Here is a 72,089-nt window from a genome sequence, read left to right as displayed (position 1 = left end):
GCTGAGTAACATACTTCCTCAATAGTTGCCATGAATAACTCCAACTCTATCTCAGTCGTATTGGCTATCTTCTTCCTTTTAGTCTTCATGGCACCATTCTTTTCATGTGCCTTCTTGACATGACAATCTGCAATTGCATGTCCTTTCTTCTTGCAGTAGAAGCACTCTCCTTAAAACATTTTATTACCACCCTTATTCTTCTTGTCATCATTGATAGAGAAACCACTTCTACCTTCATATTGGCAAAGAATGCAGTGTCTACACTTCTACTACCTTATCGAGTTTTAAGCCATAACTCCTTCTCCATTAGTAGTGCACAAAATTTCTCAAACGTCAAAGCTTGAGTTCTTACATGAGTGTTTAGTGTAGTTACCAATCCATTAAACTTTGGTGGACAAATCCAAAGACACATTTGAGCTAGCTCCTCAATAGTCTTTTGTATCCTAGCACTAGTGATCTAATCATGCAAATTCTTGATCCAAGTGATGAATGCTTCAGCTCTCTTCTTTAGCAAACGTCTCTACTAATAGTTGATTCTCCAAGTTCTGAATCCTTGTTTGATTTTGTGTTTCATACTAACTCCTCAATACATTCCAAGCCTTTGATGCCTTGGTTGTATGTTGAATCATGGTCAGGAATCATGGTCAAAACACTATCAGAACAACTTGTAACTAATACACACAACATGTTTGTGTTCCTTCATTTCTAAGCTCGTAGAAGATTTGCATTTGGAGGAATCATAACACTCGAATTTGATGGGTCGAGGTGGATTGTAGTTCTAGGTCAATCCCCAACACCATCTCTAGAAGCTCATAAGAATCAAAGATAGTTGTAATTTTAAACTTCCACAAAGTGTATTTTGTACCATCTAACTTGCCTTCATTGAAGGTTAGTGGACGAATCCTCAATGTTTGAATTGTGGATACAATAGCACCACCCCCTAATGCACCAACACCGCTACCTAATGTAACAAACATCATTTCTCCTCTTTGTTATTGAAGCCCTTGCCTCTCGCTTAATCTTTACTCCTCAGAGCCCCCTGGACTCTGATACCATGTAGAAATCACATGATGTAGTGAACAAAATTTGAGCAAGGAGTAGAGAACACATGGCAAATATGAGAAGAATAGAAACTACTTTAATTTCAACTGAACTGGTACAAAGATGGCTATATCCACCTGTGCACTTCCACTATAAATCTTAGATGGTGATCCAGATAAATGATAGGTGAAGAGCTTACGGATAGCTAGAAGAACTCGAACTAGGTGAAAGATAGATTGATGATGGCTTTGGAGGGTTCTTCCTTTGATAGCCCAAGAAGGTAGTCTAGTCGATTTGCTGACCACATTATGAACCTTCCCTAGTCAACCAAGGAATATTCCAGGGGATATTCTCTTGACCGTCGGGCAACTCAATGCATTGTACCTCAAGTTGCTGCCAGCATAGCTACTCTATCTAACCCAAAGGCTAGATCCACAAAGCACACATTTTTGCTATCGAGTCACATAGACCTCATCTAATATATAGGTTAGGACCCAACCAATATCCATGCTCACACATGGCTTCTCCTTAGAATGGGGGCCTTACAACTTAGAGCATCATGGATTATTTGTTGCACCTTACAAAGGTGGAGCATTGAGCATATCCAACAAAGCTTTCATACCCACCAGCTCTTGTATTCAAAGCAACCCATCATTTGAACCATATATTTGGAGCAACCAATTCAAGCACTATGAACCCACCTTTAAAATAGTCTAGTCACATCCCAGCTTGCATCCAACTAGACATTCAAGTCCACATACAAATCTACTATTAGGATTTTCTCTTGTATGCAAGGCAATGTAACTAGCATCTAAAGCATCTCTAAAGCTAGTTCTAGAATTTGAATGCGTATTTGGATCTAGTGTTCAATTTGATCACTCAAATCCCATACTCAAAATTAGAGCATGTATCCAAATCGAGCTAGATTAGACCCCATCCAATGAGACAACCATGAGAGAGTACCAGTCAAGATTAAGGACCACAACCACTAGGACACTTACCTAGAGCCACATCATAAAGACAACTTGAGTGTGGAGTGGACTAAAAGGAACAACCAAAGCCTTAACTTTCAAGTGATGGGAACACTAAGAGCAACAATCCTAGTTGTGGACTTGACTATACCTATACTAAGTATGTGAATGCATTGATTATGGTTAATGTTCTTTTTTACACATCACCTTTGGATTGGAAAGTAAAGAGCTTGCTTGAGCACGATCACCATAGAACTCCTTGCATTGCATTAAATTACCAGAACAATGGTCCCCCACCATTTGGAATACCCTAGGCTTTACACTTAAAGAAGACCTAGTGTGTTTAAGGAGCCTTACTAGAAAATGAGGGAAATTAGGTAACAACTTATTTAGCACCTGGTGTGCAACGTATTACACAATGATCATTTGATATATTATTGTTAGAGTGAGAGGTATCTTCATTGTAGGATTTGGTGCCACCCTATTGGATCTCATCCATATCATTGAAACCTTAGTTGCATAGGAAAAGATAGTGACCATGTCTACCTCAAATTCACACGTAGATGGCTTAGGTTTTGACCATGCTAATTTCCCTCTAAATACTCAGTAAAGTAATTGCTCACACAGAGTACGATCAATAGACTAGGATATTACATCACATATAAGAACAGCACAAGACATAATCAAAGATTTGGAAGAGGAGAGATGATTGAGGAAGGCTCAGTGAATGAATAAGCATCGATGAAGCATAAATATTCAAATTCTTGTTGTCCCAAACTATGAATAGCATGCTTTTCCACAGATGATAGTTAATGGCTAATGATATCTTCCCCAAATGATGCCCAAGATGGAGCCAAAAGTGTAACGAGAAATGCCTAATAGCTAAGCAAGGTGTGGGAGAAGTAATGCTTGAGGAGAATTGAGCAAGAGATCCTCCTTAAAAATGCACCAAAAATTGTGACTTGCTTTGTGGGGGTTTCCCTGCTACTCCTAACCCTTCAGGGTCATTGGCCTTAATAAAAGATGATCTTGAGATAAGGGATGAGCTAGGGAAGGTAGGGAGCAACCTCAAAAGATTGAGGATATACTTACTCTATGAAAGCTAGGGTTGAAGCTCTCTTCCCCTTGCTAAAGTGGAGTGGTTCAAGCTCCTCGAATGCTCGCTCGAATACCAATTGAAAGAGTGAGAATGAATGAGAGAGAAGAGTACAAGTTGAGGCAAGAGCAAGATCTATGGAGGTCTGAACTTAAGAGAACAAGACTGGTGTGTGGGAACTTCAATAGTCACAATGTGTGACCTGCCTTCCCTTTATTATTCTGTCATAGAGTAAAGAATAAGAAATAAAGATGACATTGATGGGTGGCTACCACCTATAGTGTACATGTGTGTAGACACTAAGTATAAGATAAATATAAGCAGCTAGGCACACGTGGCCTTTAACCCCCAACACATAAAACAAAGTATAGCCCTTGACAAAGAAGGTGTTGCATGAAGCAATGACATGAGGCTAATTGCAATTAATGAGCCCATAGAAAATCTCCTTCCTTTAGTCACTAGAAAGCCAACAATTATTCCAAAAGCATGCTTTGAACTTAGGAGTGAGACTGCTTTTTATTGAAATAAGCTTTCTTTATGGAATACCTTGCTATTTTCTTAATGTGGTTAAGTTTAGAAGGCTTTTCTAGCTTTCTTTATAAAAGCAACAAGATCGCGTGCAAAACAGGAGAAGGGGGTGAAAACTGAGTTTTTTCGTTGTTCCCTCATCTGGAATCGGAATTCAAAGTTTCAATAGTCTTTTTGGGGGTTTTGGCACGCTCCGAACGCGATGGTGATGTCAAAACGTCAAGATCCAAAGCACACGATTTTCTACATCAACTGGAGCATGTTACAGGATACCTCTTGACTCTTAAAACTTTGTATTTTAATTGATATTTGTACTTTCTTTGTAATTATATGTAAGATATGAATGAAAATATCTATGTAAAACTATAATATATAATTAAGGATGGAAAATCATGGCTTTTGCCATGGGTGAGGTTGGGCCCAATCGTGTGTTTTTCTCTTGTCTTTCTCAATCTATTGAGTTATTCAAATCCTCTTATGTATTATAATGTTGTTTGTATTTAATAGTTGAGATGTTTGATTTGTTAGATTTTTCCACTAAGTTTTTTGTTTATGATTGTGATTTGATTTGCTACATTTGCCACATGTTCAGCTTCATAACACTGCTCCTTTTAAAGCAACATATGCAATTAATCCATGAGCTGACGGTCCTCAATAGGTGTGTAGAAATTTCTATCAAAACAAGTAGAGTGCATGCCATCTATTTGTGAGACGATTTGCTTAATTGTGTCTTATAATATAACTTGGAGAAAGAGGCCTTTGAAGCTTGGTTTTCTTTGTTGCTACCTTCATATATCCCCTTTGGCTTTTGTGGTATTTTCTTAGAGGGTTGACAAGGGAGTCTTGATTTTATGCCCATGGGGTCCTACTATTTGTTGGGTCATCTAAGCTTGAGTAGCAAAGCTAGAGGCATTAGAAGTCCTGGTAGGGTACATCCTCGTAAAATGTCTGTGCTACCTTTGCATAAGTAGCAAGAATCAAGGAAAGGAGAGAATTGGACACAAGTCAAACTCATATGACTGTGCAGATCCTAGAGATGAAGATACTTAGGTGGCTCATTGAGCAGCTCCCCATGAATGCATATCCTCCTTTCACTCTTAAGTAGCCACCAAGGGGTAGCAACATTAGATGCATAAAGTACTTTCTCAAGGGTAGTAGGAATACTCACATCTTCTTCATCTAGCTATGGTAATAAATCACCAAGGGTGATCCACATAGAATGCTCATGAAGAAGCACTACATTAGGGGAGAAGGAGGCATACCATGGCAAGGCATACACAAGGTTTCCTTTATAGTTGACTATGTAGAGAGAAGTAGTCAATAACTCTCATTCCTAGAAGAATGAACATGTAGAATCCCTTGCCCACACGAATCCATACTACATGATCATAGCCTTCTCTTAGTATGTCTCTTCAAATCAATAGGAGAAGTCTTCTACAAGGAAGCTACCCATGAAATACAAATATGCAACAAATGAACGCAAGCAAGCATAGTGCTAACACACCTTGTCCAATGACAAGTTGTGTGATGTTTGTCCAAATGTAGCACTAGCTGAAGAATCTGGAAACTGGCTTGTATAGAATGTGAAGCTTACCATCCACCCTCAAAGTAAAATTGTGGCACTTGCAGCTGCAAAGATGTGCATGCTTTAATTTAGTAGAGTAGGGTCATTTGAGACTAATAATCATAAAGCAACATTTGCAAAGATTTGAGAAAGAAATGCAACTAGGCATCAAATGATAACTAAATATAATTGTAAGTACGTAATAATGCTGATGGCAATTAAATGAAAAAACACTTTTGGCATGTTTATGTAGAGAAGGTTTTGACGTCAAAGCCAAGTGAATATGAGCCTTGTTGTAAGCAGCACTTCTTCAAATGTTAGAAGTGGTTCCTCAAAGGATATGACATGAATTGGGCCTATATTTGATAGGATGCCCAATACTTCATGTGATGGCTAAGTTTATTGAACTACCTTCCATTTTTCTCAATTAGGTCTTAAATATCTAGAAATGTAAGTATGTTATACATAATGTCAGTGATTTACTTGTTTTGATAGGCATAATAGCTTAAAATAGGCAAAACATTCGTCAAATCTAGGTCTTGCATGATAACATGTATATCACTTTACATGGTGCAAGATGATAATGTCACTAATTTTAAAAAGAGACTGCTATTCAAAACAAAGAGAAATACTCAAAGAAAGTTGCAAGTAAGTACGAAAGCCAAGATCACATTTCATGTCCCTTGAAGTAGTGTCTTCTAATTACAAATGCTCACATAAACATAATCTTTATAATCCATTAACAATCTTCATATTTAGCTTGGCAAGGGCTAAGGTTGAGGCCCTCATGATCAAAGCCCAGGTACAAGCCACAGCTAGTAAAATCACCACTATTGTTGCTGCTAAAGGCAACCAACCATATGGGACTCAAGATATGATGATTGTTGATGGAATACAACACCATCTTCTCCTCTACCCCTCCTTCTGCCCATGCTTCATTACATAGAATAGAGTAATTATTAGCCCTCAAATCTCACACAAGAGTAGATAATTTCTATAGAAAATGCTACAATTTCAAAAACCATGCTAATCATGTCTATGGAGATGATAAAATTTTTCAAAAGGAAAACAAAACCATGCTCAAATTGCAAGTTCACAAACCCTTGGCTATATTAATCATCAAATTCAATGTAGTAAGTATCATGTGATGTTAACCTACACTTAAGTGATCTATCGTATAAGAGGAAGAAGAAGCAGAAGCAAAAAGTTATATTAAATGTCTCAAAGTCGTATGAGAATCAAGTTTTTAGTTACAATTCACTTCGAGGTGCCACTAGCACAAAAGAATCTAGTTCAAGCTTTTATTTTGGTACAAAATAGAACCAACTACTAATGCTATAAGAGTTATTAAATGCATAGTGATCCTAAAGCAACTCAATGCTTAGACTTTTTGAACCCCTCTATAATGGCTTTTCTGCCTTGATAAACTACCCATTTCTCTCTTTTCTAGACACTTTCATATTGGTGATTTTGCCTAACCATGCTTTCTTTTCTAGACATTTTGATCTTGGCAATTTCAGGTAACCATGCTTTGAAAGTTATGTTGGTATAAGTTCATATATGATCCACACTTTGCTTCCCTTGAAACATTTTGATTGCTCAATAACTTCAACTTTATTTGCATGTTTTCAAATTCCAAAGTTTCTTGATTATTTCCTTCCTTGGTGATTTTCCATATCACCAACCAATTGAGACCTTGTTCTTTCAATATTGGCCTCTATTTAGTATCTAGCATGTATGATTGAATATCCTTGGAAGCTTTCATCTAGTTTGTATTGTCTTTATTCATGCCAGTCGTCATGAAGGCCCCTAAATGTGAAATGTAATCTTATTTTGTCTATCATACCCTGCTTATTTGCCTCCTCCCTTGTTTTTGTTTCCTTTTGTATCTTCTCTTTTACTTTAATTGTCATTTTCTTGACTTCACTTTCAATCTTGTGATTAGTTGTAGCCTCCTTTGTTACTAGATCCCCCTCTAGCTCCATCAAATGCATAAGCACTCTAACAAAATTAGTCTTTCAAAATAACCTTCTCTACGTACAAGTTGTAAACTTGCTAGCATATGTATTTATCCCATGGGCTTAGCTCATGAGTTGGCTTGGGTAGTGATTCAAAGATAGTTAAGGAAGTCTTTGGGTAGATCTCACTGTTATGGTAGAGCTCAGGTATAACCCTCACTCCTATGTGTTGCCATTGTACTACATGAAAAGGTGTGTGCACAAATAGACCCCTACATAAAGAGGGAGAGGAAAAACAAATATCATGTGAAATGGATTGTCGCAAAAAATGACACTGAACCAAGTTGTGGATTTGTTCATGCTAGTGGATTCCCATTGGAGGAGGAAACAAGTTGCATCTAGTAGTGCCACTATTAGTGGAGTTGCATCATTGTAGAGAAATAAGCCACTATAGGAGAGATGTGCCATTGGAAAGAGAAGCCATTGAGAAGGGAAGAGAGAAAACAAAAGAAAGCAAGAAAGAATATACTAATATCTCTAAAAAGCCAATGTAGCCTATGAGACCAAAGCAATGTGTACAATGAAGCATCTCTCTCATGAAAAGGTAAAAGACAAGCCTAGGATAATAGATGTTATACAATACTCTATATAAGAGTATGTCTATGATACAAACGTAAATGGCACTGCTAACAAAGAATTTTAAAAATAGGCTTGTTATTCCCTCAATGAACTAATTCTCTCAAAATAGTAAGAAAGCATTCTTGCCACCAAGTTTCATGTGGTATATCTCATGGTGCAATTTACCTCCTTGTACATTTATTGCTACTACATTTACATAGTTCATTGAATATTTCTACCTTTGTTACTTTACGCGTCTTATCATAAACCACAACTGCACAAATATTTGCTAGTGTAGAAGGGGCACACATGTGAATATATGATTAAAGATGCAAACAAAAACCCATTGTCTCTTTGGAAAAAGAGCAAAAACATAACCCATTTGCTTTGGAAGCTAGATTAAATGTCGCTTTTGCTTTCAACTCTTTATAGGTGTTGGTGATTTTGGCACCATACAAGGAATTCAAGATATATTGATGTAGGGAACTTAGTCATACATGCAAAGAATTTGTTGCTTTGATCAATATACAAGGCTTACAACATAGGAACATGCATTAAAAATGCAAGCAAAGAACCCTTGATCAAGTGCAATGCCATCTCTACTTTGAACTTTAAGAAAAACTAGAGAAGCTAGTTTGATTGCAACTTGATATAGGTTTTTGCACCATGCATACCGTGATCAATGAGATCTTAAGTTAATAAACTTAGTCATTATTTTCTAAAATTGGTTGCATTGAAGTCTTTTGAAGGACTAAAAATTTTATCACCATATATTTAGCAAAGAACAGGATTTGAAGTAAATTACTCGTATTTGATTCTCAGATCTTTACAAGGACCTTTATAATTAGTTTGTTGCCTATCTGTTGTTTCCGTAGTTCAAAAAAGGAAAACAAAAAATTACCAAAACAAAATTTTTATTACTTTGACAAAGCCCAAGCTTCTCTACAAATCCCCAAGTATATCTTCACCAAATCCCAAGCTTCTCTACAAATCCCCAAATATATATTCACCAAAACCCAAGCTTCTCTACAAATCCCAATCAAGCATAACTTCAAAAACCTTGATTTGCAAAAACCACAACCAAAAGCTCTCTTCCATGTACAGATACAGAATGTATCATATCGTGTTTTGTTGAAGACAAAGAAAGAAATACAACAATATGGTTTACTAACAAATGAAGTCTTGACTCAATCAAATTAGGATCAAAATATGGTGCAAGTACTTGAAAATCACTATACTATCAAGCATGAATGCTCCTTAATCAATCTGATGTCCTATACCTAAACTTCACAAAAGGCTTCTCTCCCACTTTCCAACGGGTCACAAAATAGCACCATCTCCCAATCTTTAAGGCCCAAAATCTACCCATCCCTATAATATTCATCTCCTTGTAAAATGGCATATATGGTCGTTTTCTCTCATAGTCATGATATAAAACCCTTACATCACAACACTTCAATGAACTGCATCTATCACTCTTGATTTCATGTTTTTCTACCACAAATAAGTAGTTGAGGATCATCTCTTTTAATAATAATTGAGACCGACCTCACAAGTAAAACCCCATTGGCACCCTAATATGGTGGACAACCTCTCCCATTCAGTATATGAAGAATCTTATTGGTATACAATAGATAAGGGAAGGAACCTACCCAAGGCAGAGCTCTAGCATCAATAGAGTGCCTAATAACAAGCCGATTCCCAGTAGCAACAATAAAATTTATTGAGGCCATAAGTGAACAAATCACCAAATTTCTTTGTGCGATTGACAATCTCTTAAACAAGACGGAGGAGCCAAAAGCCTAGTAGAAATAGGGACGATTTAGGGATACAAAATGCAAGCAATAACACAACAAATAATTGATGAAAATGTGCAATCAAATGTTGGTTCTATCTCAATGATAGATGTTGATTTCAAAATGTGTTGTATGATCGGGGATTTTATTTTTGCGGGCTTTCATTTTCGTTGTTTTCTAATCAATCTCTTTTTTTCGAGCTTTTTCGTTCAACATATCCATTCTGCATATAAATAGTCTTACTTAAGGAGTATGACACGTTGCATTTACATGAACACACATCAACAAAACAAAACCAACGGAAAACTAGTAAAATATATTCGTGTCAAATAGTCGCAAGGTACACTCTTCCTAAAAACAAATCAAAGATCCCAATGCATGTAATCTCTTAGACAAAATCGGGCATAGTCACATGACGAAGTGTATAATAAACATATAAAAGCAGTAACAAAATGAAATGTCTAGAGTCTCTCGAAAAAAAAAACACACTCTCTCTCAGCATGGTACCGGTCCACACACTATGGTGGACAAACACTCCCCATAGAGCACATCATCTATTTCTAGACACATGCAATGTCTCATCTCCTCTGCACTGGCCCGCGCCAAACCACCACACCCCGCAAACACATCCAAAACATAGTCGTACCGTTTCGTAAATGTAGCTAGTAACCACCTAACCATATCACCAATCAAGATACAGAATCTTTGCGGCCATGCAAGTAGAAACAATGAAAATACCATACAAGGTAACCTGAGAGCAAAAACATGCAAGACTACTTACCGAAAGAAAAGATGAGACCTCTCTGCTCCACCTCTAACAATGACACCATCAACGTCCATGGGAAAGACACAATCATCCATCATGTAGCTACGATATGCTGGAAACAATCTCTCTGAAATCTTCTCCCCAGCCTCTCTGTCGTAGCAAGGCACAACATGACCAGCACGATGCCAAAGACACACAGTAAGATCAAGTACCTATTCACGAGTGGAAATAGAATAAGTGATCCATGTTTTTTTTTAAAGCATGTAACACAAACTTTATTTAGAACATACAACCATACGTTCAACGTATCCAACTTTGTTATCTTACCGCCTCTCTAGTAACGGGATGTCGATAAGCCTTGGAGTCACACATGAGTGTCCAAGTGCGGTGAAGCACAAGCCCCACTCTTGCCGCATCCATAATAAACTCACCTATATGCTCTGCTAAGCACATAGTGACTAAGAATCCCTGGTCGGCCAAATAGTCGCGAGCAAGGTCCATACAACCCATAACTAGACCCTTTGAGAACGTGGTCCACTTGGGAATAGTCATGCCCTCTACAAACAACATTGGCATTATGATATATGAGAAGTGAGTTTGATGTAAACCTTGTGTGATAGAAAGCATAACTTACCCAATGGGATGGGACCTAGAGCATCCACAAGCAAGCTCGTAGGAAAATCCGCAAATATCAATCGAGCCACCTTTGACATGGAACTCCATCTTTGCTATAAAGGTGCATCTTTTGTGTTGCAAAAAACTTGTTGATGCTATACACAAAACAACATAGTCATTAATGCAAAGTAAACGATGATGCAATGCTATATGCAACATGTAAATTGATGTTCTTGCAATATGTAGTTGTCATGTCTACCTATCAAGGGCAAATCTATCAATTTGGGTCACATCCACTAATAGAGCATCGACATATGTTTGATACTGGAACCCTGCAACAATTATTTCAAAGTAATTTATTTTTAATAATCATACATGAATTTCAACTTAATATAAGACTTCTCACCTACTAAACGGGTCATAGGTCGCCTCTCCCAATTCTCCCGACCAAGAGATGAATCTGCAACAAAGGAGGTGGTGGGTGCCATAGAGGACTCTGGCACATTTTTTCTCCTTGGATTACCTTGAGTACCTTGGGTGGCACCTTTGGTAGCCTTGGTTGCTTGCTCCTCTATAGTGGTGGGTGCGGTAAGCGGTTCATGAGTATCAACTCCCTCCTTGAATCCTACATAGTATCATTCACCCTTAGATTCCCATGCATGAGCACAAAAACTATTGCTACAAAAGCGACGAGATGTTTACATAGATTGAAGTACTTACTCTCATGCAGATCTTTCTCTTGCCTAGGGATAACCCCCACAGGGTAATCCAACCACCAAGGGCAAACACTTGCCTCCCATACCGTCAATTTTCTCTCACGTAATGATGGAGAATACATAGTGTTCTCGTCACGAACATCAATCCACTCTCTTGTGAATTGCAGAGCTGCATCCAGCCTCTTCTCTTCTACACATTGTAGTATCCACCTACAACATTCTTGCCAATTACGCAAGCAAATGCATGCAATCTAATATGAAAATCAGACACACAATCTAATATGAAAATGCATGCTAACCTATAAATCACACGTTTGGCTGAAAACGTAAGCTCTGGCATCTTCTCTATAACATCTGAAGATTTCACTCCATCCAAGAGGTGTACAAAAGCCTACACAAGTTTCACAAGCGCTTAACATTAGCACATATACATTTTAAGAAAGAACTTAAGAAAGCAATATGAATGCACTGCATTGAGTCAACCTGCATGACATGATTCTTCATGTTAAGCTTAAAGAACTCCTCAAATGAATCTGGTGGCTGTGGACCTTCTACTTGTATCCTATCAATCTGAAGTAGTGCCTCCGAATGCAAGTGAGCCCAATATGTCTCTTTCTTCATGTAAACCCGAAAGAGCTTATAATCACCAAAATGCGGGTATTGGGGGTCTTTGGCCTTTGTGAGACTCATAAGATGCAACAATATTTTTTTCCTGTGATGCACAACAATATACGCAAATAGAAAGCATTGAAGAAAAAAGCATCACATACACACACCTTGCATTATATATACAAATTACCTTTCCGCAGGGATTTTTGAGCTTGTGAGACAATACAGCTTGTCTCTTGTGATCTTGAGCATGCTTTCATCATCCCACTTTAGCCCAAATAACAACTTAAAGAACTTATCACCATTTTGGGGATTAGCAATGGATAGGTATTTGTAACCCCTATCCTTAAGGCGCTCCTCTTCCACCCTTGTAGCCTTCTCCAAACGTTTCTTCCTCTCTACCTCATCTAGACCAAGAGCCTCAAGCTTCGCAGTTTCTTTTGAGATGAAGACATGAAATTCATCCTATCATTCCAAAAAAAAAAACTAAATTACAGATAGAAAAGCACATCTCATACAAGTGAGCCATAGAAAGAAAATCACCTTCCATACAAGCTAAGATATTAAACCGCAAGGAGAGTTATACCATGGAGCAACACCATGATAATACCTTGCCTCTATACTCATCTCAACCTCAGCCGACTTCCTCATAGCCGGACTCAATCTATCTAGAATGGAGTCTTTGTTTGCAATACCAAACTTTTGAAACATATACACCTCATGCGCAATATTTGGAGTAACATGAGCTCTGGAAATACTATTGAAAACAAACAAAAGCATAATATGAGAATGTAAGTGTAACATATTACATAGGAAGAAGACTTACGCGTTGGTGGTGTCTAGTGCGAGTAGTAGCTCTGCTTCCTTCGCCTTTGGCACCTCAATGAATTGGCACCGTACACTAACATGGTAGTGAGCACAGTCGGAGTACTCTGTAATTGAAAACCAACAAACATAAGAATGGGATACAAACATTCAATGCTTGCATGTATAGTGGACAACTTACTTTCTTTGATGCGTTTCCACCACGTTTTAAGCTTGTGGTTTCCATCCCAAACCAAGAACTTTTTACCCTTAAGGTATCAAAGGAAGGAATCAACCACTGGGCATCATCCGTAGCAAATCTGACTGCCTCATGAGCCACTAATCTGCAAAGAGGCACAAGAGGAGGCAGCGTCCTCTTTTTTATATAAAATTGACTCAGCACATCCTTCATCAGTCCTAGAGAGACTTGCTTGCCTAAGTTCCTTGAGTGCTTCTTTTCTTTTTCATCATCATTCTCCCCTTGATCACTATCACCACTCACCTCTTCTTTGTCATCTAGACTATCATGCTGCACATTAGTCTTTGTAGGAGCAGATATTAATAAGTAACAATAAAAAACAGTAGCATTAAACCAATCATATTTAATACATAACACTGAACAAAGAGTCATATGTAAATGAAATGGACACATAAGTGACTACCTGTGTGCTCCACAACCCCGTCAATTGTATTGGAGTCCCCATCCACTTGTGCTTCGTCATCAATGTAGACACATCTTTTTGGACCACGTCCTTTCTTTGTTGAAGGAGTGTCCACTGATCTCAAACGCGATGATGCTTCTTGCTCTAAGATCCGCCCAGGAACACATCCTGAACGTAGCTTCATACAGACTTCATGGCTACTATGAGGTGACACACGTTTCTATCTCTTTCTAAGCACTCTTTTAGGTGCCATAACTTTCTCTACACACTTACAAATAGATACACAATCAACCTCTTTAAGATTAACAACACAATCAATCTCTTTAAGATTAGCAACACAATCAATCTCTTTAAGGTTAAAGATTAACAACACAATCAATCTCTTTAAGATTAATAACACAATCAACCTCTTTAGGCCACGGGACAAAGCCACGGACGAAGCCACACGCTTGTGCATAAGCCCACGGATCGTCTGCGCGGACGCGGACGATTGGGGGGCTTCAATCTCTTACCTTGTTCTCACGAAGCATACGGGACGAAGCCACATGCTTGTAGCCACGGGACGAAGCATAAGCCCACCCAACGGTTGCGCGGACGCAACCATAAGCCCACCCATCGTCTGCACGGACGCAGACGATTGGGGGGCTTCAATCTCTTACCTTGGAGGCCCGTCGGACGGCATACGGGACGGCATATGGGACGAAAGCCACGGGATGAAGCATAAGCCATGGGACGAAGCATAAGCCACGGGACGAGGCATAAGCCCACCCATCGTCCGCGTGGATGCGAACGATTGGGGGGCTTCAATGTGTTACCTTGGAGGCCTGTCGGACGGCATACAGGACGGCATACGGGACGGTTGCGCGGACGGCATACGGGACGAAGCATAAGCCCACATGATGAAGCGTAAGCCACATGACGAAGCATAAGCCCACATGACGAAGCGTAAGCCCACATGACGAAGCATAAGCCACATGACGAAGCGTAAGCCCACCCATCGTGCGCGTGGACACGGACGATTGGAGGGCTTCAATGTGTTACCTTGGAGGCCGCACGAAGCCGCAGGAGCCGCACGAAGCCGCAGGAGCTGGACGAAGCCGCACGAGGCCGCACGAAGCCGTAGGAGCTACACGAAGCCGCAGGAGCTACATGCTTGGAGCTGCACACGCAGGAGTTGTGTGTCGCACAGGAGTTGTGGGGCAGGAGTTGGCACCGTCGCGAGAGTTGTGGGGCAGGAGTTGTGGGGCAGGAGTTGTGTGTCGCGAGAGAGAGAGACGGAGAGAGGGAGAGAAGGGAGAAGGGAGAAAGAGAGAAGGGAGAAAGAGAAGGGATAAGGGATAAGGGAGAAAGAGAAGGGAGAAAGAGAGAAGGGAGAAAGAGAAAGAGAAGGGAGAAAGAGAAGGGAGAAGGGAGAAGGGAGAAAGAGAAGGGAGAGAAGGGAGAAAGAGAAGGGAGAGAAGGGAGAGAGAGAGAAAGAGAAGGGAGAAAGAGAAGGGAGAAAGAGAGAAGGGAGAGAAGGGAGAGAGAGAGAGAGGGAGAGGAGAGAGAGAGAGAGAGAGAGAGAGCAAAGAGAGGAGAGAGTTGAGGAAGAGAGTTTCGCCATACTTAATAACCCTAATAAAGAAGTTAGTCGTTAATTACGTAATTAGGTAATTAGTTAGCCGTTAAATAATTAAATAATTAATACAACATAAATAAATTATGAGTGTATAAAGGTGAAGGATGGTGGGTGGTTGAGTCGTAAATTTTTCTATTGATTTCTGATGATTATGCTTATTTGTTATTACTCTTAAATGTTGATGAATGACTCTTAAATATTCATTATTTAGTCATCTCTGCTTGTAGTGACGGTTGCTATAGCTCCGACGGTGAACTGTTGCCTTCTCTTCATCAAATACACACTATGAGCTATATTCAGAGTTTTCTTCTCTTCATCAAATACTAACCCACCAGAGGGCACAACATGTCGAGTTTTGCTATTTTGACATGGAGACTAGCCAGTGATTGCTTAGAGCACAGGGTTTCATTAAGAAATGGAGAGATTCTTTTAAGTGAGTACTACCTACAGAATCTATTGCCTCCAACACAAAAATTCCAGGGGTTGCAAGCCGTCATAGAGAATGATGGTGGAGCAAACAACGTCACTGTGTCTCCAAGATGGGATCATCAAGGGCATGCGCACTATCTGATTGATAGTACATTATCAGCCACCTACTCTATCATGCACTCAAGTGACTATGTGTGCATCTCTAACAGTATTGAGTCAATAGAAGATGAGATTGACAACTACATTGATTGTACTCCTGGTTGTAGCAAATCAACTCCAGTGTGTCTTGACGTGCCCTCAGATAACAAGAAGGATGTTGATGACACAAATGTCGGGGAGGACCTATGTGTGGGCAGCCAAAGCGAGGACTTATCTTCCTATGATAACTCGATTGCAGCCTTCATTGAGGAGAAAGCTAGAATGGGTAGATTGAAAAATTTACTAGCGCTCTGTGGACCTCCACGAAGGGTGGATGAGCTCCCAATTGAGTATAATGGCACAATTTCTTTTGAGCTTCCAGCCACACATAGCAAGAAACAAATGATGGGTATGGAACAAAAATATGATGGTCACCTGTGGTCGCGGCCCTCACAGACAAATATGGCAATTGAGTGCACTGTGCGCTTGAGCTATTGTCTTGGAAGTCTTCAATATCTCAGGATCACTTGTCCTTACTACATAACAGAGGGAAAATACAATGATGTTTTTTTCCATGGTCACTTGGATAGAACCGTGAGCATGGGTTATCCTGCAAGTGAGGGAAACTCCAAGATAACATGTCACTATTGTCTTAATGTTGCTACTTGTGCAGCCATTTGCAAATGGATGATCTATTATGTGTTGCCACTGGATCCTACAATGACACGTTTGGTGATCCATGTTGGGGAGCATGCTCACAGTGTTCAACATGGCACTAAGAGGGCAACCCTTGACAAGGTGCGGAGGCTTGTGAGCACGGTCCTAAAGATCGAAAAGGGAGGCCCACGAAAAATACAGATGCTAGTCGCTCGGCAGATGTTGTTTGAATCTTTAACAAAAGAAGACGAGTCGGAGGCGACAGAGGTGGACCTTAATCATTTTCTAGAAGAAATGATGCCACTTGTGCAGAATAAAGGGTAGGCTTGTGCATTATTATTTTCTGCTTACAATGTATGTCCTGCATTTGAAATAACCCTCTAATAAACACATAGGTTCAAAGGCATTGTTTCACAAGAGAGAGCCAAACAAGGTCAGGTGGTTGGTGATGGGTATGACAACATACTTCTTTGCAAAAACGTTGTGTCTTCCCATTTTTCCATGGAAGTAGATTTCCGGGACAAGGTAATGCCAAGGAGAAGTGCTACTTGTTTAAAATGTCCACCAAGGGACCAGCATCAGGGGTGGACTTAGTGAATCATATGAGGTGAATTGGGACTGGAGATTTACGACGTGCATGGATGCACTTTGATCATACCCATAGGATTGATGGGTGGGCAACTATGTCTTGTTCAGTTTATGATCACAGGTGTGTGGCAACATAATTAAAGCTTTTATTGAAATTAAATTGTTGTTAATGAACACTATACTAATGTATCAATCATGAACTAGCATGAGAGCATTACAGGTAATTGCAATATGTGAATTTAAAGAGGAGGACGAAGAGTCTCAAATCCTGTTTTGGATATATTTGAATTCTGTCATGGTTCAATGTGGCCATGATCCACCTGACTTTGATGGATTTATGTCCGATGAGGCAAGTGCGAATTGGATGGCAATAAGGGCTGTGTACAATGGAGGGCCTCATAACATAATGGAAGGGAGGGAGCGTTCTTGTCTTTTTCATTGGGAGCAAAGTTTGCAAAAGCATACCAAGAAATTAGTCACTGTGGATAAACAAATGCACCACATTGAATTGTGTGAAGCATGGAAGCTAGCAACGACAACTCAACTAGCCTCACTTCAAGCCTCTGCTATCCGAGATTGGTGGGCACGAAATGTAAACAAGGAAGACATCAAGGCTTTGGATAGGTGGTTGAAATGGTGGGAGCAAAGAATTGCCCACTGGGGAGGAATTGAACCTCATGTAAGTGTGACATTTTTTCCAGCTCATTAAGATTTGTTGCACAATGTAGCAATGGGGAGAGCTACTAATTCTATTTTTGGATTTGACTCCGCAGGCTAACAAAAGTCCTTGGGAACATGCTCAAATTCCAAGCATAAACTTATTAGAAAGTGTCCATGCTAGTTGGTTAGCAGGTGAGGGTGGAAAACGAAAGATATCACTTTATGATGCATGTGTTAGTGATGTTTTGAATGCATATATTCAATGTGCAAAGAGGTTGGGCTATACCACAGGGAGGTTTATTGGATCTGGGCCTTCTATGGAGTCTTTGTTGGCTAGTGCCAGCAAAAGGGAATCCCCAAATCCCACCTCTGTTGCACGTGCGTTGCAAGGTGTTGTAGCTGGAAGTCTTTTGTACGAGGAGCCTATAATGCAAGGTGATAGGGAGACTGTGCAAAGAAAAAAAAAGGGAGGTGGAGCAACTGTAAGTTCTCATAGACCGGGATACGTGATGGAGTCAAGGCAAAGGAAAATCGGGGGCAGGCCGCAGAGTATACAATTTGACGATGGAAAGATGGAAGAGATATGTATCCAAGAGAATGAGGAGATACCAATCAAGCCCTTTGCAAGTGGAGTAAGTGCACCAAATGCGGAAACGTCAACCCACGTAGAAGAGGTAGAAGTGGCATAGGAGGAGTGGGCTTTACGAAGGACACCACCTAACTGTGTGAGAAAGTGTTTTGGTATGGAGGGTAGAAAGAATTGCAGCAGCAAATTACAGAGTCGGCAAGTGGGGTTAGTCGCGACATGCTTTTGGTCTGAGAGAGCCTATAAGAACAAGGCCATTGCACAATGGATATGGTTCTGTAACCATGATGTCAAGCATACAAACGTTGTGCAGAAACAAGTGATAGTATCACCAATTGTTCCATCTTTGTGGCCAGTTGATATAGGAACAAATATATCGAAGGAAGAGTATAGCAGCCTAAGACAGGCTGGTTTCAAGTTTACCTGCTTTACAGCACCACCAAGGAACGAGAAGAGCAAACCTCCTATTTCTACAGAATGTGGTTCAAGCGGGAGAAGACGCAAGTGGAGACATGGAATTTCCAAAGATGCACAAAAGAGAATAGAGGCAGCTGGTTGCATAGTTGTGACATTCTTGGAGGAGGTAGTGCAACTTGAGAGACAACATTCAGTATTTCAAGTCTTGACAGAGAGTTGTTATGTGCACATCAAAGAAGAGCCTAGGTGCACTTGTCCTGATTTTCAAAAAAGAGAATCTACCCAAAAGGCATTTCTTGCTTGCAAACATATGTATTATGTGTACATGCACATACTTGGCCTTCAACCCAAGGAGCACATGGTCATACATCAGCCTGCACTAACCCCCACTGACCTTGCCTTTGTGTTAGGGAAAACACGTAAGATATGCCCTGTTATGTAGGAAGCCCAACGTAAGCATGGCTCATTCATCGTTCTGGAGGACTCATCATCATGCACTTCATTAGGGTGTGACATGTCCTTTTTGTTACATGAAGATCTTGGAACCTTTCTAGATATTGTACTCCTTTTGGGTAATGCAAAACTTTGGAATGTTATTATTTGTTGTGATTATTCAACACCATTGCTCCCTTTATTGTGAATGGGTTAGTAATGCATGATGCGCAATATATGTTTGACATGTCATTTATAGAAAGCATCCAAGGTTGTTTCAAAAAGCTCTAAAAATCAATTTCAATTGCAAAAGCACGAAATCAAAAGCTCGCAAAAATAACACACCCTATATGATCAAAACATAGAAAAGTTACAAGAACACGTTGAAGAGCATTCTAATGATTCACTATGAATAGTGACAAGAATATGAAATTTAGATACATCACTTTGTAGCCATTTATTTGTGTTATTTAATTTCTATGCTAAGGATAAATGCTACCCTAACACTTCACTAAGATATGGTAGGCCAAAAACTGCTCAAAGATGAAAAATTCCAAATCATCATTGCTATTTATCACATTTTTCAAATATTCAATCAATAAGATCTTTGAACTCAACAAATCTATTACAAATACCACAAAATGCATACACTCGAGGAACATCAAAAAGGCAACAAGTCAATGGCCAAAGTAAAGATCTCATTATTTATTCAGAAATAAATCAATTTCAAGCTTAAAAGCCTACATAAGAGAAACTAGAACCTAGAAGATCCCATTACTTACCTCCAAACAAACCTATTTCAACCTTAGAAGTCCACATTTTAAAACATGCACAGAAGTGACTAAAACCAATAAGATATGAAACTGGACAAACATCTTAGAACCTAAGTTGAAACAATCAAATAGATCTTTGCATTCATTCTCTAAACTCCTTGTGTGTAATCCAATCCACACTCAAAAAAGCTTGTAACCTTAGGAATTGTTTCTCTCCCTATGTATGGGACTTCTTGTGGTTAAGTATTTTTGTGTGTATGGGACTTCTTGTGGTAAGAAACCTGAAAATACTTTTTACGATACTTTTATTGGAAAAGTACCTAGAAAGCTAGTGAGCTTTTGCTAAAAAAACCATAGTATAAGAAATACATTTACATGGGTAAAGTATGTTGTCAGAGAATCCACCAATGCACACACATATATGCTCACACATGCACACACACAAACCCATGCCAGTTATAAGCAACGTAGCAAACTCATGTATTGCTGGTTCTAATTTCATATTCAATTTAAATTATCCTCTTTACTTTGTCAATAATGCATGTATTTTTTCCAAAGCAAGCCCTTGTGATTACATCACCTTGTTCTTTTCTGAGATAACCTCAGTTGACACATACACATTGCACCCTAATGCCCTAAGAAGGGGAAGGGGAAGGCAAGGGGGCGGCTGAGTTGACACACACAGATTGCTCTACCATGCTCTCATTCCTATGCATGAACAGAATAGACCACAGTTGATCTTTGTAGTCCGAAAACCCAGATTTGAGTTGGCCATTCACACCAAAGCTGGAAACCCCACCGATAGCGCCAAAGCATATCTCAGGATTTACTCTTTGGCTCTTTTGAAGCAACTTCAACTTTCACAAGTCTATGTTTGAAAACCTACATAAACAAAATTGTGAAAGTGAATATATCTCAACTGGAAACTACATGATGCAAAACAGAGATGAACATCTCAGTACATAAACAAAAAATCCAGATGTTTATTAAACCTTTCCATTCATTCTGTTTACTGCTTCCTGTGCCTGCTCATCTGTCTGATACTCAATGAAGCCAAAGCCCTTGCAGTTCTTTGTCTTCCCATGCATGGCAAGTCTTGCTGTACGAAACATAAAGACAGTAGTTACATGTCTGGTAACTCCAGAACTCCTACATCTGTAGCCTCTGGCTTCTGATCATGGTACATGTTATCTCCTGCCCACCTTCCACAATCGTGCCATAGTTCTCGAAAAACTTGACAAACTCATCCTTCGTGACATGACCTGACATACCTGTCTAGAAGTATGAACACTTTTACATGAAAGCAAACGGATAAGACCACAAGCAATATGACCATTGTAAACCATAGGTCCACATACCTCCAACAAAGACAGTACAGGAAGAAAACTGACAAGTTGTAAGATACATTTCTGGACGAGCAGTGCAAGCACAATGGCGCCACAATAAATGTACAGCCTTACAAGGATTCATTGTGTTACCTGATCACACCACAATGCAAACAAGAATTTTGGAGTCAAACTCTACTTCCGATTCTGAAATATTGTGATTGACATGAAAGAGTCACACTACAATATGTACAAACAAAATGTGGAGGTGATTAGAGAATTTCCACATCCAAGCTCTCAGAAAAAGAAGATTCCAGGATCTTGAGTCATTTGTACCAAGATAAGAAGCGAACAAGATGCAAAAGTTGATGAGAGTCAGGACCATGCAGGAAGCAAAATGGGGAAGATGGAGATGCAGTCACTCACTCAGCGCATGATATCTAAGTTTGAGCTACAGGAGATTCAGTCAGCAGAAGCACAGCATACTATTGTTAGACTCAAACTTCACATGTCTGGAGGATGCAGCTGAAGCACAGCATACTATTGTTAGACTCAAACTCCACATGTCTGGAGGATGCAGCTAGGCCTGCTAGCCACTTTCTAGCTAGATAGAGAATTCCTAACTAGATACAAGGCTATCTAAAACTGACCTGCTACCACAACAAAACTCAACCAGCACAAATAGTCCAACAAGAGAGAAGGCAGGCTGGAATATTAAGCTGTTTTTAAACAAGACATGAGACTCCACATGTTCCTGCCCAACAGCTAGAGATGGGTTGGAGCTCAAGCCTCCACTCTCTTAAACTGAATCCATCAATCCAAATTATTTTCTTGTTCCATGGATTAGTCATAGTCTGCTGAGGGACTGTTCAGAAGAAAAAATTAAAGAATTCGCAGGTCAGAAAAGAAAAATACTAATGCTTTTTGACCAGATATTCTGCTTCTGTCATCACTCTAAATCATGACTTGCATTCCTCTACCTATTCCCTCTGGACAAATCTGTTACCTGAACAAGTCCCAAGTTTCAGAAGCAACTCTGCCTAAGTGCTGCAATGCAGAAGTCAATCACATGCTGATCAAGAAAAGCAATGCAGGAGAGAGAGAGAGAGAGAGAGAGAGAGAGAGACTCTGAAGGTGACCAAACGAATGTAGCACAGTTGGTTAAGTTGAACACATGGTGACCAGATGGCCTTGAGTTCAATTTCTACATCTGCACAATCATTTCGTATAGGAATATAAAAGGGAAAATTTGAACTCAGGTCAGCAAGTTAATAAAACAAGTGGCTTACCACTAGGGTAGCCAATGGATTACGAAAAAAAAAAACAAAAACTCTAAATATGAATGCTGCGTCTCCTAATTTTGTAATCTTGTACTTTTTTCGTGATTAATACAATTACCTAATATGAGAGAGAGAGAGAGAGAGAGAGAGAGAGAGAGTTTGAAGTTGAATGATGAATACTGAATAACTGAATAATGAGATCAAAATACATATGAGAGAGAGAGAGAGTGTGTGTGTGTGTGTGTGTGTGACTCAAAGTACCTCATACTAACCAACTGAATCTCTCACAAACTCTTCGAAGAGACTGACCAACTGAATCTCTCACAAACTCTCCAAAGAGACTGGCCATGCATTTGCAGGCAATAAATACAGCAAATTGCAGCCAGGTCGGACCTGAAAATGGGCCAACATGCTGTCATGAATAGTAACAATAATAAAATAATCACCAGAAATGCTGCACGAAATTGTCTATCCTGCTATACACTGGCCAACTGCTCATAAATATTGACCAACTGCCCTAAACTGCTGTCCAGCTCTGCACAAAGTGATGCAAACAAGAGCTGAACCTCCAACGTGTCAGAAATAACAGGTATACTCTGATACCATGTCAAAATAAGCGACAGTGCAAAGAGACAATAGGGTTTGTGGGGAGTAACACAAAATGTGTACAGCAAACACTAAGAGAGAAGAGAAACTCAGAAACACAAGAAAAACATGGTGATGATGCACTGAATCATGCTATGAGAAGAAAAGTTGATACAACAGAGCCGAAGCTCAAAATATAACTGCACTGTCCTATCTGAATCCAGTGGCAGCACCTGTGGGAAATCTGTACAGTGAAGGGAGCAAACCGCAATCCTCCGGGTAGTTGACTATCGAAGTAATCACTCGAAGGTGAAGGACAGCTATCAAGGGAACAAATCGCACTCCTCTAATGCCGTCAGAGATGTGGATGATGATCACCAACTATCGAGGGAGCGAACCACACTCACCTCATGCGGGGGAGTGACCTGGGCAACAAAACACAAATCCCAGAGTGTCGGAGCTGTCAAATGCAAGGAGAACAGCCCAGATGCTGACGCCAGGTGGATAATGATGATGCCAGATGATGAAAGATGAGCCAAGCTGCAAAAACACAGGTCCCAGCAACAGCCTCTATGACAAACAAGTGACGCCATGTGAAGGAGAAGAAGCCAAGCTATAAAAACGCACATCCTAGCAACCCCTATGATAAATGAGTGATGAAATCACTGACGCTCAGTGATGGAGACTATCATCAAAGGCTAGGATGCTGACACCAACCTGGAGATGATGACGGCACTGAAAAACACAGGTGAAGGTGGAGCTTGAAGGAGAAGGTTGCTAGCCTTGCTCTCCGAACTGTAGCCAATAAATATGCATTAGACAGCCTTGTCATCAAGCTTCCCATGAAGCTCTTTCGGAACATGTGCATAGGCTATGCAACCAAACACCCGAAAGTAGTCTACTTTGGGTTTCTTGCCATGCTAAGCTTTAAACAATGTGATTGTCTTCAATGCCTTGGTGGGTGCACGATTCAACACATGATTTGCACACTAAAGGCCTTCTAGCCAAAATTTATGAGGTAGCCCCTTGCCTTCTAACATACAATGAGTCATCTCCATAAGAGTCCGATTCTTCCTTTCAGTAACACCAATTTGCTGAGGAGTCATTCTAACAGTGGCTTGATGCGTAATGCCATGATCAAGCAAATATGTCTCAAAAACACGAGACATGTACTCCCCCCCTCTATCTGTGCGAAGTGTCTGCACTTTTAAGTCAGTTTCAGCTTCAAGCTTTGCAACAAGACGTTTGAAATGCATGAACAATTTGCCTTCAGCCCATACACCCATGTATACCGAGAGTAATCATCAATAAATGTAACAAAGTACTTATGACCTCCAAGAGCACGTGTTCTCATGGGACTACAAACATCAGAGTGAATAAGCTACATTTTTCAAACAACACGCACTGCACCATCCTTTTTGAAGGCAAACCTATGCATCTTGCCCAAAATACATCCCTCACATGCATGAGGAGGCGGAGTCTCCACTGGAGGCAATGCATTTACCATATGACACCTCTGAAGGGTCATCAAATTCCAAAAGCTCATGTGTCCATAGCGGGCATGTCATAGCTCCACAGTTTGCATAGCGAGCGAAAGAGTAGTGATTGCTAAAGCATCATGAGACTGTCTGTCATATGTATCCAACAAAAATAGACCCTTACGCAAGGTGCCGGACAGCCTAAGTGCATAATCCATCTCTCTATCTCTAACAATGCATTTGTCATCCTCAAAGATGACCTGAAAGCCATGCTTATTAAAAGCAGAGATAAACAACAAGTTCTTTGTAATGCCAGGTACAAACAAGACATCTAGAAGCATGAAATCACAACCATCTGCAACAGTAATAGTGGCTGTATCAATGCCACATACATCATAACTACTGTTGTTCGCACATGTAACACGCTTCCCAGCAGGGGTTGAATGCAAAGAGATAAACAAACACTTACTGGAAATGATGTGCTTTGACGCCCTACTGTCAAAATACCATGTTTGCTACATTCAGCAATATTAAATGCTGAATCAGCCATTGAAGAATCATAACTACATGTGAGAAATGCATAGTCCTCTACAAAGTTGATTGAAGTATCATCATCAGTAGATTTGTTGGCTGATGTTTCTTGGACAGCCAAACCAAAGTTCTTTTTTTTCTCTTTGGCCAATCTCTTTCTGCATTCATCGATATAGTGACCGGGCTTCTTGCAATAATGGCATTTCCCCTCCTTTTTAGTCTTTTCTGTGTCTTGGACAACCTTATTTGATGGCTGTCTAGCATCACCCTTTTTGCTGATTTTTTACATTTTGCTTGACTTTTCCTTTGCCTTTGAACTTGGAAAGCATAGCCACATCACCTAAACGCAATGCCACATTCTTCCGAGTTTGTTCCTCTTGCAGCAAGAGGCCTTCCAACTCCACAAATATAAGGGGCTACTGCCCCCCTCCCCCCCTCAAAGACAGTATCAAAGAGGTGTGGAAACCAAGATATGACTGGAAGAGAGTTCAATGTGATGTTTACTAATTCAGCATCCCGAATGACCTCATCAACATTGAGTAGCTGCTCACGCAAATCCTGTATGTGAGGAAGGTGCTTTGTCATGCTATCACCTTCATCCATGGTCACATTGGCCAAGTCTCTACGGAGATAGAATATCCTGGCCTCATTGAGTACTGCAAACATACGCTTAAGTACATCCCATGCAGATTTTGAGGTCTTACGAGACCGAATGTGCGGAATAATTGCCCTTTTCGCTAACAAGGCAATCAAAGAAAGTGCATGTGTATCTTTTGAGTCCCATTTCCTTTGTTCCTTGGTAGAAGGGAGAGGAGGGGTAGCAACAGTAGCAGCACCAATACCACCACCGACAGCACCAGCAACCTGTTCTCAAGCGTTACGCTGAGGTGTCTGAGGCGCAAGACCTCCTGGTCGTTGCAAATCACCTGTAACAATCCCACAAGCCCTTCGCCACAAGAAGAGAAACAAGTACCAAACTGTCACTCAAATGCCAAAAGTGTGCACAACGCCACCCAAATTAGCACTCAGCCAGTAAATTACAGCACTATACTGCTGTACTACACCTGCCTCGAAATGTGTGCCCACAAAAGTACAAAATATAGCAACTTAATGCTGATTCTTACCAAAATTTAATGAATTTTTTCAAAATTCTCTACCCAATTTGACTGTAACAGCAATTAAATGTTGTTGTACTGATTGTTGCTTGCCTTGGAGTACATCTCTAGCAAAAGCCCCAAATTTCTTTCTAAAATTCCAAAGAAATTGAAGAAATTTGTACCTTACAGCTAGAATTTCTATAGAAATGTCGCCTCGGGATGTGTGTCAGTAGAGAACAGCAGCTGAAATCTGCCTCGTGATGCATGCCAGATCCAAAAAAAATGAAAAGCCCCAAAATTTCTTGAGCTAGTGTGCAAGAAATTACGCAATGTCTATGAGTTTGGTAACAATTTACGCAAAGGGCCTCCAATCGGGTAAAAGCCCCAAATTTTTGGTCCAAGAAATTGAGAAATTTCTTCAAATTAGTTGTCAATTTGAACTCTGGGAGCAAAAATTAGCAAAAGCCCCAAATTTTAGGGCAATACGAGCTGAGATTCAAGAAGAGATGGCTGAAATAGACTGGAAATTGTAGAAATTTCAAGAAAACCCCAGATTTGAAAATTAGGGTTTCCGCACTTTTTAGGGTTTGCAGAAATTGGCAGGCAAGACTGAGAAAATGGCGGGCAGAGCTGAAAACAGCAGCAGCTCTTCCAAAACAGCAGCTCCTCGGGCTACGTGCAAGGCTACGTGTGGGACTACACGTTGGACTGCATGCAGGGCTGCGCGCAGGCTGAAAACAGTAGATCTGGAGCAGATGACTGAGCTGGACAGATCTGGAGCAAATGGACAGATTTGGAGCCGATGGCTGAACTGGGCAGATCTGGAGTAGACCTCTTCCAATTAAAAAATTAGACATCTTGAATTTCCATAGAACAAAATTGTTGTAGTCCAAATTTTCACCAACTATCTGAGTGATAGTATCCTTATCTCCTGTGTTTGCCATTTTCAAGGTCTTCAGCTTTGCAAAACCAATAAATTTTAGTTCACACCGATATCATATACTTCCAAACATGTGGCAAAGCACCAATGCTTGTCTAGCTCTTTAGGCAACAATGCCACATATGCTTGCCACAAACTGTTAACAGTCAGCCGCACTGCAAAAATTGTAGTAAGTTAGTTCAAAACTGAGCATTTAATGCTCACAACATTCCACCTTTACTAAACCAGTCAATTTCCCAAAATGCCAGGAGGCTCAGCTACAGCTCCTCCTCCACTTTAGCAGCACCTCACAGCAGCTGAAAACTCTTCCTCAAACTGAGAACCAAGCTGGCAGCAATAGGACCTTGGGCGGGATGGCACCGGCTAACGGTGGCTGAACAGAATCCGCACGTACAAGCTACTCTAATACCAAATGTTGGAAAATGGCAGCCAGCTATGGAGAGAGAGGGGAGAGACAATAACAACGAGAGAGTGAGCTGAAGCAAAAAGAGTGGAGTGTACTTGCAAGAATGAAAGATAGAGTGAAAGTACAACTTATGTTTAGGTCAAGGGTTGACCTAACCAGCCTTCCACCAACTAACTAGAGTTAGGTTTATTTTACTCTAGAGCCTAGTGTCACTACTTTAAGTTTCTAAGATACTAGGTATACACACCTTACATTGACACTTTTAATAAGTGTCCACACCACACAAATTACATTGGGCGTTGCCCATAGAATCGGAAAATTCTAACAGAAAGGGCTGCTGTAAATGTAGCCAAAACAATCCCAAGATGGCTGTTACAGACTCTCCAGGAGAGTAAAATGGATGCTCCTATACCTCAATGCACTAGAGGGATTGCCAAAAATGCAACAAATGATGCAAGGGGGGCACATTTGATTGATTTTACGGAAGTAGATGATTGTGATGAGCATGTGTTTATGAGCTCACTATTGGATGATAATGAGCTTACTTCCTCGGACGAAGCTCAGCAAGATGTATTTTGGATGCAAGCCATGCAGGACAAGTTAGACTCTATTGCCACTAACTCTACATGGAATCTTGTGGATTTATCACCTGGCAAGAAGGCCATTGGCACAAAATGGGTTTTTAAACTCAAACGCAAGGCTGATAGTACAATTGACAGGTACAAAGCACGTTGGTAGCAAAAGGTTGTGCACAGAAGAAGGGCATAGATTATGAAGAAACTTTTGCTCTAACATCCCGTATGAGTATGGTGAGATTTGTGATTGCAATGGCTGCAAATTATGGCTGGAAAAGACATCAGTTGAACATTAAGACAGCGTTCTTGAATGGGGATTTGCATGAGGATGTTTATTTGTCACAACCTCCAGGGTTTGTGGTTAAAGGGAAAGAGCGCATGGTATGCAAGCTGCATAAAGCTCTTTATGGTCTCAAATATGCTCCTCATGCATGGTACTCCAAAATTGATGCTTATTTGGCTAGCAAAGGGTTCAAAAATAGTCCAACTGCTCCCACTCTATACATTAAGAATGAGAGGGAGGACTTGCTGATTATCGTTCTTTATGTAGATGACATGCTACTCACTGGACCTACAAAAGAAAAATTTGCAAATTTTAAGACTGAATTAAAACATGCATCCGCTATGTTAGATATGGGCTGCCTACACTATTATTTGGGGATTCAATTCACCCAAAATCAACACGGTATCATCATGTCACAGTCACAATATGTGGATAAGCTATTACATAGGTTTAGTATGCAAGATTGCAAACCTATGTGCACTCCTATGGAGCCAGGCTTAAAGCTGTCTATGCATGATTCTGAAGAGATGTCTGATATTGCAATTTACAACAAGGCTGTTGGCTATCTTATTTATCTTTGCAACACACGCCCTTACATTCAATATGCAGTATCTCAAGAGAACAGGTATATGCATAGCCCATGGACCATACATTGGCAAGCTGTTAAGCGGATCTTCAGATATTTGCAAGGTACTCAGTCACATGCATTATTATTTCCTAGGGGAGGAGACTTGCACTTACAAGCTTACACTGATTCAGATTGGGTTGGTGATGCAAACACTAGGCAGTCTACTAGTGGACACTATTTCTTTCTAGGCCGTTCATGCATTTCATGGCTAAGCAAGAAACAACCTACAGTGGCTACCTCGTCTTGTGAGGTTGAGTACAGGGCAGCCTTCACAGCAATAGTGGAATGTGTATGGTTGCACAGGTTGTTGGCTGATCTACATTTACCATTCGAGGGTCCTACACCCATTCTTTCTGATAGTCAGAGTGCTATTGCAGTAGCACGAAATCCTATGTTTTATGCTCGCACAAAACACATAGAGGTGCATTACCATTATGTCAGAGAGAGATGCTATGCAGGAGAGATCATCCTGATGTATGTACCCACACAGAAAAATGTTACAGACATTTTCACCAAGGCACTACCACGTGAGAAGTTTAAGGCTTTTCGAAAGTCCTTAAACTTGTTACCCTTTGGTGATTGATCATCCTTGTACTTCATCACATTGGCACTGCAGGAGGGTGTTAGAATTTGTTGATTCTATGGGTAGCGCCCAATGTAATTTGTGTGGTGTGGACACTTAAGTGCCAATGTAAGGTGTGTACACCTAGTGTCTTAGAAACTTAAAGTAGTGACACTAGGCTCTAGAGTAAAATAAACCTAACTCTAGTTAGTTGATGGAAGGCTAGTTAGGTCAACCCTTGACCTAAACATAACTTGTACTTTCACTCTATCTTTCATTCTTGCAAGTACACTCTACTCTTTTTGCTTCAGCTCACTCTCTTCCTATCATTGTCTCTCCTCTCTCTCTCCATAGTTAGCTACCATTTTCCAACACCAACATCGATACCTTGCTGTTCAGGTGCATATGGTGCACCAACAGCTTGCCATATTATGTTTGTCCGGCCATTTACAGCAGGCAGGCACAGACTCCAAAGTAAGTGGCAAGAGACCCTCAAAGACATCATCAATGTAATGGGTGGCTAGCATTTGAAACTAATCATGTGAAACTGCAACATTTTCAGCAAATATGACATCCCTACTGACAAAAAGTTTATTTGTGCATGGGTCATACAAGCTATAGCCCTTACTTTCCGAACTGTAGCCAGTAAATATGCATTTCACAGCCTTGTCATCAAGCTTCCCACAAAGCTCTTTCGAAACATGTGCATAGGCTATGCAACCAAACACCCGAAAGTAGTCAACTTTGAGTTTCTTGCTATGCCAAGCTTCAAACAAGGTGATCGTCTTTAGTGTCTTAGTGGGTGTGTAGGGTAAGGTTAGGCACGGAGATCGAGGCAGACAAACCTTACGCACAGTGAGAGACAGAGAGAGTGCGAGTAAGCAGAGTAGAGAGTGAACACGTTTTTCGGCACAATGACGAGTGTACCACTTTAGGTTTTAGATAGATATATGTATGAAAGTACAATGTGCTAAGGATGTGTTCACACCCGTGCACATATAAAAAGGCACGATGGCCCTTTATTCCCAACAACCTCCCACCTAAAGGCAATGTGCCTTAAGAGGAGAAAAGAATCAGCTAAGTCTAGGTATGTACAAAGCTGAAATAAATATATCTATCCAACTCCCATCATCTATCGGCAATGAGCAAACCGCTCTGCTGGAAGACCCTTCGTGAGAAGGTCTGTAGGGTTATCATCTGTATGCACTTTGACAAGCTCAATGCTCTTGCTGTCAAGTATATCTCTAATGAAGTGGTACTTCACCTGTATGTGCTTTGTCTTTGCATGAAAGACAAGATTCCGTGCTAGCATGATAGCACTCTAACTATCACAATGGAGAACAGGTAACTCTGTGATGCCAAACTCTCCCACTAGACGTGAAAGCCATAAAGCCTCCTTGCATGCCTCAGTGGCAGCTACATACTCTACCTCTGTTGTAGACAATGCAACACACTTTTGTAGCCTGGAGATCCAAGAGACTGCTCCTCCTGTGAAAGTAAACACATACCCAGAAATGGACTTCCTGCGGTCCGCATGACCAACATAGTCTGCATCCGTAAAGCCAACAACAGATGCCTTCTGCTTTCCAAAGCAGATGCACAACTCCTTTGTGCCTTTGAGGTATCTCATAATACCTTTCACTGTATCCCAATGCTTTTTGCCAAGGGTTGTTATGTATCTGCTAACCACTCCCACTGCAAAAGCAATGTCAGAACGTGTAGCAACCATAGCATATATCAAACTGCCAATAGCTGAAGCATATGGTGTCTTGGCCATTTCAGTCTTCTCATCATCAGATATATGGCTGTCCTCTGCACTGAGTTTCACATATGGAGACAATGGAACCCCAATTGTTTTCTCCCCCTCCATATTGAAACACTGCAAAACTTTGGAGATATACTCCTGCTGAGATAGATAGAGTAAGCCTTTCGATCTATCTCTGAGTATTCGCATGCCAAGAATGTGATTTGCATCACCAAGATCCTTCTTGTTAAAGATGCCATGAAGACTTTGCTTCAGTGAATCCAAGGCATGAGTATCCCTGCCAGCAATCAGCATGTCATCTACATACAAAACCAAGATAATCAGGCTGCCATCTGTTGCCTTCTTGGTGTACAAGCAGTGACCCACTTGACTTCTATTAAAGCCTTGGGACTGCATAAATGTATCAAACTTATGATACCATTCTCTTGGTGCTTGTTTCAGCCCATACAAACTCCTTTTGAGTTTACATACCATTTTTTCTTTCCCTTGTTCAACAAACCCTTCACGCTGCTGCATATATATATCTTCATGCAGATCACCATGTAAAAACGCAGTCTTTACATCCATCTGTATGAGCTCCATATCCTCAATTGCAACCAAACCCAAAATGGTTCTCAATGTAGTCATCTTGACTACAGGAGAGAAAATCTCATCAAAGTCAATTCCATGCTCCTGCTTGTACTCCTTTGCAACCAATCTTGCTTTGTACTTGGATGAGGAACCAGAAGTGACCATTTTATAAACCCATTTGCATGGAAGGGTTTTCTGCCCTTTAGACAACTGCACCAAGTCCCAAGTGTCATTTTTTTCAAGAGATTCCATCTCTGACAGCATGGCTTTATATCATTTCTTGCTGTCATGTCTGTCCATTGCTTCCTTGAAGCAAGACGGTTCACCACAGTCCGTCAACATAACATTCTCAGCCACATTAATTGCACCAGGAACAAATCTGTCAAGTTGTCTAGTAGCCCTAGACAATCTCCTAACCCAATGGTCATTGTTTGATGGCTACTCCTGCAAATTTCCATTTTCAGCATGCTGTCCTGGCATGTCAGCCTGCAAATCAGAATTAACAGCTTGTTGTCCTGGCTGTTCCTGCACATGTAATGGCTCATTTTCATGGGCAATAGCTGGCTGATCATTTCCAGCATCATTTCCTGCATTTACAGGTTCATTTACAACAGGTATTTGCTACTGTACAGCGGGCACATTTTGCTGTCCAAAAGGTATTTCTTCCCGGAATACAACCCTATGGACCTCCTCAGTCTTTTCGGGCTGTTTGTGCATGCGATCTTCCCGAAGATAACGCCATTGCTGCGTACTACTTTCCTTTTCTCGGGATCCCATAATTTATACCCCATTTCACCCTCGTCACCATATCCTAGGAAAATGCATTTACAAGACTTTGGCTCAAGTTTGCTGCGTTTTTCTTTACGAATGTGCACAAAAGCCTCGCAACCAAACACTTTCAAATGAGCATATGAAGGTGGCTTGCCCGACCACGCTTCTTGGGGAACTCCCCCTCCCCCCAAAAGACCTATTTGGTGACCGATTAATCAAGTGAACGGCTGTCATAACAGCCTCTGCCCAAAAACCATGGGGTAATGCAGCATGAGACAGCATCGTACGGACCTTATCCTATATGGTCCGATTCATACGCTCTGCAACTCCATTTTGGGGTGGATTATGAGGGGCAGTGAGCTCCCTCTTTATCCCTTTGCTGTCACAAAATGCCTGAAAGGCTTTGGACACACATTCCCCACCATTGTCAGAGCGAAGACACTTAAGTGTCTTATCTGTCTAATTTTCAGCCAATGCCAAGAATTTTTTAAACTTGTCAAGCACTTCATCCTTGCTACGAATAGGATAAACCCATACTTTCCGTGTAGCATCATCGACAAAGGTGACAAAATATTTCTTTTCCCCTCAAGATAATCCTGGCATTTGACATACATCCGAATGTACTAACTCTAGAGGAGAAGATTTCAAAGAAAGAGACTTTTTGTGAGACGTTTGTGCATGTTAGCCATAAATGCAATGATCACAATGCTCAAAATCAGCATAATGAAAACAAGGCAAGTAACCCAAACGAGAAAGCACTTTCATTCATGTTTGACTCATGTGTCCCAACGGGCCATGCCACAAAGAAACACTTGGTTGCTCGGTCACGGCAACAACATGGTCACGCACACTAGATACGTGAAGTGGATACAACGTATCACTCTTGCAACCTCTAGCAATAACCCTAGATCCCTTACAAATGTTCCATCTTCCATCACCAAAGGTGGTATGAAAACCATTATCATCTAGCTGCCCTGTGCTAATCAAGCTTTTCTTGAGCTGAGGTATATGCCATACATACTGAAGTGTAAAGACAGAGCCATGCTGAAACTGTAACTGCACACTGCCAATACCTACAATCTCACATGCATAGTTGTCCCCAAGATGGACAACACCATGTCGACCCCCTGTATAGGCGGAAAACCACTCACGATGAGGGGTGACATGAAAGGAAGCCCTTGAATCAAGAATCCAAGTATGCATGTCATTATCTATATCTGCAAGTAGAGCATGTGCACCAAAATGTGAAGAGACAAAGAGTATATCACTCCCACTGTCACTGTCATGAGTGACTACATTCACCTCTTCAATTTTTACACTGCTCTTCTTAGGCTAATTGTCTTTCTTCTCTTCCTTGCAGTCATCTGTCTTCTTGCCTTTTCCTTTCTCTTTCTTCCATTTGTAGCAGTCACGTTTAAAGTGACCCTTCTTGCCACAATGATGGCATTCAACATCTTTGCCACGTGATTTACTGCGTCCCTTGCCATCATATTTGCCCTTTTGCTGTGATCTGCCCCTAGTATGCAAAGCACTGGAAGACTTACTGGATGCATTGTTCTGCCGATTCATCTCTTCCATAAGTAGAGCACTCTCTACATCAGCATACAAAAAGATCACATTAGAATTGCTCATAGCAGTCCTGAATGTATCCCAACTCTCTGGTAGAGTGCAAAGCAAGAAAGTAGCCTTAAATTCCTCATCAATCATGAACTTCAAGGCAACCAGCTGGTTGAAAATGGAGTTAAACTCACTCAAGTGAGTAGACATTGCTGTACCTTCTTTCATACTCAAATCCATAAGCTTTTTCAACCAATACACTTTACTTGCAGCACTCTTCTGTACATACAGTTCTTCCAGTCTAGTCCATATAGCATATGCAAAATCCAAACCTTCAATGTTGAAGAGCAGGGCATCAAAAATCGATAGCTCTATGGATGAGCGTGCAAGCTCATTCAACTCATCCCAATCATCCTGATCCATGTCCGCAGGCTTTGCCCCTTTAGTTTTGATCGGTTTTGCTTGCTTCTTTTGTAACAGGATATTGTAGCATTGTTTTTGCCACACTGCAAAATTATGTGCGCCTTCAAGCTTCTTTATATGCGTCAAATTACTGCTGTCATTGCTGCCAGCCATGGTTTTCAGCCCAAATGTGACCAAAAAACCAGTAAAATGCAGGCCCAAACTGTCACCCAAGTGACCAAGATACAAACAGGTACCAATCAGCAATAAATGACCACGCAAAAGTACAGATTTCAGATCTGTAATTAAGTTTTCAGAGGCACCAAACCAAGTGCTACAGCATTATCCAACTGATTACAGCTGTTCCAAAGGGCATGTGCATCACATTACATGAGAAATCCCAAAATTTCAGCTGCAATTTCTATTGTGCATGTACCCACGGGCATAAAATTCGACACAAACGGTCAAAAGCCCCAAAATTTTGTGCTCAAAGCGTCAAACACACATCTGCATTTCCTTTGTCATGCATAGGACTGTCTAGTTTTGCCAAAATAAAGTAATTTCAGCAAAACCCCCAAATTTTACCAAGTGTTGATGTCCAAATTGCGTGGAATTCAACCTGCATGTACATAAAATGACCAAATGTTGCATAAATTTTGTGCAAATCGCAAAAGCCCCAAATTGCACAAGGTCCAATGTGCTTCAATGTCGAGAAATTGGGTCAATTTCAGCCCAATTTGTGCATGTACATGAAAAGCCCCAAAATTCCCGGGCAAATGTGCACCGACTTTGCAATTTCTAAGTCAGATTGTCCAATTTTGTGTTGAGATCCCCAGATTCGAGAAAAGCCCCAAATTTCTTAGCCGATTTTGCACAAATTTGAGATCTTGTGCTTACGCACGCGAAACCCCGTCAGTGGGTATAAGCAATTTTCAAAAAAAAATGAATTTTTTGAAAAAGTTATGACGGGGACGGGTCCGTTGACCCGCTAGGCGTTGCCGTGAGCCTGGAACCCCGCCGGCTGGCCATGCCCGTCAACGCCCGCTGCAGTCGTGTCGCCTGACCGTCATGCCGCCTGTTCGCCGTTCACACCGGTCGCCATGCCCGCCGTGCAGTCACCCACTCACGTGCAGCTATCGCCTAACCGTCACACAACTGACCTATCCAATCGCCTGCTGCAGTCGACTGTCCTGCTTGTTGCTCCTGTTGACTGCCTCTCAACTGCTACTCGTCGAACTCCTGCAACACACGAGCCTGCCTGCAACCTGCCTGTTGCTCCTGTCGACTGCCTCTTACCAGCTCTGATACCAGTTTGTAGGGTAAGGTTAGGCATGGAGATCGAGGCATACAGACCTTACGCGCAATGAGAGAGACAGAGAGAGTGCGAGTGAGCAGAGTAGAGAGTGAACACGTTTTTCGGTACAATGACGAGTGTACCACTTTAGGTTTTAGATAGATATATGTATGAAAGTACAATGTGCTAAGGGTGTGTTCACACCCGTGCACATATAAAAGGCACAATGGCCCTTTATTCCCAACAGGGTGCACAATTTAACACATGATTTACACAATGAAGGCCTTTTAACCAAAATTTATGAGGAAGCCCCTTACTTTTGAGCATACAACGAGTCATCTCCATAAGAGTGCGATTCTTCCTTTCAACAACACCATTCTGCTGAGAAGTCATTCTAATAGTGGCTTGATGCATAACGCCATGATCAAGCAAATATGTCTCAAAAGCACGAGACATATACTTCCTTCCTCTATCCATGTGAAGTGTTTGCACTTTCAAGCCAGTTTCAACCTCAAGCTTTGCAACAAGATGTTTAAAATGCATAAATACATCAAATTTTTCTTTCAGCCCATACACCCATGTATACTCAGAGTAGTCATCAATAAATGTAACAAAGTAAAGATGACCTCCAGGTGCACGTGTCCTCATGGGACCACGAATAAGCTACAATTTCCAAACAACGCACATTGCACCATCCTTTTTTCAGGCAAATCTGTGCATCTTGCCCAAAATACATCCCTTGCATACATGAGTAGGTAGAGTCTCCACTAGAGGCAATGCATCAAAGGGTCATCAAACTCCCAAAACTCATATGTCCATAGCGGGTGATAGAGTAGTAACTACCAGAGCATCATAAGATTGTGCATCATAGGTATCCAACAAAAACAAACCCTTATATAGGGTCCCAGACATCCTGAGTGCATAATCCATCTCCCTGTCTCTGACAATGCATTTGTCATCCTCAAAGATGACCTGAAAGCCATGCTTGTTAAAAGCAAAGATAGACAACAAGTTCTTTGTAATGCCAGGCACAAACAAGACATTTAAAAACATAAGTCAGAACCATCTGCAGCACTAATAGTGACTATCCCAATGCCACAAATATCATAATTGTTGTTGTTCGCACATGTAACACACTTTGCAGCAAGGGCTTAATGCAAAGAGGAAAACAAACACTTCCTAGAAGTGATGAGCTTCGAAGCTCCGCTGTCGAAATACCGTGTTTGTTGTGTTTCAGCACATTAAATGCTGAATCAACCATTGAAGAATCATAATAGCAAGTCAAAAATGCATAGTCCTCCACAAAGTTAATTGAAGCATCACCATCAATAAATTTGCTGGCTGATGTCTCTTGGATAGTAAAACCAGAGTTATTTTTCTTCTCTTTGGCGAATCTCTTACAGCATTTATCAATATAGTGATCTGGCTTCTTACAATAATGGCATTTCCCCTTCTTTTTAGACTTTTCTATGTCTTGGACAGCCTTATTTGATAGCTGTCCAACATCACCCTTTTGCTGAATTTTTGTATTTTGCTCGACTTTTCCTTTGCCTTTGAATTTAGAAAGCATAGTCATACTCCTAAACGCAATGCAAGATTCTTCCGAGTCTATTCCTCTTGCAAACAAAAGGTGTTGAGTGTTGAAATGACTTGTTTTTTGGCTGATTTTTGTTGTTTTTGAGAGCTGAATGGTTGATTTTATGAGATGATTGATTGGTTTAGAAGTGGTTTGAGAGTGTTTTGGATGATATTGATTGTGTTTTGCCTACCAACAGATACCCCCAGTATCACAGTACAGTGTACCAAATCCACAGTGGCCACAATCAATGCCTCAAATGATGGTTCAACCACAACAACAATGGTCCCAACCAATTTCCTCAATGCCAAATCAGCAGCAACAGTGGAACCCTACCAACTGGAGCCAACAGCCAACAGTTCAAACAAGAGCTCTGAATCAGAATCAGAGCAGAGACCCCTCTGCACCAGCCCAACCTGTTTATGCAGTGATTACAGAGACTCCTCAAAACCCTTCTGCCAGTACCTCAGGAGGAGAAAGCTTGAAGGATTACTTATCCAACTCAGTTGCAAATATCAAAAAGGAGTTGATGGATGTGATTACAGAGCAGCTACAGACGCTGAAAGTGAATACCGCTAGCATATCCAACGTTGCACGAGCAGGAAGAGATGTGATGCGGTCAAATACTTGGTGTGGTAAGTGTCATCAAGCAGGCCCTTTAGCCACTGAATGTACACGAAAACCAACCATTCCTGGAGCCTTCTGTTCCTACTGTTTGCGAAAAAACCATACAGAGGATATTTGCTCCCTGAAGGAGATGCATGATAGGAGAAGGAAGGAAGAAGACGCAAGATTCAACTTGCTGGAATCCAAAATGACAACACAGGATATTGGACCCAAGCCTAGAGAGTTTGGTCCTAATTTCGGACCCAGAAGATTTCCTTCTCAAAGTTACAAAGGAAGACAGTCTGGCGGTGGTCAGAGATCAGAAGTGGAGTGTTACAGATGTGGAGAAAAGAGACACATCTCACCAAATTGTCCAAATCCCAGAAGGTCAGTGGATTACAAGCCCTTATGCAGTCGATGCAAAGGAGAAGGCCACACTGCAAAAGACTGTCCAAGTCCAGCCCCAGTGAAGAACAGTGCTACTGATAGTCCGGCTAAGGCCCAAGAGCCTACCTCCAATTTAGTGGAATTGGAAGTTGCTGCCATCACACGTGCAAAGAAGAAGGAACCACCTATCCAGAAAGAAAATAATTCTCTTGCCAGAACAGTGAAGTTCAATCTTCCACCAGAAGAACAGAACAGAACAGAGCCTGACAGTGCCGTACATAGCATTACAGTGCCACAGAGAGTTACAGAGACAGTTCCAGAGACAAGACCAGAGGTCCAGGAGATAGAAGAGGAGGAAGTGCCACAAGGGACAGAAGAAGTTCCCATGATTCCTCTATTGGAAGAAAGAGGGAAAATGAAAATGAGTGTTGCCCCATTCCCTAACCGATTAGAGAAGCCAATGGATCCTATTAAGGAATACGATCTTGTCAGAGATCTAGATACCTTTAGACCAAATCTCACATTCTGACAATTGTTGATGTTGTCTCCCAGTTGCCGAAAAATGTTCAAAAGTATACTGACAAGAAGACGTGGCTTAAGGATTGCTCCCTCAACAGCAACAAAGTCCAATAAAGCTCCAGAGCCTGTAAAAGAAGTGGATGTGGCTAACGCCTTCCTAGATCCGGGTACTCCAGACATTGGCGTGTGGATAGAAGGTTGCTTTATTGCCAATGCACTGATTGATGGAGGTTCATCAGTGAACATTATGACGGATGTGACAATGAAGGATCTAGGCCTACAAGGTGTGCAACCCACCCAATGGCTCATCAGACTGGCGGATCAGAGCAGAATCAAGCCTTTGGGCATTCTCCCATATGTGAAGACTACAGTGGCTGGAAAAGATTATTGGCTAACCTATTTGGTGGTGAAGCCAAACTCTTATGGTACATCCTACCCTCTGTTACTGGGCAGACCATGGCTTTTTGAAGCCAGAGCAAGGACGGATTGATTCAAAGGAACTTTGACCTTGGGACGAGGACCCAACAAAGTGGTGCTGAAGCTATATAGTTCTCAAAAAGGACATGGATCCACCTCCTTGGAATTATCTTCTGACTCCCCTAATGAGGCTACAGATGGGACATCAGCGGATGAAGATGCTGTCAAACAGATCCTTCCCAAGAAAACAGTGGCACGTTCCTTAACAGTGAATACTGTAAGCCGACTTCCAAAAGATGCAAAGCCATTATCAATGGGTGAATACTTCCTGCCGGAAACAGGAACTATTTCCGAAATCACTTCTGACAGTGAGATAGAAGCATGGATGTACTGCTCTCCCTGTTACATGGCCATAGCAGAGCCAGAGACAGAGGCAGAAGAGGAAACAGAGAACCTGTTCTTCTCTTACAGAGCTCCTACAGAGACAAAGACAGAGATAGAAGCAGAGACAGAGACAAAGACAAAAGCAGAGACAGAAGAGGATGGAGATGATATGGACGAAGAAGGTTATGAAAGTGAGCCAGAAGAGTCTATTCCACCCGAAGAGGATACATTTGGAGAAGAAGTTTCAGAAGCATCAGAAGCAGACGAGCTCATGCTATGGGACAGAATGGCGATGGTACCATTTGGTCTGGTAAATGGATCTCCTCATATGCAAAATCTTTATAAGAAATGGGTTAAGAAGAACAAGCCGTCTTTCAGCAGTGGCTCATGCCGTCCTAACCCATCCTTGCCAAAGAAAGATGATGATGATGCACCGTGCCAACAAGCACCAGTCTCACAAACCCAACAGGCATCAGAGGGTCCCTGTTATGTGACGTTCCTAGACGTGTCATCAGAAGATGAGTCTTCAATCCAAGAGGTAACTAATCGTGAAACCAAACCCGAAACGGCTCTAATCCCATTTCAACATCTCAAGGAGCAACATAAGCCTCCACCAAAAGAAGAAGTTGGTTCTAGTGGAACATCAGAAGAGGACATCACTCCCTTGAAGGAGTCGGATCTGTATCCAGAAGCAGTCCGTGGGACCTTCATCCGTGAAGTAAAAGGTGAAAGGCAGTTAACCTTTGTGGATGCAGAAGGCATTGAACGCCACTTGAAGGTGGATAGCAACAACCTTGTACAACTTGTTGAAAGAAAATTTGGACGTGTTTGCATGGTCCTACAAAGACCTAAAGGGGATTGATCCCACAATATGTCAGCATCATATTGACTTGGAGCCTGATGCCAAGCCAGTACGGCAACGACAGAGGCGAATGAACCCGAATTATTCCACATTGGTGAAAGCAGAGCTGCTGAAGCTTCTGGAAGCGGAGTTCATCTATCCAGTGGCAAATAGTGGATGGGTTTCACCCATCGTGGTTGTACCCAAGAAGAATGGCAAGCTTCGTATATGTGTGGATTTCCGAAAGCTCAATTCCAAGACGAAGAAGGATCACTTTCCTATCCCTTTCACAGACCAACTGTTGGACACAATGGCAAGACATGAGCTTTATTCCCTTCTGGATGGATTCAGTGGTTACAACCAAGTGCAAATAGCAGAAGAAGACTAGTCCAAAACAACCTTCACCACAAAATGGGGGACCTACGCTTACCGAGTGATGCCGTTTGGGCTTTGCAATGCCCCTGCTACTTTCTAGCGAGTTATGATGGCCGCATTTCAAAATCATTTGCACGACTTCATTGAGGTATATTTGGATGACTTTTGTGTCTATAGTTTGATCCGTGAACACTGGGGACATTTGGAACAATGCTTTGACCGATGCCGGGAGTATGGGATTTCCCTCAACCCCGACAAATGCATTTTTGGAGTCTCTTTTGGAGTCCTGTTGGGCCACATTGTCTCTGCACAAGGGATATCAACAGACCCTGCAAAGATCGAAAAGATCACAGCTCTGACAGCACCCACCAACCTCAAACAGTTGAGGAGATTCCTAGGCCATGTGGGTTACTACAGAAGGTTCATAGCCCATTTTGCAACAAAGGCAACCTCCTTGCACAAGCTTCTGAGGAAAGATGTAGAGTTTACTTGGACGGAAGAATGTGACAAAGCCTTCAACACTCTGAAGCAGTGTCTGATTGAGGCACCCATTCTGCAACCTCCTGATTGGACGAAAGAGTTTCATGTACACACTGATGCATCCATTGAAGGCTTAGGTGCTGTCCTTTGCCAGAAGGGCTCCTCGAAGCTGGATCAACCGATCTATTATGCAAGCCGGAAAGTCACTGATAGGGAACGGAACTACACAGTGACAGAGCTGGAGTGCTTGGCAATGGTGTTTGCCCTAGAGAAGTTCCGCCACTATCTCCTATCCACCCACTTTAAATTTTATGTGGATCATGAGGCCCTGTCCTTCCTGATGAACAAAGCAGATGTGAAAGGACGAATGATAAGATGGCTCCTATTTCAGGAGTTCTACTTTGAGGTGATTACTAAGCCTGGTCGTTCCCATGTTTTGGCTGATCATCTGTCGCGTATCCCACAAACTGCAGACGAGGAGCAGGATGATTCAGACCTCCCTGATGCTTCCCTATTCTTAGTAGAAACTGTAACTCCCTGGTATGCAGACATTGCCAATCTGCTAGTAACCCAACAATACCCTCCTGGCATTTCTAGTCGGGAGAGGAAGAAGCTTATGCTAGAATCAGCCCCCTACACCCTGCTAGGCGGCGCACTGTACAAAAAAGGCAAAGATGAAGTGCTCAGAAGATGTGTTGCAAGAGAAGAGATTGGGATTGTTCTGAAGGCTTGCTATGACGAGCCATGTGGAGGTCACTTTGCAGGAGAAGCTACAGCCAGGAAGGCTCTGCTAGCAGGATATTGGTGGCCTACCATCCATAAGGATGCCTATGATTACTGTAAAAGATGTGATGCTTGTCAAAGAATGGAAAAACCCACCAAGATAAGTGCCATGCCACTGCAGCCTATTCTTCCTTTGAAGCCGTTTGAGAAGTGGGGCATCGACTTCGTAGGCCCGATCGATCCTCCTACCAGAAGGAAGCAGAACAGATACATCCTCGTATGTACGGATTATGTCACAAAGTGGTGTGAAGCTAAAGCCCTAAAGCGGGACGATGGTAACAGCGTGGCCCTGTTCATGTACGAGAATATCATCACCCGTTTTGGTAGTCCCCTAGAGCTGGTAAGTGACAGAGGTACTCATTTTCTTAACAAAATCATGAAAGAGTTGACAGAGTTGTATAGGATCCGCCATCGCAAGTCCACTTCTTATTACCCCAGAGCCAACGGCCAAGTCGAAGTCACCAATCGCATCCTCTGCTCGATTCTGACAAAAACAATTGCCGCACATCGTCGTGATTGGGATGATCGACTTACAGAGGCCCTCTAGGCGTACAGAACCTCCCATAAGGCAGCAATAGGACAGACACCCTTCCAGCTGGTGTATGGTACAGAAGCTGTTTTCCCTGTTGAACTCGAATTACCCTCTTTGAGAGTGGCTATCAAAGAGCATTTGGGGGACGATGATTCACTGCAATGCCGTCTCCTGCACCTGGAATGTTTGGACGAAACTCGTAGGATGGCTCTACAGTGCATGGAAGCCACGCAAGCTCGACGCAAGGCTTACCATGACAGCTTCATCAAGCACAAGGAGTTCAAAGAAGGTGATTTGGTCCTAGCCTATGATTCACGATTTGGCAAGTTTCCTGGCAAGCTCCAACAGAGGTGGATGGGCCCATATAAGGTACTTGCCGTCAACCCTAATGGCTCTGTCCAAGTGCAGACCGTTGATGCCTCTGATGATCCCTTTCTGATCAATGGATATCGCCTAAAGAAGTACTTCCCTCCTTGGGGATCTTGACAATCATGGTCACCTGATCCTTTCCCCCGTTGGCGCAGCACTGTACTTCTTATGATGCTACTGCTGATAGCCGTTCTTCAGCCACTCCTGATGAGGTGGACACAACCCTCTGTCCCCTCAACCCTACCTTCCAGCCTTGATCTCTTATCCTCTATTTTCCACCAGCGACAGTGGCGAGGTTGGTTCTGATACATGGTCTTTCTACCATTTCCTTGTTTAATTCGAAGAGAAATATATATATATATATATATATATATATATATATATATATATATATATATATATATATATATATATATATATATATATATCGGTCATGGGAGAAAAGGACTTAGGTCCCTGTCATGCCGACCTATTCTTCGAGAAAAAGTGGAAACACCCTCAGGAGTAGGAGAAAAAGATTTTTTTTTTTAAAAACAAACAAATATGTTATGAGAGAAAAGGAAGCAATTCCCTGTCATAGCAGGCCTCGTTCCAAGAAAAGGTGACACACACCCTTGGGCGGGAAGCTGGCTGTGGAAAAGATGGCAACACCCAGCAGTCCAGAAAGTGGATTTATTAATTGATATCCCCAGGATCCAATTCCGAAGCTGCCTCCCTTGGTACGCTGTGTCCTGGGTCTCTCTGCAAAGTGTCTCACTGACCTCTAGCAGACGACATGTCCTATCCAACACAACGTTCGATTTGATGGCTACCTCCCTGGGTACGCCTCTTCAACAATTGACGACGCGATCTTCATCGACAAACAATCGAGTGACGTGAGCTTTCATCCTAACCGGATGGGGACGTGAGTATGGGTTGCCCTCTGTAACTATCAACAGAGAGTGAGACAGAGGATGGACCGAGAGACCAGTCTTTTCTCTTCAAATCAAATGAGAGGTGAGTAGTGTGAATGAAGTGTTGCACGCACGAGATGGGCCTCTCAATGCACAAGGCATAATTTGTTTCTGTGCACTGCACCATAAGGCTCCCTGGTCCCTCCTACTTCCACCGAAACTGCGGTTTAACGTGACAACCCTGTGCCACCCCTTCCTGCGGAGATTTTTCCTTCTTACTGCATGTCATTCCGGCGCACGGTTCGTCCAATATTAATTTCCAATCTCATTTTCGGGTTTGTTTTTTGGGTTTTTCCCATGTGAACGTGTCTTATCTCAGTCGGAACTATGTTTTAATGTGATAGGATTGTCGGGCACGTCTTTCTGCACATTTTTCCTTTTTCCTCCACCTCGTTCCGATGCACGGATCTTCCGATATTAATTTTTAATTGCGATTTTAAATACGTTTTTTGTGATTTTTGCACGTGACCGCCCTTTACCCCTCCCGGAACCTCCGTCGCATATTTTTCTTGTCTTCCCCCTGTCATCCTATCCACTTTTTATTTTTACGCCATTTCGTTTTGACGTCCGGATTGAGAGTTATTAATTTTTCTTTATTTTTATGTGTTTTTACGCGCCCGTCCCGCGCGTAAACGCGCCCGTCTTCGATTTTACGCGTCTTAACGCGCCCCGGTCGCATCCGCGTGGCCCGTATCACCCTCTCGGTGCTATTCCGATCCCGTCGCGGCAAATTTTTTTACCCTCGCCCCGCGCACGCGCGCGGAACGAGGGGGTACGCCCTTTGCATAGGCCCCTGCCCATTAACCCTTCCCCATTCCCCTATGGGCACCCCTCATGGGCCCTGCCCTTTCCTCTGCCCCCTTGCATGGGCCCCTGCCCATTAACCCTTCCCCATTCCCACCTTCTCTCTCCCGGACCCCTCCCCATCCCAACTGCCTCCCCTCCCCTCTCTCCCTCTCCCACTCCTTCTGCGTGCCCCCTCTCCCTACCTCCCTACCTCCATCTCCACGTCCTACTCCCTCCTCCTCTTCTCCTCCTCTCCTCCTCCCTCCCCTCTCCTTCCCCTCCTTCCTCTCCCTCTTCCCCTCGTCCGCCTCCTGGTAGCCGTAGACCCGCCGCCCTGCTCCTTCGCCTGCGCCAGCCCGTCCTTGTCCTGGTCGTCTGCTCCAGCCGCCCGTTGCGCCGCCTCGACCAGCCCTGCAGCGCTGCCACGTCAGTTCCGTCGCAGAGCCGCCGCCTCCTCGCCTTGTGGCCCGCAACAGCGCCCAGTGGCCCTACGGTCGCCCCGCCAGTCGTCGGCCACCCGAGCCCTCCGCCAGTCAGCCGCCTCGTCATCGCTGCCCCCGGCCGCCCCCTCGTCGCTGCCGCCAGCGTTGCCGACTCCGTCCGCTCCGCCGCCGTCACCGCCCTTCCACCCTCTTCCTCCTCCTCCTTCCACCCTCTACCTCCTTCTCCTCCTCCTCCTCCTCTTTTCCACTAACTGCAGGTTAGTTCTACTAACCTTCTTTGCCTTAATTAATTTTTATTAATCACACTAATCCTATTTAGTTAGTTAACCCACCCTAGGTTAGTTTAACCCAACTTTAGTTAACCTAACCGATCCTAGGTTAGTCTAACCCACCTTAGTTAACCCCCACTCCCTAGTTAGTTAACCCACCCTAGGTTAGTCTAACCCAACCTAAGTTCCACTAACCCCATTTAGGTTAGTCTCCACTAACTTACTTTAATTTACTTATCTGACTTAACCCAGACTAACCTAGTTCCATTTGACTAACCTGACCTAACCTAGCTTGACTTATATGACTTACCCTGACTTCCATGTCTTAGCTGACTTACTTTGACCTTACTTACCAACCTAAGCTGATTTTCCTGATTTAACTGATTTAATTAATTTATAAATTAATTTCCACTCAATAAAATTTCAAAAAATTTCTAAAAATTCCCTTCACTTTCTGCAAATTTTTGGAAATTTTTCAGCTGGAAATTTCAACCCCCAAAATTACAGAAAATTCCATATTTTCCTATTTCTTCTCAAATTACCTTAAAAATGTAGAAAATTCATTTAAAATTGGTAAAAAATACAAAAAAAAATTTGATAGATTCCAGCACCTTCCACCCACCCCCCTTGACCTTGTTCCATCTCTTTTTCACTTTAAAATATTTTTATATCCAATACCCCTATTTCAAATTAACTTAAAACAAAAAAAAAAAACAAAAACACAAAAAACACAACATAACACAAACCAACAACAAATCCAAAAACAAACCAAACCAAACAAAAGAATACACAACAGACCCCACGCACACACAACTTTACCATAAAAATCCCAATTTTATTTTTATACCTTAAATTGTCGATATTTTCTACCTGGCTGATAATTTCTTTTGACTTCATCCCCTATCCATCTTTAATTATTCTTTCTTTAAAAAAAACCAAAAACAAATTGCATACCTAACCACATTGCATTTATTCACACACAAATCCAAAAAAAAAAAACACACGTAACTCCACTAACCACACTTCCTAACATCAATTAACCAAACCACATTTTAAAACCATCCCCAACCCACATATAATTCCACCACTTGTTATGGTCTACATTTGAGCAGTTTCAGGAATATGTTCCACCAGACCATTCTTTCTTTATCCACTACCAATTACAGAAGTTTGCCTTCTATATGAAGCTTTCCACGATGGATTTACCTCTTCCAGAGGATGGATGGAGTGGGCCTTGGTCTACTGAGTTGCTGACAGAGGTAGTAAGGATGGTGTTTGAAGATTCTGTCATGCCAGATACCATGTCGATGTCATACATGTATCTACGAGGCGACTTGTTAATTCCAGATGAGGTGGATATGGCATGGTATGTGGGGGATGTGGTTCTACAAGCTGTTTTGTATGTCAACCATTTGGAGTTGCGCATAGCTGACATATTCCGGAGTTACTCCTCCAAAGTGGCTGATTGTCATGATAATTCTTGGCATACCATGATTGATTCTGTGGTCCTGAATCAAAGACAAAACACACCTCCTACTTATGCCCAGAGTACTAATCAACTGAGGGTGGATCTCTTAGCTTATCTTTCAAAACATAATCCGTTTGATTCTACCTTCTTTGATGCCTATCTATCTTAGGACCTTCTGTTCCTACCCTCCTATATTACCAACAAATGGCTCACCGATATGATCTATATCTTTCCCTTTGTCAATCTTATTCCACAACTATTTTACCCCTTCTTTTCCACCCTTCATCTTTCCCTCAAATTCCCATTTTTACATACTGTTCCTTTATTGAGGATAGAGTATTTTCCCCTTCTCCACCCTGTCCTTCTCCATCCATTCATGTACCCTCCACATTTCCTATTTATCAGTTAACACCCTTCCTTAGTGATTCCCTACAAATTTCTGCCACTCCTTTAAACTTTTCTTCCTTTTATGATTTTGCCTATCCCTCACTTCATCCACTTTTCCTTATTCCACTACCCTCACCTAACACTTCTATATCTCAACCACCTCGGTTGGTTAGTGATTATGATGGGTTTGATCATCAGATTTCCAGAAGAAGGGGATGGAGCTCGAATGATTCCCTTACAGGACCTCAGATCAATTGGCCCGTAATTCCAGGAGAATGGACAGCTGCCAGTCAAGCTTATCAAAACTATATTCATTTTGCTCAGCAATATTCACAGTCTGCAGATCCTTCAGTGAGATTAACTGCTCACTTTGCTTGGTACTTGGCGTATATGCATAGGCACTCTCATAATGATTCCAAGCCTATTCCAAAGTTGTGCATGAATATCAATGTGAGCATTGATTCCCAGCAGCTGGATATATTGTATTTTCATGCCCTTTGTTTACCTGGCAGATACCTGGTCCTGTTGGAAAGGATGTGATGTCTTCAGTTTTTTCAAAATCCTCCCAAAACCTTTGTAGATGAATCCTTGTCTATGGATCGTTTCCGAAATCATCAATCTTTTAAGAGGGATCATTTTCATTGATACCTTTCCAATGTATGGTGGATGCTTTTTAATGAAAATCTCTCTTTTTGGAGGAGTCATCAGATGGTTGTGTTGTATTAGTGTTTGTGTTGTGAGTTCATTTATGTAATACGAACGCAGTGGTTTCCTATTGGATTGGATTTCGTGCGAGCTACATTTTGGAGAATTGTGGTGATGAGGTCGTGGTTGAAGAGTTGAAGCTAATGCAGATGACGAAGAAGAAAACTCTTATATCCTTTATAAATTTGTTGTGATTTTTTAGTTTGATAAGAAGTGTTACTGTATAAAGCGTTTTCCTTTCGTTGTATTTTTATATCAAATACAGGTGATAAGTTGAGGTCGTGGTGGATGGATTCTTTTTAAAGAGATATTGAAGATCAAAGTTGCGATTTTAAATGCACTTGTATTCCCTTTTTCCTGGGTCGCGAGGACGCTTCCTTATTAAGTGTGGGGATATGTTGAGTGTTGAAATGACTTGTTTTTTTGCTGATTTTTGTTGTTTTTGAGAGCTGAATGGTTGATTTTATGAGATGATTGATTGGTTTGGAAGTGGTTTGAGAGTGTTTTGGATGATATTGATTGTGTTTTGGAAGTTCGTGATGTTTATTATGGTTCTGTGATGTTCTGATAGGTTCTGATTGGTTCTGTATACCTTCTGTTTTGTTCTGATTGCCTTCTGTAAGGAGGGATGGAGTATTGATTGATAAAGATTGAGATCTTGTGAAAGTTTATTGAATGGTTTGTGAGAGTTTGGAATGGTTTGAGTATGAGTTATGAGGTTTTGATGACCTTCTGTAACCTTCTGTAGGTCTTCTGTAGAGCTTCTGTTTCTTTTCTGTTCTGTTCTGTTCTGTACTGTAGCTGTTCTGGTACTGTTCTGTGACTGTTCTATATGCTTCTGTATGTGTTCTGATGGATGAGAGTGTAGTTTGGGAAAGTTTTCTAGCCTTGAAAAGAGGTGAATACAAGTGTAAAAGAGCTGAAAGAAGTGAAAGAAGTAGCTGTTGAAGACTCAAGTGAAGACTGGAGTGAAGTGACAGTAGTGAGCTATGAAAGGACACTGTAGTGGCTCTGGTGACTCTTCATATCAGACATACCTCTTGGGAGGGGTATCCACGACCTAAGAGGAATTATTGAGAGTGATTTTTGGGAGATTATAGTAAGGATATGATGTATTATTGATGAAGAGAGAGAGAGAGAGTCAGAGATAGCCAATTCTACTGAAACAGAGTGATTGTATATGAGAGATTGAGAGAGAAGACTATGAAGATATTAAAGATGAATACTATGTGACGTATTTCCATTCAAAGATGGTGTATTCCTTTGCTTTCTTTGTTCTATTGATGGATTTTATGAAGATATTGAAGAATATGGTTGATTCTATCAAATCCGTGGGAGATCTACATGATGCTGTATGAAGATTTGTTGTGCCTGGTGTTCTTTTCTTCATTGTGATCATACAAAACATAATAAACAAGCTTGTTGATATTACAAGATAGATTTTCTTGCAAGAGAATTCCCTTTTCCTTGGTGTTCCTCTTGGGGCTCCAAAAGGCCTTCCAACTCCACAAATGTAAGGGATTGCTTGCCTCCCTTCCCCCAAAGACAACATCAAAGAGCTGTGGAAACCAAGATACAACTCTAGAAAGAGACTTCAGTGTGATGTTTACCAAATCAACATCCTAAATGATTTCATCCACATTGAGCAACTACTCATGTTAATTTCATTAGGCCAAGAGGGCCATGTGTTTGTCTAGTGCAGGTGCCTTTAATGGCTCTTTGTTTTAGTGCTAGGCAATCAAAGAAAGTGCTTGTGCATCTTGTGAGTCCCATCGCCTCTGATCCTCAATAGGAGAGGGAGTAGGGACAGCAACACCAACAGCCTATCGCCTAGCGTTATACTGAGGTGTTTGAGGTGCAAGACCTCTTGGTCACTGCAAATCACTTGTAAGATAGTCCCACAAGTCCTTCGCTACAAGAAGGTTGCGAACCATCCATTAAGTTTGTCCTCCTAAGTAAGGATACCAAGGATGTTGCTCTGATCATTAGTCCCCTGACATGCCATACTATCAATATAGATAAAAATCTCCAACTGAATACTTCTCTACTGAAGTATAGATTGTACTTCTCAAAGTACCAAAAATCCCCTCAAGATTACACAACAAGTATCAAATTGTCACACAAATGCCAAAAGTGTGTCCAATTTGACCCAAATCAGCACTTAGCCAAGAAATAACAACAATGCTCCACTGTACCACACCTGCCTCGTAATACATGTCCTCAAAAGTACAAATTACGGCAACTTAATGCCAATTCTTACCAAAATTTACTAAATTTCCTCCAAATTTTTTACTCAATCTGACTGTAACAACAATGAAATGCTGCAATACTACATGTTTGTTACCGTGGAATGCATGTCGGGCAAAATCTCCAAATTTCTTTCTAAAATTTCAAAGAAATTGAAGAAATTTGTACCTTACAACTTCCGCAACAATGTTACCTCGGGGTGCGTGCCAACAATGAACAATAGTTGGAATCTGCCTTGTGATGCACGTCGGAGCCTCTAGGACAAAAAGCCCCAAATTTCTTGCACAAATGTCAATGAAATTGTGCAATGTCAGCGTTTCCAATGAAGATTCGCAAGTGGGATTGCAAATTGGGTCAAATTTTGGGTGGCACAAGCTGAGATTCAAAAAGAGATGGCCGAAATCGATGGAAATTTGCAAAAATTTCAAAAAAACCCCAAATCTGAAAATTAGGTTTTCCGCACTTTTTAGCGTTTGCAGAAAATCGCAGGCAAGGCTGAGAATATGGCAGACAAACATGAGAAAATAAGGAGCAAAGCTGAAAACAGTAGCAGCTGCTCCAAAAGAGTAGCTCCTCAGGCTACGTACCGGCTGCGTATGGGACTGTACATAGGGCTGCGCACAGGCTGAAAACAGTAACAGCTCATCCTTCTCTTCCTTGGGTAGACAACTGGCTCTAACAGCAACAAGACCTTAAGCGGGGTAGCACTAGCTAAAGGTGGCTAAACTGAATCCGCACATAGAACCTTGCTCTAATACCAAATGTTGGAAAATGAAAGCCAACTATGGAGGAGAGAAAAAAGAGACAATGAGAGTGTGCTGAAGCAAAAGAGTAGAGTGTACTTGCTAAACTGAAAGAATGAGAACGAAAGGTCCAAGATAGGTCTAAGATAGACCTAGCTCTAACTCAACTACAGTTAACTGACTCTAACTCTAACTCTAAGAGTGGTGACACAACTTATAACTTTAGTTGTGTTCACACTAAAAACTGAAAAAGAATTAAAGACTAAAACATTGGTCACTGCCCATAAAATTGGCAAATTCTAACAGAAGGATCCTTCTCCATCTATAAATAGACAAGCTACCTACCATTCAACCAATCCTTTTGTACAGGTTTCTCACTCTAACATGCAAATTTCAGCCATCAGCCACCACCATCAGCTACCTAGCCCTTATCGACTATAGCTCGACCCTCTACAACACCTAGCCCCCTAATTACAACTGCCACCCTGCTGCCTGGACCTCCTACGCGGCTGTATCTGCCCCTCGGGAGCAATCACCAGCTGTTTTCCTCTCTCGGGCACCTTCTCAACCTGTGTTTTCATCTCTTACTGCTGGACAACATGCTGCCACCTCCTAGCAACAGCTTACACTGCTGCGTTTTGCAGTTTTGCATTTTTGCTGGCCACCTCCATCAGATGACTCCTCTATTGCTGCCTAACAGTTTCCACTGTTGGGTGATCAATTTCAAGCCTTCCTCCAATGGTACACTAGTGCATTTACTAGATTTCAGCCTCCAGACTGTTGTATTTTGATGACAAGCCTGCTGCCCTTCCATATTCAGCACTCTCTCAGCTCCAACTAGTGATCATAGCACTCAAGATTTGTCTCTGGTGGATGCCTACTCTCACCCCTCTGCCCTTAAGCATTTTGTACACTCTTCTATTCATCTATGACATTGATTCATTCATGTCTGAGTTACTGTGTTTTACTCATGGTCATACATTCTATGTTTTCTCCACAAATCATAGCATATCTTCAAATGTCCTTCTAGCATTAGGATGCCTATAATGGCATCATCAGTGCAAGTGCCTGTTCTCCCTTCTTTACCCGAAGAAGACCGGCTAGATGGATCAAATTATTCACTTTGGTCTTGCAAGGTAGAGTGTATTCTTGACACCAATCTTTGGGAGTGTCTCACCCACCACATTCCCCATCCCATGGGGGATTGACGATGGGTCATGCAACTATGTGGAATCAACTCAACTCAATACAAATGGATGTAAAGATTGCTTTCTTACATGGTGATTTGCATGAGGACATATATATGCAACAACCAGAAGGTTTTGTGGCCAAGGGGCAAGAAAAGATGGTATGTAAACTCAACAAAAGCTTGAACGGGCTGAAACAAGCACTCCGTGAATCATAAGTTTGATACATTCATGTAATCTCAAGGATTTAAGAGAAGTCAAGTGGATCACTACTTGTATACCAAGAAGGCGGTAGATGGCAGCCTTATTATACTGTTTTTGCATGTGGATGACGTGCTAATTGGAGGTAGGGATGTTCATGCATTAGACACATTGAAGCAAAACCTACATAGCAGCTTTGATATGAAGGATCTTGGTGAAGCAAATCATATTCTTGGCATGCGTATATATTGAAAGGTCTTCTTTATCTGTTACAGCAAGAGTATGCATCCAAGATTTTGCAGTGTTTCAATATGGAGTGGGGGAAAGCAATTGGTGTACAATTGCCTCCATCTGTGAAACTCAATGCAGATGACAGCCCTACATCTACTGATGAAAAGGCTAAAATGGACAAGATCCCGTATGTTTCAGCTATGGGTAGCTTGATGTATGCTATGGTTGCTACACGTCCTAACATAGCATTTGCAGTGGGAGTGGTTAGCAAGTACATGGCACATCCTAGTATAAAGATTTGGGAAGCACTGAAAGGTATCATGAGATATCTTAAGGGCACAAAGGATTTGTCTTCGTAGGCTACAACACTAACACAAAGGGCTATCGACTCAACAACCCGACCACACGGAAGGAGGATCCACTTGATGGTTCTATTGCAGGTGATTCTTCACCATCGACTAACCCTCCATTCCTCTACTCCCCTCTCGATTGCCTCTTCGCACCCCTTCTTCATCTTCGGCTCCTCCCCCTCCTTCTTCTTCTTCCTCTACTCCAGCTTTTCTACCACTACAAATGGATGCGAGTACTTCTTCTACTTCATCGCATACTACCACCCCTTCAACCTCCCCTCCAAAGGCTTCTACAGATACTTAACCGTCAAAGGGGAAGCCTTCTTCAGATAAGGAGGATTTAACTTCCCTTGGTGAGGGGAGGTCCCTACCTCAAACAGGTGCATAGCAGGTATTAGAGCCTCCACAATCTACCTCACAGCAGGATGAGCCTATTCAGATTCCTCATTGGTATCAATTGCTCATGCAGGATTCAAGTGTTACTCACTTTCTTGCTTCTCCTACAAGTGCACGCAAATCAGCTCGCTTAGAGTAAGACATAGCGGAATAGTTCACTTTGTGTGACTATGCTCTTATATCACAAATTCATGATAGTGAACCTACTATAGTTAAGGAGGCTCTTGCATAGGATATTTGGCATCAAGCTATGCAAGAGGAGCTCAATTCCATCGAGCATAACCAAACTTGGGAGTTGGTTCCGCATCCCTCGAAGCGGAAGGTGATAGGTGTAAAATGGGTCTATAAGACCAAGTACCTTGCAGATGGTTCTTTGGACAAGTACAAAGCTAGGCTTGTTACCAAGGGTTTTGCTCAAAGGGCAAGATTGGACTGTTTTGAGACTTTCGCACCTATGGCTTGGATGTCTACTATTCGGGTTATTTTGGCTCTTGCAACCCACCACCACTAGCATGTTTATCAAATGGACGTAAAGTTTGCCTTCTTAAATGGTGTCCTTGAGGAGGAGATATATGTTTCACAGCCTCCTAGTTTTCTTGTATAAGGGAAGGAGGACCATGTCTACCGATTGCGGAAGGCCCTCTATGGCCTGAAGCAAGCTCCCAGAGCTTGATACCAAAGGATTGATCGATTCTTTCTCCAAAGTGGTTTCCATCGATTAGCTCATGACCCCAACCTATACTTCCAGGTTGAGGGTGTCGTGTGAGTCTTGCTTATCTTGTATGTGAATTCTCATCATTGCGAGCCATCCTCAAAAGGTTGATCATACTTGGGAGATTTTGTGACATGCGTTTAACATGATGGATCTAGGAATCCTTCACTTCTTCCTTGGATTGGAAATTTATCAAACGGCACAAGGCATTTTTGCTTCACAACACAAGTGCATTTCTGAGCTTCTCTCAAAGATTGGTATGGCCAATTGTCGGTCTATTTTATGGCCCATGGACCCAAAGTCCAAGCTTTTGGCAGCAAGAGTTCCCCTTACACATGCCACTCGTTACAGGTGTCTTGTTAGCTCCCTCATTTGGCCTGACAGTCGGCCGGATATTTCTTTTATTGTGACTCTTTTGTCTTCTTTCATGCAAACTCCCACTCAGGAGCTTTGAAGCGCGGCCTTGTGCATCCTTTCGTTATTTACAAGGGACTCAATCCTACAAGATCATGTATGGAGAGGCAATTACTCTCTCTAGTTGGAGTAATTCTGACTAGGTAAGTGATGTGGATTCACACTAGTCCACTACAAGTTATGCCTTCTCCTTTTGATCAAGAGTGATCTCGTGGAGCAACAAGAAGCAACCTATTGTGGCCCTTTCTTCTACAAAGGCAGAGCATCGTGCTTTATGTTCTGCAGCTATGGAGGCAGTTTGGCTTCACCACATGTTGGCAAAGATTGGCTTTCCTCAGCTAGGACCTAGAAGCTACGTGTGGTTCGTGTGTGCAAGCACAGTCTACAGATTTGTGCCTAAACTTTGGGACCTTTCCCAAATTCGATGTTGTTCATGTATAATAGTGACATTGGACTCGGAAATTGCAGAAATTGTGCACATTGGCTTTGAAAATGTTAGGGTTTTTCATGTTTCAGTGAAATTTTGCTTAGCTGAGCCAAATTTACTGACATTGGTGCACATTTGGACCCGAGAAATTAGGGGCTTTTGCAAAATTTTGCTAAATTTGCCCATTTTATGCTCTCGAGAACATATATTAATGCAATTGGGGCAGATTGGTCTGTGAAATTTTAGGGCTTTTACTGAAATTTGTGAATTTTGGCAAAATTTATGTGTGAAATGCACTTTGGGGACATTATTGAAGCAATCTTGGTGTTGTCAACAGTGTAATTTAAGTTTATTATCTCCCACTTGTGAGATTTTGGAGAAATTGCAAAGAATTTTGGTGTTTTTTTTTTAGTTAGCTATAATTTTGCTTTATTTTGCTTTGCAACATCTCACTACTACTGATCTCTGTTTTTTTGAATTCTCATCTCTTTTGCAAAGGTTTATATTTCAATCTAGGGCTAACAAGTACATTTACAGTAGTCCTATTTGGACTAGAGACATGGGAAGTTCACCATTCTTTTGTGTTTTCATCTCTTAGATGTGGTCATATCACAAGTTCACAAGCACCCACGGCCTTATTTATGGGCACCCTCTTTATTTTTTATTTGGAAATTGACCACCCTATTTTGTGGTAGAACAACTCCTTTGTTTTTGTCTATAAAAGAAGGAACTGTGGCCCCAGTCCATTATCACACTTGTACTTGCAAGTTCTTGGTGTGGAGAGAGGGAACTTGTGGAATATGTGAGCCAATGCTCAACCATTGTACTCTTGTCACAATGGATTTCTATTCCTGGTTGCAATTTGTGTATTGTCTCTTTCATTGATCTTGTGTCTTTCATTATTCCGCTGCATGTTTTGCTTATCTACATGGTATCACATGTTTAGGTTGTATGTAGGATATTTGGCTGATTGAATGAGCTTACTCATGCTTCCTACTTTTGAGAATAGGTGATAGACTAGCATTTTCACATTTCGTTGCCATTGTTCAATCTGTTGTATTCATGATTGGAAGCTGTTGTATTGCCATTGTGTGTAAGTGATCTTACTTGCATGTTGCCATTACCCTACCTGGTGCGACATTTGTTACATTTACGGACTATCACTGTGATGATCCACGAAGTGGACCTTCTTTCTTGTATGGCCTCAGTTCTCTGCTGACAATCGTGATGGCCTGTGCTATGTTCAACCATCGAATATGCTGCTACACAAGCCTTGCATCTACTCATTGGGTTGGTTTTACGTCCAACCAATGAGCATCTTGTTGGTTGTTCCTATGTGTTGCGTTTTTGCATGTTTGATTCTTATAGAATTCTCTAGAGTTCATTTAGACGCGGTTCACACATGCTTGTGTGCTCAGTTTGCCTTGCATTTCTTACGTGTGTACATTGTGCTTGAGATTTGGAGAGTTCACACTCCGTTTGCTACTCTATCCCAACTGAGGTAATGTGCAAGTACTCTTCTTTCTCATTTCACTTCATTATGATCGTGTTGATCAATACCCTTGTGATTGCAAGATTCATTCTTGTAACATATATCATGAAGTTGCGGTTCAATGTTGCAATGCTAATCAATGCTTTTCAGCGAGCGTGTTGGATTACTCCAGTCTTTGGAGGAATCTCTACTTCTATCATGATGCAACACAATAGTGGTCATGCATATGAAGCTGAAGACAGAATGGTGAGGCGTAGTGTCACATTTAAAGATCATGAAGTTACAATAAATTTGTTGCTACTGTGTGGTAAATATCATGGTCATGCTTGGTGGAGCACCAGACCATGTCTATATCATCTTGGTTCACTCAAGGCCTACCAATGGCTCAAGTCAATGGTTCTTCTCAGCTCTATGCTACACGCCCTCACATGCTTCTAGTCGAAAGGGGCAAGTGTATAGGTGGAGAGAGGGCATGGTGATCTTGTTTCATTGTTGGTGGATTTTATGTGTGTCGTCAAGTTCACATTTCTGGCAAACCAAACCTTGGAGTAGTGTGTCCAGCGCCAAGTTCATGCTCGGACGAGTGACATGATGTGTACATGTGGTCTCGCATTAGGGGACCCAAAGGGCATGCTTATGCTCTAGTGATGGAATCTTAGTGTCACAGCGAGCTATCCATGAAGCTTATGTGGCTACAGGAGGTACAAGGTGGCTAGCTTTACTACTTTGCTTTCAAAGAGGAATTATAGCATTTGGACTTCTTCAGGATGCTTTCTTACCAAGGTGCATCCAGCGGAGTGCACATTGCTAGAGTATCCATGGTGCATCCTTGGTGTTCTTATTCATTACTTGTTCAACTATGCTCTAAGAGAGGGTGTTAGAAGTGGTCATGTCACAGGTTCACAAGCGCCCATGGCCTTGGCCCTTATTTATGGACACTCTCTTTATTCTTTGTTTGGTAATTAGCCTACCTACTTTATGGTAGAATAACTCCTTCATTTTTGTCTATAAAAGGAGAAACTATGGCCATAGTTCATTATCACACTTGTACTTGCAAGTTCTTGGTGTGGAGAGAGGTAGCTTGTGGAGTGTGTGAGCCAGAGCTCAATCATTTACTCTTGTCATAGTGGATTCCTATTCCCGATTACATCTTGTGTATTGTCTGTTTTATCGATCTTGTGTCTTTCATCATTTCGCTACATGTTTTGCTCTTCTAACATCATGTTTCTTGGAGACTTGCTCTTCTACCAACATAGGGGCTTCACCTCCCAAGGTGGATCTTGCGAAATCTCTTGATGCTATCACAATGATAGCTTCTTTCTAGCTCCTCCAGCTAGGATGCTATGCGTTCAATTTTCTCAGATGTAGAAAGAGAGTTGGGATCCTTGATGCTAGATAGTTAATATTCTCGATCACCGTCTCCATAAAATCATAAGACTTCACGATGGCCTCTGCCACATCAACTTCCAAATGTTGAACTTGCTCCCACCATCTAGCTTTTGATCCTAGGGAAGCAAAGCTAGAACATGGATCTTATGATTCCTCACAACCTCAAAATCTGTGTCCATCTCAATAAATATCCTTTTCTTGCCTTATAGAATACAATACTTCACGGATAGCCCCCTTGACGTTGAAAACATAGCCAATTACGACTTCCTCATCTCCAATATTCTCATCTGCTTCATTTCTTGTGTTGTATTGGACTTTGGCACACCTAGCATACTAGAAATGCTTTTATCTTTGACCCCACCTCCGATATTCATGGTCATATTAGTGGCTTATTGTTCTAGCAAGTGGCTCCTATAATATCAGCAATAGTTGTCATCCATGATGTGGCTGCTCCATGGTTAACCAACTTCAATCACTAATCGTGCATGATGGTGCAGGGGGATCACCTAGCTCCCCTACTTCAACACTTTCCTTCTTCATCTAGTTTCTATCACCTGCCCCTAGTGGACTCCCAACCGCTTGCATTTTCATCACCCTCAACTCCACTCTATTGCATCAACATCAACATTGGAGGCTTAACTCCACTCAAGTTTTATTCTCCGGGGATTCTCCCTCAATCCGCTCCCACAAGAGACGGTGACAATTGGACAATCCCCACTCCTTAGAGCTCCATCCGTATCCTTCAAAGAAAGTTTGTGACACTATTGATTCACAAATTCCATTGAACAAGAAAAGCTTGACATAACACACTTAAATCTGAGCTAAAATATGGAAATCACCAGATTGATGCAACCAAACGTAAGACTAAAGTAATGAGCAAGAGGCTCACGAATGGAAACGTATATACTGCAACTGTCATTCTGAGGACTAGAAACTGTACAAGGAACACTCCAACCATGCCGCAAGAGTTCAGGGGGGGATTACTTCAGATGGCCGCATTTGGCTTGACCCACTGTAAGCTGGTATGCCGTATGCACCACAACGACAGCGATACATTTGATGAGAAGGAGGAGGAGGAGGAGGAGGAGGACATCTATTACCGTTATAGGTTGTCATATGAAGCCCCGAAAATGCGATAAGCCATACAAATCCAAACTGAAACGTTAAGTACAACCGGATGCATACCTCCTGGTTTTCATCCGCGCACGCAATCCCTGAACCCTATTCGTCCCAAAGGTGACTCGGACGCTACAGGGCTCGGGACCAAGGGGGATATGGAGCCTTCCAAACCCAAGAGTGTAAATTAGTTCGAAGGCCTACCCGGAGAGCGCCTCCATTGATTAATAATTTCAGCTCTCTGTGTCTTTTTAATATCACTAACTAGCTTTTGATCTCACCATATTATATTTTGGTAGTGATGTTTGTGAACATATTTAGGACCACTAAAACACCGCTTTTTCCTTTTGTAAGAGGTTTTTTTCCCCGACCTTAGAAGAAGACATATTTATTTTTAAGGCATACTTAAATTTTCTCTACTAATACTTCTCAATACACTTTGAGTTGTGCTCTCTCAAAGCTTCTTATTCTCTAAGCCATTAACTTGCATTCCCGCAACCCTAAATCCAATAATTGATACCAAAGGAGGGTTCGACTTCTTGAGCAAAGTTGTCAACACTCTCTACTTGATTTCCTCGATTTAGGACAAGATTTGATGAGTGTTCATAAGCCAAAAAATAGTAAGGGTGAGCCCATTAGTATTTGGCACCATCATGTTTTTAATTCGAGTTCATTTTGCCCTCTATTTGCACTATTGATAGTAGTATGTGTGCTATTTTATCTTTTTGTGAAAAAAAATTATATTAGCTAATTCTACACTTGTAAGAGCCCTTATAGTCCCCTTTATATTGTACTACGTAGCATAGGTTGGTTTTGTGCATATTTGCGTTTGAGCAACTTTTGCATCAAGTACAGTCAATGGCTATGGCTATCAACAATTATGTATTTCATATGTTGATTGTTGAGGACAAGTTGAATGGTACTAAATATCGCCCATGGGCTTATATAATGAGTCATGTATTGGAATTGAGAGACATCTTGGTGGTTTTTCAAAAGTTGTAAGTGCAACAAAGGCAATAGAAACATGTATTATTGAGGATGTTGCAGGTTTTAGTTTTACTCAAGTTAATGCTAGAGTTCCATTATCACATACTCTTGAGCACATTCATTGTGATAGCAAAGATGCAAAGGTTTATGCTTTGATTGCATTATCTATCAAATGTACCATAATCTCACATATTCACTCATGTAAGATAGCTAAGGATACTTGGGATATACTTGCACATTTGTATCAAGAAAGAAATGAGACTTGTGTTGCTTACCTGTATAAGCAATTAGAGAGTGAACATATGGATGAAGATGACTCGATGTGTAATGAATGAAGCTGAGAGGAGAGAGGAGAATGGGTAGAAGAAGAGAGAGAAGGAGAGGAGAAAGGAAAAGAAATACCAGAACAGGAGAGAGAAAGACAAAGAGGAAAAAAGAGAGGAATAAGCCATGGAAGCTAAAGCTGAAGGTAAAGAGCATGTCCTTGATAATAACTAGTTGCCCTAAACTGATACTCCTACACTTTATATATCTCAATTAGGGTGATTGGGTATCTAACCCCTAGTTCCTATGTATCCCGCTCGTTATAATCCATCCCTACCTTGAAAGTTTTTGCCCTAAAAAACGAAGACAACTAGAGGGGAGTGATAGATGGGCTTAAGGAGGGGGGTGTACATTACTAGTTTGAGACACATTACAATGAAAATGGATGGGTAAAGACTAGGGATAGCATGATATCCATGACAGGCCTACCGAGGAAAAATTGTCATAACTTTTAATAGGCTACTCCAAATGGGGTATGTTGCATTGAAATAGAGCTTATGACATGTACTTTCAGTCCATGTAGGAAACACATTGCTAAGATTTGGGCAAGTACAAAATTGTTTGAAAATAGTGTGTAGTTTGTAGGTTGGGTGTGGTCAAAAGGGGGAATAACTAGCTAGTCTTCGGCCCATTGGGCATCTTGGAGGTGAGAAAATTCATTGACAATAGTGGCTAGGCACCAGGAGGCTTCTTCTAGGGGTAGATCTTTATGTTTGAGGAGGTACTCCTTGATAGATCAAGATCTTAAGTGCTTATCTTGTTACCCAATGATTACCTTAGGGATATACTGAGTGATACCTTATGGAGGGAAGTTGTTCCACATAGTCCATTGAGGTGCTAATGAAGGACTTCAGTTGGCTGACATGAAACACATTGTAAATCTTGGTGGTAGTGAGAATCTCTAATCGGTAGGTCAAATCTCCAACTCCCTTAAGGATATAATAGGGGCCATAGAAACAATGGGCTAGCTTGTTTACCGATGCCCTCTTTGAGACTAGAGTAACGAGATGTAGGCACTTTCAAAAGGACCAGCTCCCCTTCTTGGAATTTCAAATGCCTTATTTTCTCATCAACATACAGTTTCACGTAAGTTTGTGTCCTTTGAAGATTCACTTTGCATTGCTAAAGCAGCAAGGCCTGCATGCAATCCAACTTGGCTTTGCTCTAAGGGTTGATCTTATTATTGAATAAGTCAGTAGGGAGGCGAGCCTTATACATGTATAATGCCTCAAAAGGGGAAACCCCAGTGCTAAAGTGGGTGGAGTTGTTATAGGCAAACTTAGCCAAGTGGAGCTACATATCCCAACTGTGCTATACATCATGGCAAAAGTGTTGTAAGTATGACTCAATCCACTTATTTACTCGTTCAGTCTGGCCATCTGTTTTGGGGGTTGTGTGCAGTGGTGGTTGGAGCAAGCTTGGTGCCCATAGAGGTGAAAACTGTCTACCAAAAGTTTCTCATAAACTTAGCATCCCGATCATGCACTGTGACTTGTGGCAAGCCATGCAACTTGAAGACATATATCCATAAACTGAGTGGCAACCTAAGAGGCAGGGCATTGTGTCAGTAGGGATAAAGTGGGCAGCTTTGGTGAGGTGATCAACTATCACGTATATACTGTTCTAGTCTTTCTTGGTAACGGGAAGGCCCATGATAAAGTCTATGGTGATATATGTCCATTTTTCCTTCAGGAATAGGAAGAGGCTGCAAGAGGCTAGGGGACCTAAGCATGCTATCCTTGTTCTATTGGCATGGAACACATTTGGTCACAAAATCCTTGAGATCCCTCCATAAGCCTTTCTAGTGACAACTCTTGGCAATCCTATCATATGTTTTGAAAATACCCAAGTGACTAGTAGTGGGGCGAGAATGCATCTCTTCCATGATCTTCTGTGTGAAAGGAGAAGTGTGGGGGATGACAAACTTGCCATGGGACCAAATAAGGCCTTGCTTGAGTTGATATTAGGAGTTTTTAGCCACTACCCCATGTTGTAATTTTTGGAAGATGTGACTAAAGTCCTCATCCAACAAATAAGCTTCCTGAAGATCCTCAATCCAATCACTATGCAACTCTAAAATGGAGGACACTCTGCATGCCCACATCTAAGAGACTGAATCAACCACGATATTATCTTTGCCTTGAGCGTGAAAAATGTCAAAATCATAGTTTTTCAATGTTGCCACCCGTCTCCTTTGCATAAGAGTCAAAGTAGATTGAGTCAAGAAGAACTAGAGGACTTGATGGTCACTCTTTACGTGAAAGCGGCTGCTATACAAATAGTGGTGCCATTTCTTAATAGCATGGAGGATGGCCAACATCTCCTAGTCATATATATTCATTTGTATCTCCTTGTTATCAAGCTTGCATCTCTCAAAAGCAATCACACCATGCTCTTGCAGCAAGACCGCACCAATACCCTTGCCACTAGCATCACATTGAATGGTAAATATCTTGGAGAAATCAAGGCATACAAGGATGGGGGTTGAAGTAAGCATTTCCTACAACTATTTAAAGCTATGATCAGTAGTGGCATCCCAAAAGAAAGATTTCTTTTGTCGATCAATCAAAGGTGCCACAATGGTGGCATAATGCTTAATGAAGCGTCTATAAAATGAGGAGAGACCAAGGAAACCACGTAATGAAGTAGTGGTGGATGGAGTGGGCTAGTCCTTAACACATTACACCTTTTGGGGGTTAGTCTATATGCCATTTTTACCAACCATGTGTCCCAAGCTCTCCATAGATGTCTACATGAAGATACCTTTACTTTCCTTAGCAAAGAGTCGATGCTCTCTTAATATATCAAACACTAGTGCTCCTCTTGTGACTTGCTATAAATGAGGATGTCATCAAAGAAAATGAGCACAAACTTGAATAGAAAGGGGTGAAGTATTTTATTTCATGAGGCTCTTAAATGTGGCAAGGGCGCTAGTCAACGCAAAAGGTATCACTAGGAAAAATGATAAAGCCCATGATCAGTCCTGAAAGCCATTTTGATCTCATCACCCTCCCTCATATGGATCTAATGATAGTCCGAGCACATATCAATCTTAGTGAAAAGCATGCCTCGTTCAACTCATCCACAACAAGTCATCAATCCGTGGAATAGGATAGTGGTTCTTCATTGTGATTTTATTCAAGTCTCTGTAGTCAATACACGTGCGAAAAGAGCCATCTTTCTTTTTTACTAACAGGATAGGGGATGCATAAGAGGAAGAAATCGGTTCAACGAAACCCATCTTAAGTAACTCCTTGCCTTGCTTTGTGACCTTTTCACATTCACACTTGGAGAGTTTATAAGGTGCCTTGTCATTGGCTTGGAATGGGGCTTTAAATTAAGTGGGTAGTCCACTTGTCTCTTAGGGGGAAGGGCCATACAGGCATTTGAAATAAATCACTGTACTTCTGAAGTAAGGCCTACAAGGATGAATCCTTAGATACTTTGAAGGGCTCATCTGAATTTTCCTTATTCAAGTGCAAGACAAATATCTATGAGCATTTTTTAAACTCCCGTTTGAGTTGCTTTGTTGTAATGAGTTGAAAATCAGTATTATCTTGAATTCCCTCTAAGTGGATGAGCTGTCCATGCATCATAAAGTCCATATAGAGCTGAGAGAAGTCCATAGCAAATTTTTCCAATTGTTTCAACCAATCACTTCCCAAGACAACATCAATGGGACCCATATCTAAGGCAATTAGTTCAACCAATGCCATATAATTTTCAATGTGGCATTGAGGGACTGAATGACATACATGTGTGCTGGTTTCTTCCTCTCCATTTGCTACTTGAACTTTTAGGGCATGCTGTAATTCTGTGGGGATGCATTTCAATCGGTCAATGGTTGATTTATTGACAAAACTACGAGTACTACCACTATCCACAAGGATAAAGGCATGCTTTCCACCATGAATATTGCCTTGAATGAGCATGGTGCTAGGGCTTCGAGAACCCGTCCAAGCATCCAAGGAGATGGAGCAAAGGGAGGTGGTAGTCAGGTGGGATGTCAAATCAAGTGCATGGGATGGATAGCTGCTTGGGTTAAAGGGGAATGTTGAGATGGTGAGCTCAACATGTACATTGTGTAATGTGTGGAAGAAGAAGAAGAAATCAGCAAGAAAACTTTTTGGCCTCCATCTCTCTTCTTGTGTTCTTGAGTGAGCTTCCTCTTGTGTATACAATGTGTGTTTGGCGCAGCAGCTCAAGCAAGTCCTCCCACCACACGATTCTTAACATGGTATCAGAGCCACGCCACTGAGAGAGGCTAATTTTGAAGGCTGAAGTGAAGGAAAATAAGCAAGGTTCAAGCAAGCAAGCAACGGGTGAGAAGCTCTCTCATTCTTCCACTCTTTCTCTTGGATAGTGCTTGTGGAGGCACTGGAAGAAGTGGGATAGAGTGAAAATCTCAGATTGCTATAAGATTTGGTGTGCGAGCAAAGCACTATATATTATGCAGATCGGCCTTTTAGAGCTATCCTGCAATTTTTTTGGGTATCTGAGGTTCGGGCCCCGTTTTAGAGCCGTAAGGTTGCGAACAACAGTTTCAGGGTACCTTGTGATTTCGGCTGTATTGACCGAAAGTGGGTGCACAGGTTACAGATTTAGAATTTGTAATTTTTGAGGTGTTTTCCAGGAAGCAAACATAAGGTTTATCTACAAACAGGATGCAAATTACATGTACTATTGAGCAATCAGTGAAAAAGGTCGTTTGGTGTATTGTTGTGCACTTGTTGTGAAAGGTTGCAGAAGACTAGCTTGCTGTGTTGTATCCTTTTTTGTGATAATGAGATAGAGAATAGTGGAAATTCCATTATTGACAAGCTCGACAAGAACAACTACCCTTCATGGAAGTTCCGTGTGACGAACTTCCTCATTGGAAAGGGACTTTATGAGTTTGTTTCAGGTGAAGAAAAGGAGCCAGAGCTAGGTATCCCTCCAACTCCAGATGAATTAAAGGTATGGAAAGAGTGGAATGCAAAAGACAAAAAGGTGACATATTGGCTTTTTGTAGTCATTGATAATACTATACTGGGACATATCAGGAATGCAGAAACTTGACATGCAGCTTGGACAATTTTTGAGCACATGTTTTTAGTAAATACAAAGGCACGAAAGATTCAACTCAAAGCAAGAGTTGAATACATTGAAGAAAGGAAAAATGTCTGTCCATGAGTATGTGTTGAAGGTGAGGAGCATTACAGATGCTTTAGTAGCGATTGATGCAATGCCTAATGATGATGATTTGGTTTCATCCACTTTGAGTGGACTCAATAATGAGAAGGCATGGAAATCATTTGTTACTTCAGTATACGTACGGAAGCCATTTCCATATTTTGATGAGTTGGTCTCTGTCATGATTACCGAAGAGATCAATATGCAGGGTGACTCGTCTAAAAGAAATGGTGAACAGATCCAAGCATTTTACTCAAGTTCAAGAAGGGGACGTGGTAGATCCTCTTCGAGAGGCCGTGGTATGGGACGTGATGGCAATAACAAGCAAAACAGGTTCAATCACCAATTTGGTGAAATGCAAGTTTCAGGAGGCCGAGGAGACTTTAGAGGCAGGGGGAGCTCTAGAGGAAGAGGTGGATGGAAGAACAGAGGCTCTAGAAATTCTGCTATTGTTTGCTATTATTGTGGCAAGACAGGTCATATTTCAGCCTATTGTTATGCTAAGAAGGATGATATTTATTGTGGTAAATTGCAGTAAGGAAACTATGCATCGTCTTCAGACAAAATGAAGACAAAAATGAGCGCTTGTTTGTTATGCAGCATATGATGAATGCAGTTACAGGAAAGGGGACCCATGATGATGTATGGTATGTCAATTCAGGTGCATCTAATCATATGACCAGTCATGTTGAATGATTTGGAGAGATGCAGGACTTACAAAATCCAGGTTATGTGCAGATGGGTGATGATTCATACCACCCAATTTTACACATTGGAAAGATTCCCTTGTCCTTGCATGATAGCTAGACAAAGAGTCTGACAGATGTAGTACATGTGCCATCAATCACAAAGAATCTAGTGTCTATTGGCCAAATGGTAGAGCAAGGGTTGCAGGTCCTATTCAATGCAAAAGGTTATTCTATAGAAGACTTTAATGATAAGTGCATGTTGGTCGCAAAAGAAAGTAGAGTTGGCTGCATGTTCACTTTAGATGCTAGAATTCTTGCAATGGATGCTGCTATGTATGCTAAAGGAAAAGGAGTAGTTGCAAATATTGAAATATGGTTGTTAACCCTCAAACGAACAAAGGTGGAAAATCCGGAAGAGCTGAAGCAGAAGACAAGGCCAAGGCAAAAGTGAAACGGAAGACGAAGGCGCGCCAAGAAAAATCTGGAAACACAAGAAGTGCAGAAAAGTCCTAAATAAGGGAACAAGGTGCACAAGGAAAAGCGCAAGTCAATACGTTTATAAAAGAGCGCAAGTGCATCATGGTTCAATTCAAGGAGCGCCGGCTCTCAACCGTGCAATTTATAAATATAGACGGGCGGTGGAAAGGAAGCTAGGAAGATAGAAGGACAATGGGAAAAAGGGCACGACCAGCCATGTAAAAAAGGGGATAAGGGAATGACCGCCCAAAAGGGATTTAGGGTTTTGTATATAAAGTTGAAAAGTGAATGAGAAGCTCATTCTTGTGTGTGGCCAAAAGTGGCTCTCCCCTTCTTCTTCTTCTTGTTCTTGCTTGCTTGAGCTTGTGGTTGAGAGAGGGAGTGTGAGAGTGTGAGGGAGTGAGTGTGTGAGGGTGAGGGACCGGGGAGGAGAAGCTCTCCATATTCTCCTCTCTTCTTCTCTTCTCTTCTCTTGTCTTGTCTTGCTCGCAGTGATGGAGCTTGGAGCGTGGAGCTTGAGGATGGAGCTTGCTTGAAGCTTGCACTTGAATCATGGAGCTATCGGAGTGCGCGGGAGAGGAGGTAACTCGATCGGCATGGAGGTAAGCTCACTACACCCGTAGATATGGATGGTGCATCGGCTATGTGAGAGGTGGCCATTAGTGCTCGGCTTGGAACGCTTGAACAATAAGCAGTCCGTGGGTCTTGGCGGTTGACCGAAAGCTCCCACATTTTGGTTCTATTGCTGGGACTAACAGATTCAAGCCTTGAGCACTTGGGCACTTCGAATCGAGCATTGAAGAAGGGTTTTGCCCGAACCGGTGCTTGAGGTAGATAGGTAGGAAGCAAGGGAGTTTGAAGAGGTATTCGATCTCCTTAACAAGTAGGTTTTTGTTGTTTTGGACTTGGGAAAGCATGATGGAGTAGTGTAGGTATTTTTCTTATAATTTTTTCTTGCATTTAGGAAGGATAGGAGCAAAAAATTGGAGCAAACAGTAGGGTTTTCTGTTGTTGTATAACAAGCTGAAACAGGGAAATAGGGGCACAGATTCAGATTTCTGGCTGGAAGAGTATGAGGGACTAACTTCTGAGGTCACAGCAGGCTGGGATGGGGCAATAAGAGGCCCAAGGAATCAGAAAATACCACATTTGACACCTTGCCTTCTGAGAAGAGAGTGAGCTTGAGAGCCAGGGAGAGACGAGAGAGAGAGAGAGCTGTGGGGAGATTGTTGACATGCTGATCAATTCGAGCGCCACACCATTTCTAGGTACGCCAAGCGTTTCCCTCTGTTGCTTTGCATCTAATTAGATGGCACGGCATGATTCGATGAAGTAGACGTCAGCCTAGAGCATCGCGTGCAACTCACGGGCGATCAGCCATGTAGTCGGACCAGTTCGTCCGAGTCTCAGAATAGGATTGCCCTATCTCTGGAGTCAGACCGTCCGACTTCGAAAATCGGACCTCTCCAGACTCTGAAAATCGGACCACCCTTCCGATCCGATTCCCAGAATCGGACCACACTTGCTGATCAGACCGTCCGATTTTGAAAATCAGACACTTGGACCTTGGAAATCGGACACAAGAAATCGGACCACTCAGAATCGGACGCCTGTCAAAATTGGACGTCCGATTCCAGAAATCGGACATGACCAAAATCAAACCACTGGGCCGATCGGACCAACCAAAATTGGACGTCCAACTCTGATAATCGGACTCCTGAAAATCGGACATCTGAGAATCGAACAGAAAACTGTCAAATTCGGTCAGGTATCTAGAACACAAATTTTGACGCATCTAAATCTCGAAATTGACCCCAAAGGCTACATAGAGCTAAAGGCACATCACAGATCCATCACTGGACTGAAACCTAGGGCAAATAGTTCAAAATTTGGCTATAAACAGTCCTCCAAATTGCACATGGTGTTTACCATAATGGCCCTATAGGCTGGGGGGGACTGCCCCCTCGGACCCCCGCAGAGGGGGCTGTTAGGGGCAAGGCAAAGAAGGCATTTTGGAAGGCACAATGGACGACAAGTGTGAAGGCATTTTGGAAGGCACAATGGACGACAAGTGTGAAAGCCGGATTGAGATCCGAAGAGTTGTGGCCTTTTAGCCTTTTGGCGATCTATGTATTTGGCGGATTAGTTATCATGCAGCGTGTTCTGTAGGAAGCGCAAGATGCAGTATTTTGTCATGTGTTTTGACAGTTTGTAGTAGATGAAGTTTCAGTTTCTGTTTTGTTTTTCCTTCATGATGATGTAGCCTTGTTTTGGATTGATGAAGAAGCGGAATTTTCGGTGTCTTTGCAATTCATGTTTTGTCGCATTCATTGTCTTCGTTTATGAAGAATGTTAGTGATGATTCTCTTCTCTTTGGCACGCGAGTAAACACTGGCGATCACGGTGATAGTGGTGTGATACCATGGTCGAATTCATCATCTTCTGTGCATGGGTGACGTTTCGTATCTCCAACAGAATTCAGCGTGAAATTAGATAGTCAGACCTGGAGAGGTCACAGCAACCCACTCGCATTTACAATTTGAGGTCAAATTCATCAAGATATGGAGAGGAATATTGGAATGTTTGGGCTCAAGGTGCAGCAAGTGATGACACAGAAGGGGCAGACCAGAATGCATATGTAGAAGACTTGGAAGATGTGGAAGAATATGATGGTTCAGACGGAGAAGATCGTCGAATTAGGCAGTTTATTGGAGGAGCATTTATCCATGGAGCTTTGCGGTCAAGAAGAAGACTGCAATTTGATCCTTTAGGAGCACCAAGACAGTTGCGGGTGCGCATTCCATTGGCATTCTCAACACCATCTTCGGTGACACCACAAGTGTCATCAAATTCGTCATCTTCAGTTTCAACACCAGCAAGTCCAGCGTCTCCGAGAATGGCGGCAGCTCAGGCAAGGCAAGACCTCCGAGTCAGATTTAAGACCTTTTCAGGAAAGTCTAAAGAAGACCCTGATTGCCATATAGCTCAATTTGAGAGGAAATGGCAGGCCAGTCAATTTGATGGAGTGTACGATGCCCAGACCAAGAGAATGCAATTTGAAGCCACCTTGGAAGGCAAGGCTATGCAGTGGTTGAATAATTATGGAGCAGCACATTTTGCTGACTACAATGCATTGAAAGTGGCATTTCTGAATAGATTCCGGAAGGAGAAGACTCCTTTTGAGGTACTCACAAAGCTGAAAGAAATTCAGCAAAAGAAGATGTTTGTCGAGGATTATGCCCAAAAATTCAACAGGTATCTGAATCGGTTAACTGCTCAAGAAAGACCGACAGATGAAATGCTAGCTGGATATTTCATGAATGGATTGAGGAAAGAATTGCGACATGCAGTTGTAGGAGTAGATATTGCAGGAGGAATGGATGACTTAATTGAAACAGCTACAAGGGCTGAGAAAAGGTTTGGAGTGGCTTCTTTGAGAAAGTCTTCTAGGAGAGATACAAAGAAGAAGTCTAGGAGAAGCAAGAGGTCAAAAAGTGATGACAGTGATGATGACTCTGGTGATGATTCAGAGGAGTCAGAAACAGATGAATCTGAGGATGAGGAAAACTCTGAAAATGACAGTGATCAAGAATCAGACAGTGAGTCAAAGAAAAAGTACCGCAAGAAGAAGCGGAAGGAGGAAGAAAAGAAATCCAAATCGGATGAAAAGGAGGCTGAAACCAAAATGGAGAAGTTGTTGGCTAAGAAATTGAAGGAATTAGGAGTCACAAAGGAAGTCAACAAGAAGAAAGATCAGTGTGAAATTTGTGAGAAATTCCACAAGACAAAGGATTGCTGGTATAACCCGAATTACAGGGGACCGGTTCCACCAAGAGTCCAACAAGTCATGGCAGAAGCTAGTGGAGTTGTTCCTGAGCAGCAAAGTCCTCAGCAAAATGTAGGTTGGTCAAATCCCATGAATAATTGGCGACCTCAAGGAGGCTGGTTTCGTCCTCGGTTTAATCCAAATTTTCGTCCTCGATGGCAGGGTGGTAGACCACCTTGGGGACCAAATTGGCAGCAGACACAGTCACAACCAAATTGGCAACAAGGTTGGCAAAATAATCAACAGGGATGGCAGCAACAACAGCCGAATTGGCAGCAACCTACACAAAGCTGGAATCAGCAGAGTTGGAATTCGCCACCGTGGATGCAGCAAAATGCAGCACAACAGTTACCTCAGTTGACAGCACCAGTGACAACTCAGCCAAGCACTGAGAATGTGCCAACAACAAATGTAGTGAACATTGTGATGGCTGAAGAAACATTAAAAGGAGTGGAAGTACTGGAATGCATGCCGGAATGCGATTGTTCGGATTGCAACAAATTAAAGGTAGATGCAATGGCTGTCACCAGATCAAAAGCACGATTGAAAGCTCCCATAGATTGGGAAGAGCAGAAGGATGTGCGGAATGAAGTAAGCAAAGCAGTTTTGAAAGAGCAGAAGAAGCTTACCCATAAGGAAGCAGAAGAGGAAGACTCTGATAAAGTTCTTGAGAATGGCAAGTCAGAGGATTTGTTTGAGCGTCTTATGATGACACCAATGCATTTCACACTGGATCAGCTACTTTCTTTGGTTCCGATTTTCAGAGACAAATTTTACTCAGCAACAAAGGGTTTGTCAAGCAAGCCAGGAATAAAGACATTGGAGGATAGTGTGGATGCATATCAAGTGGATCCGGAAGATGTTGACTTCACAATTCCGACTGTCAAAGTTCATTGGAATGAATAGGTATATCAGGATGTACTGCTTGATGGCGGTTCAGGAGTCAATATATTGGCAGAGTCAGAATTCCTCAAAATGAAACATGTTAAGTTGGAACCAGCACCGTTTCAAGTTAGGATGGCAGATCAGAGACGTGTGCAGCCAATCGGAATGTTGAGGAAGCAAGTAATTAGAGTGCAAGACTTGAGTTTTCAAGTAAATTTTGTTGTCATCAGAATGAAGGAAGAAGACAGTTCTTATGTCATGCTATTAGGCAGACCTTGGTTCAAGACAGCTAGGCTGAAACAAGATTGGGAGAAGAATGAGATTGTGATCAAGAAGGGAGGAAAAGTGGCAAAAGTGCCAATGATTTCTAAAGTGACAGTTCCAAACTCCATAAGACCAATGTTGGTTCAGACTCTCAATTTGGCATCAGAGGTGGAAGATGAAGAGGAGACT

General features: G+C 41.8%; 2 protein-coding genes and 1 pseudogene across 5 annotated transcripts; 1 reads left to right on the top strand and 2 right to left on the bottom strand.

The window, feature by feature from the left end:
• Positions 1–10,067: 10,067 nt before the first annotated feature.
• On the bottom strand, positions 10,068–10,890 carry LOC148012110 (uncharacterized). The gene is made up of 3 exons (XM_087668699.1): positions 10,666–10,890; positions 10,354–10,550; positions 10,068–10,245 (listed from the first exon to the last, which is right to left on the bottom strand). Exons 1-3 carry the CDS (start codon positions 10,888–10,890, stop codon positions 10,068–10,070), a joined length of 600 nt encoding a protein of 199 aa, XP_087524825.1.
• A 3,809-nt stretch (positions 10,891–14,699) lies between these two features.
• On the top strand, positions 14,700–18,233 carry LOC148012109 (uncharacterized; annotated as a pseudogene).
• Positions 18,234–20,467: 2,234 nt separating this feature from the next.
• LOC148012108 (uncharacterized) lies at positions 20,468–59,538 on the bottom strand. 4 transcript variants are annotated; one of them, XM_087669497.1, is made up of 6 exons: positions 59,346–59,538; positions 59,050–59,179; positions 21,401–21,520; positions 21,245–21,313; positions 21,035–21,141; positions 20,474–20,924 (listed from the first exon to the last, which is right to left on the bottom strand). In XM_087669497.1, the coding sequence occupies exons 3-6, from the start codon at positions 21,510–21,512 to the stop codon at positions 20,862–20,864; spliced, it is 351 nt and encodes a 116-aa protein (XP_087525623.1). In that variant the 5' UTR covers positions 21,513–21,520; positions 59,050–59,179; positions 59,346–59,538; the 3' UTR covers positions 20,474–20,861. The 4 variants fall into 4 exon arrangements, with proteins under 4 accessions (XP_087525624.1, XP_087525621.1, XP_087525623.1 ...); XM_087669495.1 differs by lacking the exons at positions 59,050–59,179; positions 59,346–59,538 and adding an exon at positions 59,261–59,333 and having other exon boundaries at positions 20,472–20,924; XM_087669496.1 differs by lacking the exon at positions 59,050–59,179 and having other exon boundaries at positions 20,482–20,924; positions 59,346–59,536.
• Between the last annotated feature and the right edge of the window lie 12,551 nt (positions 59,539–72,089).

Source organism: Lygodium microphyllum, chromosome 27, assembly GCF_053477565.2.
Source record: "Lygodium microphyllum isolate KBCC chromosome 27, Lygodium_microphyllum_v1.1.10, whole genome shotgun sequence".
Lineage (NCBI taxonomy): Eukaryota > Viridiplantae > Streptophyta > Polypodiopsida > Schizaeales > Lygodiaceae > Lygodium > Lygodium microphyllum.
The sequence above is the reverse complement of the archived record's forward strand: the minus strand, read 5'-3'. Positions and strand labels throughout refer to the sequence as shown.

Coding starts and splice junctions, on each gene's coding strand:
- LOC148012108 (XM_087669495.1), bottom strand. Junction 21,314..21,400: donor CTGTACTGTCTTTGTTGGAG/GTATGTGGACCT, acceptor ACTTCTAGACAG/GTATGTCAGGTCATGTCACG. Junction 20,925..21,034: donor TAAACAGAATGAATGGAAAG/GTTTAATAAACA, acceptor TTGTTTATGTAG/GTTTTCAAACATAGACTTGT.
- LOC148012110 (XM_087668699.1), bottom strand. CDS start 10,890: ATGACTATTCCCAAGTGGACCACGTTCTCAAAGGGTCTAGTTATGGGT. Junction 10,551..10,665: donor ATCCCGTTACTAGAGAGGCG/GTAAGATAACAA, acceptor ACTCGTGAATAG/GTACTTGATCTTACTGTGTG. Junction 10,246..10,353: donor AGGTCTCATCTTTTCTTTCG/GTAAGTAGTCTT, acceptor TGATATGGTTAG/GTGGTTACTAGCTACATTTA.